Source organism: Agelaius phoeniceus, chromosome 22 (genome assembly GCF_051311805.1).
Source record: "Agelaius phoeniceus isolate bAgePho1 chromosome 22, bAgePho1.hap1, whole genome shotgun sequence".
NCBI classification, from domain to species: domain Eukaryota; kingdom Metazoa; phylum Chordata; class Aves; order Passeriformes; family Icteridae; genus Agelaius; species Agelaius phoeniceus.
Window position 1 is genome coordinate 6,664 of NC_135286.1, and position 67,566 is coordinate 74,229.

At 51.3% G+C, this 67,566-nt stretch overlaps 4 protein-coding genes and 3 long non-coding RNA genes across 9 annotated transcripts in view; 3 read left to right on the forward strand and 4 right to left on the reverse strand.

Annotated features, from left to right (window-relative positions):
• Window positions 1–683: 683 nt before the first annotated feature.
• On the reverse strand, window positions 684–6,222 carry LOC143695608 (uncharacterized). Its single transcript, XM_077189654.1, has 6 exons — window positions 5,478–6,222; window positions 5,338–5,379; window positions 5,201–5,244; window positions 5,056–5,099; window positions 4,934–4,974; window positions 684–4,852 (listed from the first exon to the last, which is right to left on the reverse strand). Exons 1-6 carry the CDS (start codon window positions 5,516–5,518, stop codon window positions 4,621–4,623), a joined length of 444 nt encoding a protein of 147 aa, XP_077045769.1. The 5' UTR covers window positions 5,519–6,222; the 3' UTR covers window positions 684–4,620.
• A 195-nt stretch (window positions 6,223–6,417) lies between these two features.
• On the reverse strand, window positions 6,418–8,472 carry LOC143695609 (uncharacterized). The gene is made up of 5 exons (XR_013185002.1): window positions 8,314–8,472; window positions 7,146–8,236; window positions 7,040–7,067; window positions 6,622–6,952; window positions 6,418–6,544 (listed from the first exon to the last, which is right to left on the reverse strand). It is a non-coding gene; the product is annotated as an uncharacterized LOC143695609 (long non-coding RNA).
• A 68-nt stretch (window positions 8,473–8,540) lies between these two features.
• On the reverse strand, window positions 8,541–11,351 carry LOC143695598 (uncharacterized). The gene is made up of 7 exons (XR_013184986.1): window positions 10,563–11,351; window positions 10,447–10,488; window positions 10,184–10,352; window positions 10,020–10,100; window positions 8,839–9,942; window positions 8,733–8,760; window positions 8,541–8,645 (listed from the first exon to the last, which is right to left on the reverse strand). It is a non-coding gene; the product is annotated as an uncharacterized LOC143695598 (long non-coding RNA).
• Window positions 11,352–25,195: 13,844 nt separating this feature from the next.
• LOC129130059 (uncharacterized) lies at window positions 25,196–30,965 on the reverse strand. Its single transcript, XR_008535499.2, has 2 exons — window positions 29,361–30,965; window positions 25,196–27,556 (listed from the first exon to the last, which is right to left on the reverse strand). It is a non-coding gene; the product is annotated as an uncharacterized LOC129130059 (long non-coding RNA).
• A 6,020-nt stretch (window positions 30,966–36,985) lies between these two features.
• Window positions 36,986–38,709, forward strand: ID3 (inhibitor of DNA binding 3). The gene is made up of 3 exons (XM_054648403.2): window positions 36,986–37,613; window positions 37,815–37,886; window positions 38,375–38,709. The coding sequence occupies exons 1-2, from the start codon at window positions 37,293–37,295 to the stop codon at window positions 37,869–37,871; spliced, it is 378 nt and encodes a 125-aa protein (XP_054504378.1). The 5' UTR covers window positions 36,986–37,292; the 3' UTR covers window positions 37,872–37,886; window positions 38,375–38,709.
• A 6,587-nt stretch (window positions 38,710–45,296) lies between these two features.
• Window positions 45,297–53,736, forward strand: E2F2 (E2F transcription factor 2). The gene is made up of 6 exons (XM_054648371.2): window positions 45,297–45,914; window positions 50,797–50,884; window positions 51,223–51,442; window positions 51,546–51,704; window positions 51,869–51,983; window positions 52,221–53,736. The coding sequence occupies exons 1-6, from the start codon at window positions 45,630–45,632 to the stop codon at window positions 52,704–52,706; spliced, it is 1,353 nt and encodes a 450-aa protein (XP_054504346.1). The 5' UTR covers window positions 45,297–45,629; the 3' UTR covers window positions 52,707–53,736.
• Window positions 53,737–55,862: 2,126 nt separating this feature from the next.
• ASAP3 (ArfGAP with SH3 domain, ankyrin repeat and PH domain 3) overlaps window positions 55,863–67,566 on the forward strand; it is a 17,582-nt gene continuing 5,878 nt past the window's right edge. For all 3 annotated transcript variants that reach the window (XR_013184981.1, XM_054648250.2, XM_077189513.1), the window contains exons 1-12: window positions 55,863–56,142; window positions 59,944–60,016; window positions 60,579–60,724; window positions 62,204–62,278; window positions 62,563–62,612; window positions 62,874–63,000; window positions 65,052–65,137; window positions 65,906–65,981; window positions 66,105–66,191; window positions 66,439–66,548; window positions 66,781–66,850; window positions 67,386–67,473. Coding sequence is in view for 2 of the 3 variants with exons in the window: in XM_054648250.2 (XP_054504225.1) it covers window positions 56,020–56,142; window positions 59,944–60,016; window positions 60,579–60,724; window positions 62,204–62,278; window positions 62,563–62,612; window positions 62,874–63,000; window positions 65,052–65,137; window positions 65,906–65,981; window positions 66,105–66,191; window positions 66,439–66,548; window positions 66,781–66,850; window positions 67,386–67,473 (1,111 nt within the window). In the remaining variant the exon portion in view is untranslated. The remainder of the gene's footprint in view (window positions 56,143–59,943; window positions 60,017–60,578; window positions 60,725–62,203; window positions 62,279–62,562; window positions 62,613–62,873; window positions 63,001–65,051; window positions 65,138–65,905; window positions 65,982–66,104; window positions 66,192–66,438; window positions 66,549–66,780; window positions 66,851–67,385; window positions 67,474–67,566) is intronic.

Sequence of the window (67,566 nt, forward strand, 5' to 3'; positions counted from 1 at the left end):
AGAAGGAGAGACAAAAAGAGAGAAGGAGAGACAAAAAGAGAGAGAGAGAAGCAGAGAGAAAAGACAGAAGCAGAGAGAAAAGACAGAGAAGCAAAGAGAAAAGACAGAAGCAAAAAGAGAAAAGACAGAGAGAGAAGCAAAGAGAAAAGAGAGACAGAGAAGCAGAGAGAAAAGACAGAGAAGCAGAGAGAAAAGACAGACAGAAGCAGAGAGAAAAGACAGACAGAAGCAGAGAAAAAAGACAGACAGAAGCAGAGAAAAAAGACAGACAGAAGCAGAGAAAAAAGACAGACAGAAGCAGAGAAAAAAGACAGACAGAAGCAGAGAAAAAAGACAGAGAGAGAAGCAAGAAGAAAAGAGAGACAGAGCAGCAGAGAGAAAAGACAAAGAGAGAGAAGCACAGAGAAAAGACAGACAGAGAACCAGAGAGAAAAGGGAGAGAGAAAAGAGTTGGAAAAAAATAGAGGGAGAGAACAGGGACAAAAATGGAAAGAAGAGGAGAGAACAGAGGGAGAAGACACAGAGGGAGACAGAGAGGGAGAAGAGATAGATAGGAAAAGACAAAGAAGAGACAAGAAGACAGAAGAAAACACAGGAAGACAGAGTGAGACAGGAAAAGGAGGGTGGGAGAACTGAAGAAGAACAGGACTTAGAGGGAAAAAGAAAGTGGTTAGGATTAGAGTGAAGGTGAAAACAGGAGTGGGCTGAAAAAGGAAAGGACTAAGAGCAAAAAACACAAACCGAGGAAAAGGAGAAGGTGGAAAGAAAAAGAAGCAAGAGGACTGAGATAGACAGTTATAAAGGCAACAGAAACAAAGGGTTAGATATGGATGGAAGTTAAGGGAGAAATAGAACAGTAAAGTGAGGAGCAAAAGGAAGAAATACAGTGGAAAGAAATGACAACACCGCACCAAAAAAGGACAGGAGCCACAGTGGGGGTAGGGAAGGGCAGGGGGGGATCTTTATTAAGGGTGACTCAACTTTATTAAAAGAATGTTTTCATTTATACATCAACAAAATACATGGAAACAGTGTATACAAATGCAAGTGCAGATACAATCCATAGACGCACTGGTAAAAATCGAGTTTACATACAGAGCAATACAGCAAAATGCAGCAGCTAATGCAAAAGCAATACAGAGCAATACAGCAAAATGCAGCAGTTAATGCAAATGCAATACAGAGCAATACAGCAGTTAATGCAAATGCAATACAGAGCAATACAGCAAAATGCAGCAGCTAATGCAAAAGCAATACAGAGCAATACAGCAAAATGCAGCAGCTAATGCAAATGCAATACAGAGCAATACAGCAAAATGCAGCAGTTAATGCAAATGCAATAAGCACCAATACAGAGCAATACAGCAAAATGCAGCAGCTAATGCAAATGCAATACAGAGCAGTACAGCAAAATGCAGCAGTTAATGCAAATGCAATACACACCAATACAGAGCAATACAACACATACTAACACAAGATGATAACCTTTTTCTATTTTCATTACAGGTTGATTTATTGTCACAGGACACCCAAAACAACAAAAGCACACATAAAACAACACTCATCTACCATTAACACCCCCTTCACAGGACACACAAACGCACCATCGCTACCATCACAACTGCTAAATTACACCCCAGTAATCATTGCTCCTCGGGAACGTGGTTCCCGGGATCACGAAAAATCCTCCTGCCTGACGAAAACCCCGGTCCCTGGCCGGTCCGCGCCCAAACTTTGGCGATGAACGTCGCCTCGCTGACCGACCGGGACCCGGGAAAAAAAAACCCAGCCGGGGGGAAAAAAAAAAACCCCCCCGGCTGGGGATTTTTTATTCTAAATTTAAAAATGAGTTGAAAAACCTGAAAGGCAAAATTCATACAACGTTACAACCCTACAACCCTTCAACACACACACACACTGCCTTCAGCTTACACACACACCCATGCTGACTCACACCTCAAACTCTCTGCTAACCCTCAGCACGGACTCCCGCCCCTCCTCAGGAACCCGGTTCCCGGGAGGCCCCGAAAAATCCTCCTGCCTGACGAAAACCCCGGTCCCTGGACGGTCCGCGCCCAAACTTTGGCGATGAACCTCGCCTCGCTGACCGACCGGGACCCGGGAAAAAAAAACCCAGCCGGGGGGAAAAAAAAAAAAACCCCCGGCTGGGGATTTTTTATTCTAAATTTAAAAATGAGTTCAAAAACCTGAAAAGCAAAACTCAGACAAGGTTACAACCCTAGACCCCTTCAACACACACACACCCACACTCGATCGGACCTTGACCGCTCCGCTGACCCTCGGCATGCATTCGCACCCCTCCTCGGGAACGTGGTTCCCGAGAGCACCCGAAAAAAATCCTCCTGCCTGACGAAAACCCCGGTCCCTGGCCGGTCCGCGCCCAAACTTTGGCGATGAACCTCGCCTCGCTGACCGACCGGGACCCGGGAAAAAAAAACCCAGCCGGGGGGGAAAAAAAAAAAAACCCCCCGGCTGGGGATTTTTTATTCTAAATTTAAAAATGAGTTGAAAAACCTGAAAGGCAAAACTCATTCAACGTTAGAACCCTACAACCCTTCAATACACACACACTGCCTTCAGCTTACACACAAACCCATGCTGACTCACACCTCAACCTCTCTGCTAATCCTCGGCACGCGCTCACGCCCCTCCTCGGGAACGTGGTTCCCGGGAGCCTCCTAGAAAGTCTCCTGCCTGACGAAAACCCCGGTCCCGGGCCGGTCCGCACCCAAACTTTGGCGATGAATGTTGCCTCACGGACCGACCGGGACCGAGGAAAAAAAAACCCAGCCGGGGGGAAAAAAAAAAAAAACCCCCCGGCTGGGGATTTTTTATTCTAAATTTAAAAATGAGTTGAAAAACCTGAAAAGCAAAAGCCACACACACAAGGTTAAATCCAGTCAGCATGCACTCACACACACAGACAGACACGTGCTCTCACTCACGCTCTTCCCGCTTACATGCTTGGTGTGGCCCTTACTCGAGACGCTGAGGAGAGCGCTTCCACGCTTCCACGCTTCTTCTGGGTGCCGCTCCTACCTGATGTCAAATGGTAGATTCTGGGGGAAATCGGTAGCCTCGAGGACCTGTGAGACAACAGGAAGCGGTAAATGAGTGGCTATCTGACAGCTATGACTTGTCCCTGCTCTGACCGATAAATTTTCTACCCAAAACCCCATTAAAGACAGATGAACAGTAAAGTTTTTATAACTTTTCTACCTAACTGTGACTACGTGCCAGGGCAGGGCAGCTCCGAGCATAAGTGGTACAGTGTAAGTACATACAGTATAAACCAGCATAGGCACACACAATATAAGTACATACAGTATAAGCCAACATAGGCACACACAGTATAAGTACATACAGTATAAGCCAGCATAGGTACACACAGTGTACGTACATACAGTATGAGTACAGACAGTAGAAGCCAACACAGGTACATACAATGTAAGTACATACAGTACAAGCCAAAATAAGTACATACAGTATAAGCCAGCATAGGTACACACAGTGTAATTACATACAGTATAAGCCAACATAGGTACACACACTGTAAGGACATACAGTATAAGCCAGCATAGGTACACACAATGTAATTACATACAGTATAAGCCAACATAGGTACACACACTGTAAGGACATACAGTATAAGCCAACATAGGTACACACAATGTAATTACATACAGTATAAGCCAACATAGGTACACACACTGTAAGGACATACAGTATAAGCCAGCATAGGTACACACAATGTAATTACATACAGTATAAGCCAACATAGGTACATGCAATGTAAGCCGGGACTTGAGAGAGCTCTCTGGAAGATTAATTCTTGAACCCTATACCCCTCGGGAGGACGGAACCTATCGAACTCCTGCAGTCAAGTGAGGAGGGTGTAAGCCGCTCCCTCGGGAACTTCAAGACAATGGCGTGGAAAAAAAGGCACTACCAAAGCCGGTAGTGAGAAAGAAGACGGATGAGAACATCTTGTCCCTTTGAGGATCTTGTCCCTTCCTGTCTCAAAGAGTAAAACTGTAAAGATGCTGGAATAAGGGATATCCGGAAAGGAACGTGAGTACAATATGGCCTATGTGGCACGGAATAGTGCCGATAAAACGTCGAGACGTAACAAGGGCCTATGACGTGGAAGGCAACAGACAGGGACTACATAACACAGACACGGACGCCATGACATAGACACGGACAACATAACACAGAGACGAGTGGCAACTGCCTGGCACTGTCCCCTTAGGGACCTGAGATTCCTAGCGCAAGATGAGCGAGAGGCAGATGATGCCAAAGGAAAGGAAGCCCTATGACAAGAGCACGTGATGATGAAATGGAACTCGTCAAAAGAAGTTAGTGCAGAAGTAGTTAAGAGAATGCTCGAGAGGCTCGGCGAGCCTAGAGAAGGAAGCCGACTGCCGGGTGACCGTGGCCGTGGCTCCGGACGTGAAGGCGAGCTCCTCGGGGGAAAGATCCGTGACGACGTCGAATCGAGGGAGGCAGACGACGCAAAGTACATGAAAATGTGGAGATGGGTCGGAACTGCCCTGCCCGGCAAAGGCTCTGGCGAGGCTGAGGGGAAACCCTCTCCCTTTACTTCCAGAGAGCCCATGCCCCTACAGACCTCTCCGCTAAGCTGACATCAGATTGCCTCCTGTGAGAGTAAAGGCTTTTCCCCTTCTCCCAACCACTGGCCCCGACACTTAGCTTTTGGAAGAGGAGCGGACGAAATCCATCCTCGGTCGGACATGGACGTGGAGATGCTCTCTGTGTGTGCTTCAGTGCTGCCGTTTCCAAGCTTGGGCTACGAGGCTCCTCAGGGTACCTGAGACAAAACAGAAAACCTGACTATTGCCCTCAACAACAGTAATCCCCAGGACTCCTCCGCACCCCTGCCCCGGCTCACCTCAAAGCTTGATTTGGCTCTGGAGGGTGCCCGGAAGATGCCTGCGAAGAGAAAAGGTACACGCTTAGCATGCTGCTGTGTAACGCTCACCTATGGGTCAGCCTGCCTAAACTCTGACTCACCTGCCCTCCTCTGTTCCAGGGCGTGCCTAGGGCAGCGAGGGCACCTGCAAAGAAACAAAGCGGAAAAGCATGCTGAGATACTGTGAAAACGCAACCTCCCAAATCTGACAAGGATGCCACGCCGATACCTTAAGCTCTCACCCACCTGGCATAGGCGTGCTCGGCCAGGAGAGACGGCAAGTGGACCACCTAAAATAAAAAAACAAGAGGAGATGCTTAGAGCTTCACCAAAACTGAGACCTCAACAATAACAACTGCTTCTGTATGCTACTCAATGCTCACCTCGCCCACTCAGCCTTGACTGCTGCTCTCGGCCTTGACTTCCTAAAAATAGAGACAAAGAACAATGCTGTAACAGCCACCATTTAGGTTTCCTCTGCAGAGAAAAACATGGACTCACCTGCTCGGGGGAATCCCCGCACCTGGGATGGGGGGCTCTGCCCTGGATTTTATCCTTCTGCATCTGAAAGAAAGTTAGGACAAGAGTCAAACTGTTGCAGGATAACTTAAGAGCTCCAGATATCTTGTGTCCATCTACAAATCCCACCTAGAGTCCAACTGCACCCCACATTACAAACTCCAAGTCCCCGGGACTTCTCATATTGCACCGGGCTATGCAGCAGGGCAGAGCAGCTCCGGCACAAATGTGCGCGCACACCCGTGAAACAGGACAGATGGGATGTGACAAATAACAGGGACACAACACGAACAGAAATCTCAAGACAAGAAGCATGACTGCAAGGAGCACAAGGACAGAAAATTACATGGCTGAGGTAAGACCAATGGCGAGCTGATGAGGCTCAGAGAAACCTGGAGGAACAAGATGCTAACCGAATGATTTAGTCCAAAAACTGCAAAGATGGATGCCTGAGAATCCTACGGCCAGAAGCCTCTACCTGCCCTCACGTTCTTTCCAGTCCTAGTCCGCCATAATGGATCCTGGCGGGGCAGAGCTGTCCACACAGCTCAGAACAAGACCTGAAAAGACACCTGACCGGATGCGGCTAAAGAGACAAGAGAGTCTGATGCCTGTCTGAGCTCCTGAGGCGAAAGTTCTATGGCCTGGGTGCCAGGCCGAGGAATGCAGAGATCGCAGATGCTAACAACGATGCCAGGGTTTCTGACAGGCCCCTCCAAGGCCTAAAGTAAAAGACATGACACATCCAAACACACATAATACACAAAAGACAAGTGACACGATACACACCGGGACTGCTCTGCCCTGCTCTCCTCAGCGCTGTGATCCAAAGTCAGGCTTTGCTTTTATGGGGCCTAAGGGGCCGCTTCATGGACAGCCCCCATCTCCAAAGGGGACTCAAAAACCCCTCCCAGTAATTCCCAAACCAGCCCCCTGCTTTCATCCCCCCTGTAGGTCGTGGGCCTCTACTTATCTCTCGCGCAGCTGGGGATGCCGGTCTCAGGTGTGAAGAAAGGCCACCTCGTCAGCCGGGAAGCTCCTGCTGGCACCGGGCTGGTGTCTCTCACACAGCTGTATTAAAGAAAACCAAACATCAGTGCCCGATCTTGGCAGCCCATCGGCCAAAACCCCACAAGTCTGTTACTCACCGCGCTCCTAAGAACGCTCGGCTGCTCGGGCCGCACGCTTCGGGCACGCTCGGAGACCGAGGCCGTCGTCCCGGGGGTGCCTGGGTTAAGAGGAGATGAGGGGATTTGGCATGGCTGAAACCTGAGGGGACCCTCGCTCCTCCCCCCTACTTCCCCGACTCACCGCAACTCCTGGGCAGCTACTGAAGGCCACCTGGATGGCACCTTTAAATAGAAAAGTTCAGGGCTTCATCACCAGGTCCTGGAATGCGTCCACAGGGCTCACACGTGCAGGGAACCCGGTGCGTCGGCCGGCTGGTGACGGGGGCTTGGCAGGCTCCGAGTGGATTGCCTAAAGCACAAAAAAGAGAATGGAAGCTTAGAGCAGCACCAGAAACTGAGAGCTGAGCAATAACAGCTACTTCTCTCCACTGCTCACCTTGACTGCTGGTATCCAGATTTCCTTCCTAAAAAGAAAGACAAAGAACAGAGCTGTAACAGAGTCACCACATACACTTCTGCTGCAGAGACAAATGGTGCCTCACCTGCTCGGGGGAAACCGCTCACCCAGGATGGGGCCCTCTGGCACAGATTTAATCATCTGAATCTGAAAACAAAGTTAGGACAAGAGTCAAACTGTTGCAGGATAACTTAAGAGCTCCAGATATCCTGTGTCCATCTACACATCCCACCTAGAGTCCAACTGCACCCCACATTAAAAACTTCAAGTCCCCGGGACTTCTCATATTGCACCGGGCTATGCGGCAGGGCAGAGCAGCTCCGGAACAAATATGTGTGCAGTCACCCGTGACACAGGACAGACGGGACGTGACAGACAACGGGGACACAACACGGACAGAAAGCTCCTGGCAAGGAAAATGGCTGCGAGGACTGAGAGAATGCAAAAGGAGATGACCGAGGGGAGACCGATGGTGAGCTGATGAGGCTCAGAGAAACCTGGAGGAAGAAGATGCTAACTGAATGATTTATTCCAAGAACTGCAAAGATGGACGCCCAAGAATCGTACAGTCAGCGGCCTCTACCTGCCCTCACGTTCTTTTGAGTCCTACTCCGCCATAATGGATCCTGGCGGGGCAGAGCTGCCCGTACAGCTCAGAACAAGACCTGAAAAGACACCTGACCGGATGCGGCTAAAGAGACAAGAGAGTCTGATGCCTGTCTGAGCTCCTGAGGCGAAAGTTCTATGGCCTGGGTGCCAGGCCGAGGAATGCAGAGATCGCAGATGCTAACAATGATGCCAGGGTTTCTGACAGGCCCCTCCAAGGCCTAAAGTAAAAGACATGACACATCCAAACACACATAATACACAAAAGACAAGTGACACGATACACACCGGGACTGCTCTGCCCTGCGCACCTCAGCGCTGTGATCCGAAGTCAGGCTTCGCTTTTAGGGGGCCTAAGGGGCCGCTTCATGGACACCCCCAATCTCCAAAAGGGACTCAAAAACCCCTCCCAGTAATTCCCAAACCAGCCCCCTGCTTTCATCCCCCCTGTGGGTCGTGGCCCTCTACTTATCTCTCGCACAGCTGGGGATGCTGGTCTCGGGTGCGAAGAAAGGCCACTTTGTCAGCCGGGAAGGTCCTGCTGGCACCGGGCTGGTGTCTCTCACACAGCTGTATTAAAGAAAACCAAACATCAGTGCCCGATCTTGGCAGCCCATCGGCCAAAACCCCACAAGTCTGCTACTCACCATGCTCCTAAGAACGCTCGGCTGCTCGGGCCGCACGCTTCGGGAACGCTCGGAGACCGAGGCCGTCGTCACGGGGGGTGCCTGGGTTAAGAGGAGATGAGGTGATTTGGCATGGCTGAAACCTGAGGGGACCCTCGCTCCTCCTCCCTACTTCCCCGACTCACCGCAACTCCCGGGCAGGTGCCCAAGGCCACCCGGATGGCACCTTTAAATAGAAAAGTTCAGGGCTTCATCACCAGGTCCTGGAATGCATCCACAGGGCTCACACGTGCAGGGAACCCGGTGCATCGGCCGGCCGGTGACGGGGGCTTGGCAGGCTCCGAGTGGATTGCCTAAGGCACAAAAAAGAGAAAGGAAGCTTAGAGCAGCACCAGAAACTGAGACCTGAGCAATAACAACTACTTCTCTCCACTGCTCACCTTGACTGCTGGTATCCAGATTTACTTCCTAAAAAGAAAGACAAAGAACAGAGCTGTAACAGAGTCACTGCATACACTTCTGCTGCAGAGACAAATGGTGCCTCACCTGCTCGGGGGAAAGCGCTCACCCGGGATGGGGCCCTCTGGCACACATTTAATCCATCTGAATCTGAAAAAAAAAGTCAGGACAAGAGTCAAACTGTTGCAGAATAACTTAAGAGCTCCAGATATCCTGTGTCCATCTACAAATCCCACCTAGAGTCCAACTACATCCCACATTACAAACTTCAAGTCCCCGGGACTTCTCCTATTGCACCAGGCTATGCGGCAGAGCAGAGCAGCTCCGGCACAAATGTGTGTGCGGACACCTGTGACACAGGACAGACAGGACGTGACAAACAACGGGGACACAACACGGACAGAAAGCTCCTGGCAAGGAAAATGGCTGCGAGGACTGAGAGAATGCAAAAGGGGATGACCGAGGGGAGACCAATGGTGAGCTGATGAGGCTCAGAGAAACCTGGAGGAAGAAGATGCTAACTGAATGATTTATTCCAAGAACTGCAAAGATGGATGCCCGAGAATCCCATGGTCAGAAGCCTCTACCTGCCCTCTCGTTCTTTCCAGTCCTAGTCCGCCATAATGGATCCTGGCAGGGCACAGCTGTCCATACAGCTCAGAACAAGACCTGAAAAGACACCTGACCGGATGCTTCTAAGAAGACAAGAGAGTCTGATGCCTGTCTGAGCTCCTGAGTCCAAAGTTCTACAGCTTGGCTGCCAGGCTGAGGAATGCAGAGATCGCAGATGCTAACAATGATGCCAGGGTTTCTGACAGGCCCCTCCAAGGCCTAAGGTAAAGGACATGACACATCCAAACACACATAATACACAAAAGACAAGTGACACGATACACACCGGGACTGCTCTGCCCTGCGCACCTCAGCACTGTGCTGAAAAGTCAGGCTTTGCTTTTAGGGGCCTAAGGGGCCGCTCCATGGACACCCCCATCTGCAAAGGAGACTCAAAAACCCCTCCCGGTGGGTCCCTACCCTGCGCCCCTCTTTCATCCCCTCTGTGGGTTGTAGCCCTCTACTTATCTCTCGGACATCTGGGGATGCCGGTCCGTGTCAGGTGTGAAGGAAGGCCGCCTCAACGTCTGGGAAGTTCCTGCTGGCACTGTTGTTCAACAGCTTCCTGTTGTTTCTTAGCTACATGAAAGAAATCCAAATATCAATGCATGATCTCTGCAGCACACTGGCCAAAACCCAACAATTCTGCTACTCACCGTTCTCCTAAGAATGCCTGGCTCCTGGGGCCGCACCCTTCGGCAGCGCTCCGAGGCTGATGGAGTTGTCACCGGGTAAGCCTGGTGTAAGAGGAGACGAGGTCATGTGGCATTGCTGAAACCTGAGCGGACCCTTGCTCCTCCTCTCTACTTCCCCGACTCACCAGTGACTCCTCGGCCGGTGCCCAAGGCTACCCTGGTGACACCTTTAAACAGAAAAGGCAGAGGCTTCATCGACGAGTCCCGTGATTCTTCCGCAGGGCTCGGGAGAGCGGCACACCCGGTGCGTCGGCCGGTTGGTGACTGGGGCTCGGTGTACTCCGAGTGGATTGCCTAAAGCGCAGAAACGGGAACAGATGCTTAGAGTTGCACCAGAAAGCGAGACTGGAGCAATAACAACTGCTTCTGGACGCTACTCAATGCTCACCTTGCCCACCTCATCTTGACTGCCGATATCCAGTTTTACCTCCTAAAAAGGAAAAGAACAGTGCTGTAACAGAGTCACACTTTACACTCCCCCTGCAGAGACAAACGGTGACTGACCTGCTCGGGGGAACCTCCTCACTCGGGATGGGTGGATGGATTTTGCCCTGGATTTTATCCTTCTGCATCTGAAAGAAAGCGAGGACAAAAGTCAAAGGGCTGCAGGATAACTTCACAGCTCCAAACATCTTCTGTCTATCTAGGAATATCATCTAGAGTCTGGCAATACCCCACAAACTGCAAGTCCCTGGGACTTGTCCTGTTGCAGCAGGCTATGCGGCAGGGCAGGGCAGAGCAGCTCCGCCACAAACATGTGCGGACACCCGTGACACAGAATGTGACAAACAGGGGGATAACAAACACAACACATCATGCTTGTGGTGAGGGTCTCGAGGGGAAAAGGCAAAAGGGACCCCAAGGACACACTAGGTAACACGGTACACCGGACAACACGACGTGGACTGGAACTGTTCTGCGCTGCCCGCCCGAAAGCTGCCATCAAAAGGAGAGCCTCCCCCTTTAGCTGTCCTAAGAGGGCCCTTGGAGAAGATTGCTTTTCCCTCTGCTAATTTTTAAATCTGTCCCAGGAACTCCCAACCCGCTACTCTCCCATTGTCCCATCTCCAGGCCGTGGCCCTGACTTATCTTTTGGATGATCGGTGATGTGGATCCACGTTGCACCTGAAATGAGTCTGCCTCGGAGGGCCCCGTGATTGCCTGTTAGCCTCTCGGTCAGCTACAATAAAGAAAAACAAAACCAAAGTATGAGTACAGAGTTATGTGGGCCAAATCCCAGCAAGTCAGATACTTGCCCTCTCCTGAGTGTGCCTGGCTCCTTCAGGCTCCAGCTTCATCCTGATTCCAAGGCTGTGGCCGTTATTATGAGTGGCACCTGGGTAAGAGAAAGGCAAAGTGAAATGGCGTTCCTGTGAGTGCAGTGGATGACCGTGTGTGCTGTAAGACATGTGAATGCCTCTGCTAGGCTTCTGAAAAGCCTTGGGGTGGAGGCTCAAATAAACACCCTTTCTCACCCTGCTGCCTTCAAAACCACCCCCCCAACAATAACTCCTAACTGGATACCTGCTCAGCCTCCCTCTCCTAGTCACAATCCTCAACTCACCTGAAGCCTCAATCTCAAACATCATCTTTGATACTGGGCAGATCCCTCTTGTGACATGATGAATCTGCTGAAAAGTGTTGTAGTTAACACAACCTGGAGCCTCTGGAAGCTGCACTCTTCCTAAAAAAAAATACAAAACAAAATATGAACAAAACCAGAAATTACAAATGCACTTTACCACCCCTAAACACAAAACCCAAAATTGTGAACTTAAATAGTCCCTGTATTCTATGCTGTTTTCTTCGCAGCATCTTTAAAGCCTCTGTTGCTTTAGGTACCCAGAAACACCTACTGAAAACAAGCTGCGATAAGCTGAAAGAGCCTCTTGACTGAAATGAGAAGAGAGCTCTTATCCTAGCACATCCCAGAGAGGGAATGAACCCCCTCAGCAAAAGCTGGGGTTAATATACCCCTGATGGTGCCCGCCTCTCGTTCCCATGGCACCCAGGAAAAGGGAGGGGGCTGATCCCACCGGGCATAAAAGCCCTCAGAGAAGCTACAGCTGTTTGGCTCCTATGACTCAAATTCAAGGGGAGCAAAGGGCTTGTTATAGAAGAAAACTCTTCAGAAAAATAACAGTGCTTTCTTTTTTGCAACAACTACTTGGAGTAAAAGGGCAGAAAACTGGTAAGAAATATAACTTTCTGTTTAGGCAGCATAACTAGATAAATTGGGTAATTTGCTGTTAACTTACTTATAATTATTCCTTAGTGGCTACTAAGTAGTACTTCAAGTGTGACTAAGTCCAGTGGAGAAGAAGGCTTATGATATGAATAGTCTAAGTCTCCTTGGGACCTCTAATTAGGCCTATCTACATTATAAGTAAAAATAAGAAAAATAAAAGCTTCCCAGGCAGTGTAAGGGTTAAGTGCATGCCAGGCTCACCCTACTCTGAGGTACTTGGTCCTACGGCACAGAAAGAAGGGCCCTGAAATGTAGTTTTAAACCCTTAAAATGCTGAAAAAGGCAGAGCTTCCTTCCAGTGCACCCCTTAAACAGAGGGTTAAACAGAGGAAATGGGGCATTTACTTCTACTGAAACTAATACAATGGCAAATAAATAGCTTCTGCCCTTTAATTTATTCTCCTTAAGTACTGGGAAAAGAGGGGTTTTCATCACTTTAAATCTCTCCAGTGATGAAAAAAGAGGGATTTTTCCCTCAGTTCAAACTCTTATGGAGGGATAGCTGGGCTTCTCCCTCAATTTAGGCCTCAGGACAACAAAAAGGGGCCGGCTATCCTAAATTCAAACCCATAAGAAACATTTTCAATACTTTTCCTTTCTACTTAAACTGGAAAATAATAGAAAATGCGGACTCCCTGTCAATTAACACCCCTGACAGCATAGAAAAGGCAGGGATTCTTTCAACTGAGACTATTAAAATTGCAGGGGAAGCAGAGTCCCTCCCAGTTTGAAAACAAAATATAAAGGAAAAGGAAGCTTTTTGCCTTTTTTCTAAACCCTTTTTCTCCTAATAACCCCTCTCCTTTCTAGGAGTGCTGTGGAGGGTCTGGGGGCCCTGGGGAGGGACTGACACAGTAAAAGGGGAAAGTTGAAAGCCCTCTCCTGGAACCCCACATGCTGCCTGGCCTGCTCAGATGCTGCCCCTTGGCAAAAGGGCTCTTCCCTTGGCATTTTCTCAAAGTGATGCTCCGTGCCGAGGTGGGTCTGGCTGCTCCCTAGTCTGTGCTGGATGCTCCGACCGTAGTTCCCGTAGGGACCGTAGGGTCCCAAGGAGGGACCCTTGGGATGCCCCCGTTAGCCCCTCTGGACTAGCAGCTCCCTGTGCGGGTGTGACTGGGTAACCCTCTGAAAGCAGCTGGGCACAGGGGGGCTGCTAGACCTTGGAGTGGGGCTTGAGGTGAAGAAAGGTCCTGTGAGGAGTTCCTTCCCCTGCACAGCCCTTCGTCTGCCCCTTAAACCATGGGCTGCCAGACTTCCCTTACTAAGGAAATTAACCGTCTTTCCTCTCTGGGTGCCCATGGCCCTCAGCTCCTGTGTGTCACCCTTGACCCCTCTCCTTTGCCCCTCAGCCCCCAGCTTCTCTGTGTCATCCTACAGCTGCCCCTGCCACCCTCAGCATCTCTGTGTGTCACCCGCTGTCCCCTCTCCCTGTTCCTCCCTCAGCTCCCAGCCTCTGTCACCCTCAAGCCCCCACAGTGCCCCTCAAGCTGCCCCTCAGCCTTCATGTGTTGTGCCATGAAAAGACCCTAAAAAAACCTAAAAATTCTCTGAAAACCTCCTAATCTTCAAAATGTCCTAAAAACCCCATGAAAACCTAAAAACAGCCTCAGAATGCTGTTAGAATACACTGGAAATATCCTACTTTTAAAAAAACCCTAAAAATCCCCAAAGAACCTTTAGAAATCCCTAAATATACCCTAAATAGTCCAAAAAGAGCTCAAAAAATACCCCAAAAATCCTTAAAATGCCCTGATAAGACCCTAAAAAAACCTAAAAATTTCCTCAAAAACCCTAGAAGTACCCTAGCCCTAAAAAGTCCTCCACATACCCTCAATAGTCCTAAAAAACCCCCAAGAACACCCAAATCCCCCCCAAACAATTCTTAAAAGTACTAAGAAAGCCCTTAAAATACCCTAACAAAATCTTTTAAAAGCCCTGAAAAAGCCCTAAAAGTATCCTAAACATTACCGGAAAATTCCTGGAAAACTCCTCCAAAAAAGCCCTAAAATATCCTTTTAAAGCCATGAGAAAAACCCTAAAAAAACCCCTTGTTACCTCATCCATTCCCGTTTGTTCCCCCACTCGTTCGCGGCTGCCCCAGCCCCTGTGCCGGCGGAAGGGGCGGGGGGTCCGCCCTGCCGCGTGCACCGTGGGTACCGCGCTGACCGCACCGAGGGGGGGTCCCGTCTGTCCCATCCCCGGCTGCCCTGACTCTGCTCGGCTCCCGCCGCTGCAGCCGGGGTCAGTCGCCGGCTTTGTCTCTGCCGGATCAGCCGCCGTGAGCCATGTGGGGCCGATCCACGCTGCAGCTCGGTCTGCACCGGAACAGCCCCTGGGCCGATCCCGGCTGCAGACCCCGCCTTTGGAGGACCGAGACTCTGAGCTGTGCCGATCCCCTCGGGCGATCCCGGCTGCAGACCCCGCCTTTGGAGGACCGAGACCCTGAGCTGTGCCGATCCCCTCGGGCGATCCCGGCTGCGGACCCCGCCTTTGGAGCATCCAGACCCTGAGCTGTGCCGAGTTCCCCCGTCCTGCCCTGAGCTCCGTTCCCTTGGTAACCACAGCTCCGGCTGCTCAGCGGAACTCTCTAAAGGAATCACCTTATCGAAACACTAAAAGTTCTGGTAAAAGAAAGCCCTCTCCTGGTTCTTCCTAAAAATACGGGAGAAAAGCTATAGAAGATAAAAATCCAAAAAGAATGGGATAAAGGGATTGGTCTATTTCCATTAAAAGAGGTTCCCATAGGAGGGGGCGGACCAGGGTTTGTAAATGCTCCTTTGACTTCGTCTGAGGTCTGAAATTTTAAGAAATAAATAAAAGGGATATTTGGAGGATCCCATAGGCATAGCTGAACAATTAGACCAATTTTTAGGTCCAAACATTTATATTTGAGAAGAGATGAGGTCTGTAATGAAAATAATATTTTTCTCAGGAAGAAAGGCAATTAATCAGAGCAGCTGAAATAAAAGCTTAGGAAAAAAGATAATCTGTGGGGACCCCCAGAAAAGACAAAATGCCAACTGTACCCCCTGAGTGGGGTTAAAATAATGAGGGGAGTAAACACGTGAATAATTATCATAATTACATAATCAAAGGAATAAATGAGACAGCATATCAAAGGTGAAATGCAGGGAAAAAAAGAGTTTTTAAGGGACAGCTTTTAGAGGGGAAAGAAGAAACTTCAGCTAAATAGATAAACAAACTTAAGAGAAATAGGAAAATGGTCCTAAGTAAGCAGAAGATCTGAAAATCTTTAAAGAGATGGGCACAGAGGAGGAATAGGGAGGTCATAAGCTCTAATTTTTTGGGGGGGACAAATACCATCTGGAGCCTGTGATAACTTTAAAAGTGGGTCCCCAAGAAGAAGAATTGGAATTTGTAATAGACACAGGGGCAGAGAGAACCTGCCTGTTAAATATTCCAAAAAGTTATAGTGTGAGCAAACATATAGTGAAAGTAACAGGGACAAAAAGAGAAAGTTTTAAATTTCTGCTCATTAAAGATGTAGTAATTGAGGGAAGAAACTAGAATTTGGATGGGAGATGTCTTATTGGTCCCAGGGGCAGGTAGCAATTTATTGGGAAGAGTCTTACAAGTGCAATTAAGAAGAGGAGTTATATCAGAAAATGGGAAAATGACAGCTAGAGTTTTAAAATTAGGCCAAGAGGATGAAGAAAAAAAAATCAACAAAGAAGTTTGGGCTGGAGAAGGAAATAGGGGAGGATTAAATATTGACCCCATAAGGGTTACAATTGAGAGAGAAGTTTGTCCCGTACGTGTACGTCAGTATCCTGTATCTTTAGAAGGACGGGAAGGTTTGAAGCCGGTAATAGAAGGACTAATAAAGGATGGGGCATTAGAATCTTGTACGTCTCCTCATAATATCCCTATTCCCCCAGTAAAGTCTGATGGGAGTTATAGACTAGTACAAGATTAAACGGAGGTTAATAAAAGAACTCAGACTCACTACCCAGTGGTAAAATATCTTAGACACTTAATAAATAAAAGTAGCTAGAAAACCAACCATGAGAAAATTGCAAGAATTTTATTCATTCTCCCTCCCTCTTCAAAGAGAGAGATCAGAAAATTACCTAGATTATTGAAATATTATAGATTATAGATTGAGGGGTACACACAAGTAGCAAAATTCGTGTATGAAAAAAATTGACAGAAGGAGATGATGTAAAACAGACCAAAGAAGATATTGTTAAATTAAAAGAGTTAAAACTAGCCTAAGTACCAGCTTTAAGCTTACCTTTGTTAGAAAAATCCTTTATCATTTATACATAAACACAGAAAATGGAGTAGCTCATAAAATTTTAATTCAAGAGTAAGGAAGAGTAAAAAAATATCTAGTAGCTTATATATCAAAGATGTTAGACTCAGTAAGCCACAGCTAGCCAGTAGGTATTTAACAGCTACTGCAATCCTAGTAAAATAAAGTTGTAAGCCTACTTTTGGAAGTAATTTAGTTAGGTTCACTTCGTACCGTCTGAGGTGTGTTGAATCAAAAAAAAAAAACAAAAACAAAAAACAAAAAAACCCCAAAAAAACAGGTAAGAAGAGAAGAAAGAGAGAAGTTGAAGTAGGGAGGTGGTTATCAAACTCTGAGATGTTAGAATGTGAAGTGATGACATCTTGGTGCTAGAAGAGAGCAGAAGTGTGAATGCGGGTTTTTTGCATGAAAGGCAGGGAAGTGTCTCAACACACGGTTGTTAGGGGGTTATTCAATGCCGAACTGAGGTCCAGAAAGGGTTTAGCAGAACGGGCTCTCCTTGAAGGGAAAAGAGGAGAAGTTGACTAGAGAAAGGAAAAGAATGTCAGGAGCACCTGGGGACGCCAGGTTTGGGGTTGTCAAGGTTGGGAGGTGTCTGACCGCTCCCTATGAGCGGCGGGGTCTCGGGGGCTGCGGCAGGCACCGATCCATGGAGGTGACCCGGCGGCGGTGCTGGCAGCAGAGGACACACGGGTTTGCCGGGCAGGAGCGGGCTGGCTCCGTGGCGGAACTGCCGGGGGGGCTCCCAGACTGTCGGGGTCCCGAGTCGAGGATGGCTGCGTCGGCCCCGGTAAGTGGGCCGAGAGAGAGAAGGAAAGAGAAAGAGAGAGAAGAGGAGAGAGAGAGGGCAAAAGGGACCCAAGCCTGCCGCCAGGGTCCCCATGCCCGTGGCTGTTCTCCCCTGCTCCGGCCCTGCAGCGAAGTGGCAGCACAGCATTGACAGCAAGGCTGTGAAAAGAGCGGGAGGGGGGCTAGCACTAAAAGATAAAATCAAAGCAGAGATTGCTGACTCTCCAAACCTCACAAAGTGGTTTGTTTTTCTTAAGTAAGAAGGTTTTTGGTCTTTTCTTTTGTGTGTTTTGTTTTACTGTTAAAAAGAAGTTTTTTGGTTTTTGTTTTTTTTTCCTGAAGAATGGGTTTGTAAGGCTAAAACAATTAAATGCTGCCCAAAAAGTAAAAAGCAATAGATGTGATACATCTCGTGTTAAAATTGGTCTAGCTTTTCTTATTTAACTAACTGTAACTCACAAAAAGAAGAATTTGCCTCTGCAGTTATTAGCACAGCTGGATAGAAGAAGAAGAGGCTGCTGTGGAAAAAGCTTTTAGCTAAACCCAGAAAGTCTGGAAGAAAAGTGAATGGTAAAAGTTAATGCAGTATTATCTTACTTTTATTACTATGCTATTAAGAAGTCCTATCCAGGTACTACCGAAGCAACAATCAGAACCACGGAAAAAGGGTGAATTCATGCCAGCAGAATCAAAGGACTATCACATTTAAACCGGGTGATACCAAACTGACTTTCCAATGGGGACTGAGTGGTAATAGTTTGGAAAAAGCCAAATGATCCAAGAAATGTACAAAGAATAACACTGAATTCAGAAGTAAGACAATGCTTATACCACTGGTTTCAAGCACTGCCTGAATAAAACATCTCCTTAGGGGAGGAATACTCCAGATAGAAGGATCAAGATTGTTTTTGTGTTCTGACCTTAGCCTGAGAATTGTACAGGGGAGAAGGGGAATTACCATTTCCATCAGTAAACTTTATTTGATTCATTCCAATACTGGACATGCTAGCTGGGTTATAAGTAAATGCTTGAATTGTGAGAATAATTAGTATTTTAGTTCACAAAATTTATGCTCTTATTGCAAAAAGTGTTAAAGTAATAACTTAGCTTTGTGGATGGGAATTATTAGTGCCTGTTGAATGAGAGATACCTGAAGAACGGTAAGAGACCACAGTTAAAGGGTGTCCAAACCAATTTGCCTGGAAATTAGTTAAGAGAAAGTGACAAGGAAATAGAGGGCAAGACCAGATTGGCCTCTGTATTTCGCCACCGAGAAGATCAAATACACCTGCTGTGGGTTGCAACCTCACGGGCCTGGGAGGTGGGAGTATAAGGCATACTGGACCTCTGTTATTCCTGCTTCTGGCACTCATTTGTTCTCTTTTCCCTTTCGGGATACCAGCAAGATCGTGTCACAAATGCTACAGAAAGCATCACGTGGAAAGAAACCAAAGTTCCTCTTTAATTACACACACCTATGTCAACAGCCACTGTTATAACCCATCCAAATTAAGAACCTGTAGGCAAAACGGAATAAATTATTGGATTACAAGAAACTTAGGAAAATGTGGTAATAGATTTGGAATTGAATGTCTAAAAGGAGAGAGATAGATTTGTTTTAAATTTAATCTTGAAGATATGGTTCAAGATTTGGTAAAAAAACCAAATAATAAATAAAAAAGTAAAACCAGCACAGCAATTGAACTCTGTATTGACCCCAAATTATCTATTGAGTCGTATTACAAGACTCCAAGCAGTTATGGAAATGATAGCAAATGGAGCCGCCCAGGCTTAGAGTTATTATCAAGTCAGCTAACCCAAACAAAACCTGTAGTGTATCAGAATAGGTTGGCTTTAGACTATATATTGGCCAAAGAAGGGGGTGTTTGTAGAAAGTTTAATATATCAGATTGTTGAAAATTGATGAGCACAGAAAAGTCATTCTAGAAAAAGCAAAAGAAATCAAAGAAGAAAAAAATATATATATGCATATAATAACCGAGGTACCAGTCCAAAAATTAGAAAACAATGTTAAAACCTGGCTGGTAGGGTAATGTATTAGAAGAAATTAGGATCTTTCATTTTATGTGTTACAACTGTTTTTATATTTCTTCCTTGTGTAATCCCCTGTTTTATTTTGCCAGCATAGTCCAGAAGATGCAAGTAGATAAGAAATATTGCTCAAGCCAAATGATTTACAAAGAATAGGAGTGGGGATTGTGAAAAATGCATGTATTTTATGACTGGCTTTTCAGAAATAATAAAATGAATATTATATGTGTTGTGTTAGAAAGTAATGCTGTATTAATTCTCTTAAGTAGTGTGTTAAATATAGTTATAGGTTACAAAAACTGTTAAAATAGAAACGATGCTATGTAAGATACTTTTTTTAAAGAAAGGACTTGCAGTGAGATAGCGGCCACAGGACACCTGAATCTTTCAGAGAAAAAGAATTTATTGCCCTCTTATCAGAAGAAACTAACTTCTCCCCGCCTCCAAGGCACTGTTAGGATTAGAAGGAAGAAGCTGATGATGAGCAGACAGAATCCTGTGTTTGAATGGAATTTATGCATCATGTATGAAGTGTATGACTATGCAACAGGCTATTGCTTTTAAGGGTTAATCCTTTGTTAACAGGGGTCCTTTTTTGGGCCCGTGCTGCCCAGAAAAAGGTACTCCGATGTCCGTAACTCTTTGTTTTTGTTATCTCATATTGTCCTAATTCAAATTGTCCAAATTATTATTACTCTGATTGTATTACTCTTTTTATAACCATTTTATTACTATTAAACTTTCAAAAATTTCCAAAACAAGTGACTGGCGTTTTTCAAACCAGTCTGTTAGTTGAAAATTATCAAAAGATTGTTGTGAGTTTTCTAACTTTGGCATTAATGCTGGCGAATTTTGAGGATTTACTGTCTCATTTTGGGTCGAGAAATCTGTCCCAAACACTGGGGGGACTCTGGAGCTATTTGGGAACGGTTATTTATCGAAATTCTTTTGTGTTGGGATCAAAGGGTTGGCATTTGCAGGGGCAAAATAATTCTGTCTGTCCTACATTTATTAAAGCAGCTGTCATATTCCACCCTCCTCCTCCTCCTCCTCGTCGCACGGTTTGTGTGCATGGATGTGGCTGTGCAGACGAATCATGACACAAAGTAGTCCCACTGGGTGCTAGGAGTGTGAAGGCGAAAACGCGGAGGCACACCAGGTATCGGTTGCTCAGGATGACGCGCTCGGTGCCCGGCAGAAGGAGAGACGTGGAAGGCGCTGCAGTTTTCCCCTGCTGTGGTGCCGTGTATAGACGCAGTGGTGGCAGAAGTGGCGTGACAGGGCACAGGGATGCCGGCTGTGGCCGGACAGCGGCACGCAGCGGCTCGGAACCGGGACCGGGCTGTACCAAAGCTGCAGTGAAAGCAGTGGGGGGTGGCGGTGGGGCCGTGGAGATGGGAGGCTGGGCTGGAGCGCCGCGGCGCCGGCACGGGGTGCCTTGGGTGGCTGGGGCGCCCCAGTAAGACAGTCATTAAAAAATTATTTTAAAAGCTCTGAAAAAGCCCTAAAGGTATCCTAAACATTTCCAGAGAATTCCTAAAAAACTCCTGCAAAAAAACTCCTGCAAAAAAAACCCTAAAAAATCCCTGAAAAATCACCTGAAAGACCCTAAAAAACTGTTGAACCCCTACCTGTAACACTGTGGCCTCCAAACATCATCTCTACCACCTATTAGTCGGGGTAACTGCAAGACCCTCAAACACCACCACAATCACCAGCTTGAGTTGGTCTGGACAGCACCAAATAAAATAAAATAAAAAGCTTTAAAAATTAAAAAGAAAAAAAAAAAAAAAGAAAAAAGAAAAAAGAAAAAAGAAAAAAAGAAAAATTAAAAGTAAAAATTAAAAAAAAAAAGCTTTAAAAATAGAAGAATCAAAACTAAAAATTAAATAAAAAATAAAATTTAAAAAATAAAAGAAATGCTTTTAAAATAGAAAAAGCAAAAAATAAAAATGAAATAAAAAATAAAATAAATAAAATAAAAATAAATAGTTTAAAAATAAAAAATTAAAACTAAAAATGAAATAAAAAATAAAATTAAAAAATAAAATTAATGCTTTAAAAATAAAAAAATTAAAAATAAAAATTAAATAAAAAATAAAATTAAAAAATAAAATAAGAAGCTTTAAAAATAGAAAAATCAAAACTAAAAATTAAATAAAAATTAATTAATAAAATAAATGCTTTAAAAATAAAAAAATCAAAACTAAAAATTAAGATAAAAATAAAATTTAAAAAAAGAATAAATGCTTTAAAAATAAAAAATCAAAACTAAAAATTAAAAAAAATAAAATAAATGCTTTAAAAATAGATAAAGCAAAAATGAAAATGAAATAAAAAATAAAATTAAAAAAATAAAATAAATATTTTGTAAGTAAAAATTGAAAACTAAAAATTAAATAAAAAATAAATTTAAAAAATTAAATAAATGCTTTAAAAATGGAAAAATTAAAAATTAAAATTAAATAAAAAATAAAATTAAAAAATAAAATAAAAAGCTTTAAAAATAGATAAATCAAAAAAAATTAAATAGAAAATAAAAAAATAAATGCTTTAAAAATAAAAAAATCAAAACAAAAATTAAGATAAAAAAATAAAATAAATGCTTTAAAAATAGAAAAATTAAAACTAAAAATTAAATAAAAAAGAAAATTTAAAAAATAAAATAAATGCTTTAAAAATAGAAAAATTAAAACTAAAAATTAAAAAGAAAATTAAAACAAAAAAATAAAAAGCTTGAAAAATAGAAAAATTAAAACTAAAAATAAAAGATAAAAATAAAATAAAAAGCTTGAAAAATAGAAAAATTAAAACTAAAAGATAAAAATTAAATTTAAAAAAAAAATTAAAAATTAATAAAAAACAAAATAAAATCCATAAAATGCTGTAAAGTACTGTAAAAGTTCCATAAAAGGTAGTGTCGTAAAGTGCGACCGTCGTAAAAATACAGCTTTTACGACAGTCGCGCTTTACGGCACCTTTTGCGACAGTCGCGTTTTACGGCACCTTTTACGACAGTCGCGCTTTACGGCACCTTTTACGACAGTCGCGCTTTACGGCAGTTTTGCGACAGTCGCGCTTTACGGCACCTTTTACGACAGTCGCGCTTTACGGCACGTTTTACGACAGTCGCGCTTTACGGCACCTTTTACGACAGTCGCGCTTTACGGCACCTTTTACGACAGTCGCGCTTTGCGGCACCTTTTGCGACAGTCGCGCTTTACGGCACCTTTTACGACAGTCGCGCTTTACGGCACCTTTTACGACAGTCGCGCTTTGCGGCACCTTTTGCGACAGTCGCGCTTTACGGCACCTTTTACGACAGTCGCGCTTTACGGCAGTTTTGCGACAGTCGCGCTTTACGGCACCTTTTGCGACAGTCGCGCTTTACGGCAGTTTTGCGACAGTCGCGCTTTACGGCACCTTTTGCGACAGTCGCGCTTTACGGCACCTTTTACGACAGTCGCGCTTTACGGCACCTTTTGCGACAGTCGCGCTTTACGGCACCTTTTACGACAGTCGCGCTTTACGGCACCTTTTGCGACAGTCGCGCTTTACGGCACCTTTTACGACAGTCGCGCTTTACGGTACCTTTTGCGACAGTCGCGCTTTACGGCACCTTTTACGACAGTCGCGCTTTACGGCAGTTTTGCGACAGTCGCGCTTTACGGCACCTTTTGCGACAGTCGCGCTTTACGGCATCTTTTACGACAGTCGCGCTTTACGGCACCTTTTACGACAGTCGCACCTTTCGGCAGTACCTTTATGCAACATTTATGGTTTTTATTTTGTTTTTCATTTATTTTTAATTAATTTTATTTTTTAATTTTATTTTTTAATTATTCTTTATTTTTAAATTATCTATTTTTTAAAGCTTTTAATTTTTTTTCTAATTTTATTTTTTATTTAATTTTAATTTTTTTTTCTATTTTTAAAGCTTTTTATTTTATTTTTCTAATTATTTTAATATATCTATTTTTAAAGCTTTTTATTTTATTTGTCTAATTTTTTTAATTTTTTATTTTTAATTTATCTATTTTTAAAAGCTTATCTTATTTTTTATTTAATTTTTATTTTTAATTTTCCTATTTTTAATGCTTTTTATTTTATTTTTTAAATTTATATTATATTTAATTTTTGTTTATTTTTCTTTTTTAAAGCTTTTTAATTTTTTTAATTTTATTTTTTATTTAATTTTTATTTTTAATTTTTCTATTTTTAAAGCTTTTTATTTTATTTTTCTAATTTTATTTTTCTAATTTTTTATTTTTAAAGCTTTTTATTTTTTAGATTTTATTTCTTATTTAATCTTTATTTTTAATTTACCTATTTTTAAAGCTTTTTATTTTTTATTTAATTTTTATTTTTAATTTTTCTATTTTTAAAGCTTTTTATTTTATTTTTCTAATTTTATTTATTTAGTTTTTATTTTTAATTGTTTTATTTTTAAAGCTTTTTATTTTATTTTTCTAAGTTTATTCTTTAATTTTAGTTTTTAATTTTCCTATTTTTAAAGCATTTATTTTATTTTTTTATTTTTTATTTAGCTTTTATTTTTAATTTTTCTATTTTTAAAGCTTTTATTTTATTTTTTAATTTTTTTTGTTTTTATTTTTAATTTTTCTATTTTTAAAGCTTTTATTTTATTTTTCTAATTTAATTTCTTATTTGATTTTTGGTTTTAATTTTTCTATTTTTAAAGCTTTGTTTTTATTTATTTTCTTTCTTATTTTAATTTTTAATTTTTCTATTTTTAAAGCTTTTTTTTTTATTATTATTATTTTATTATTTTTAAAGCTTTTTATTTTATTTGGTGTTGCCCAGACCAACTCGTGATTGTGGTGGTGTTTGAGGGTCTTGTATTACGGCACTACCTTTTATGGAACTTTTATGGCACTTTACAGTTTTTATTTTGTTTTTCATTTATTTTAATTAAATTTTGTTATTTTATTTTTTATTTTTAATTTTTCAATTTTGAAAGCATTTTATTACATTTTATTTGGTGCTGCCCAAACCTGCTGTAGTGCATTTTTATACTTTGTAATACTTTGAAGTAATTTTGTTTTGTATCCCCATATTTTTCCCAAATGGTTTATCCCAAACTGTACCCCCCTCCTTTTACCTGTGTTATCCCTCTCCCAGGATGAGATCATCCCCAAACCTCCACCCTGGCTCTCTGTCAATCACTCAGCCTCCCATCCCCTCCATGCAGAAGTTTCGGTCCAAGTCATCGAGTGATTAGCCAGAGGCCAGGGGTCAGCCCCCAAGCCTTGCCCCATACGCTGTCCTATATGTCTATCCCCCAGCATCCATCCCTTAGGGTCACTTAATGGTTGGTAGGATGTTATCTACTTTTGGTTTCCACCTCCCTTTAAATGTAACCTTGGCACATCTACCCGGGGCTCTCGGCAGGAGGCCCCCTGAGGTGCAGGAGCTCCTTTGGGACTCCTAATAAAACCTTGGATTAACCCCTGCTAAGAGTCGGCCCTTTATCTTCTACTGATGTCTCTGGTGTCTCTGCTGCTGCAAAGGCGACCAGCCCAGGTGCCCTCAGTACCCTCGGGGCACAGAGAGTGTCTCCCCCCAGCCCAGGTGCCCTCAGTACCCTCGGGGCACAGAGGGTGTCTCCCCGCTGTCGGCCGTGTCGGGGCTGCCGACTCGGGACCGGCCGAGGGTTACTGAGAGGCTCGCACAAACCCACTCGGCCGCTGATTGTGGTGGTGTTTGAGGGTCCCCAGGACAAGGGAAGAGACGAGAATCTTGACTCCACCCTTCAGAAGGCTGAAATATTATTTTATGATCTCTATTATATTAAAAGAAAATTAGATATTAGAACTATACTAAAAGAGCAAGGAGACATCAAAAAGCTGGAAAGGAATGAAGAATAAAAACCTGGGACTGCTCACAGCCCTGACACAGCTGGACCATGATTGGTCATCAAGTAGAAACAACGCACAGGAGACTAATCCAAGATGCCCCTGTTGCTAAACCATCTCCAGCCCACACTCCACAGCCAGCAGATTGTTATTGGTTCCATTTCTGTTCTGAGGCTTCTCAGGAGAAAAATCCCAGCAAAAGGATTTTCATCAAACACGTCAGTGCCAGGTGATGGCCGAGGTCACTGTGTCATCCCTGCCAGCCCAGATGTCACAGCAAGGAGGAGAGAGTTCATCCTGTGCTCAGCCTGTGCTCACACAGCCCTGCCAAGGGACCGGCTGCCAAAACAGAGCCGTGCCATGCATGCCAGTGTCTGCATGGCAGAGAGAGGACATGAAAAGCCACTGAGGAAGCTGCCACCTCCTCCCTGAGCTCTGCCCTACAAGCCGGGTCATGGGCAGCCACTTTGGGAAGGCTGCATTTGCTGCCCATCAGCTGCTCTGTGTCTGACAGGAATTGAAATAGCCCAGGTTTGGGTTGGTGCTGAGCATAGGGCAGTGAGGAGAAAGGGAGAAGGCTGTGCTGCGGGGCAGGTGGATCCAGGCAGAGCCAATTTGGGGAGCAGCCTTGTCTAACAGCATTTCATTTTCCAGTTCTACTACATTACATTTCATTTTGCACTTCTGCTAGAACTGCATGTCAACAGGTTTCAAATATCCTCCTCAGTCCCAGCAGCCTGCTTGAAAGTGCTGTGTCTTTATCAGACCATTGATGGTCCTTCTGAAATGTGAGTCTCACTGGCTGCATCCAAACCTTGTGCTTGAAGAGCATTCCTAATTAAAGCAGATTGGGCCTTTGGGGAAGAAGGGGCTGCAAAGCATTTCCTAAAGCATTTTCTACTCCAATTTCATTGTGAGGATATATACCTGAAGAATGATGCAGGGATTAGGATTGAGACAAAGATGAGTTTGGTGGGTCAATTTTACTCTGTTGTTTTTTTATTTCCCTTTCTCTGCCCTTTTCCCTGCCCTCACTCCCCTGATAGCTGCAGAGGATGTGATTCAGGGACTCATCACTGCTCTGCAGCTTCTTTACAGAGCTAAAACTGACTGGGTCTTTCACCCTCCTCTCATAGCAGTGGTGCAGAGTGAGGCACATGGCAGGGCAGGGGTTTTATCTGTTGTTTTATCTTCTGGTTTGATGTTTAACACATGAGGCAGAACCCCAAGCCCCTGCTCACCATGTCAGGCTAGGCTGCAGGGGAGCACATTGACAGCAACACAGTGGCTGCACCACAACCACAATCAATCGGATAGAAAAAGGGTTTAAGGCTTCTAACAGTGCCATGGTGACTGAGCTGAGCCCAACCTGGGTCTAGCTTAATCCCTGATCTGTGTAAAGCCCTCTTCTGTGCTTTCCTGAGGCTGGGACAGCTGGAGAGGTTGCTCTCCATGAGCCCAGGATGGCAGCTGTGGGCTGAAACTCGCTGAGCTGCCTCCCCAGTACGTGATGGGATTGTGAGGGATTTAAAAGAAAAAACATTACAATGTCTTTGGCAGTCTTCCATGCTCACTTAAGCTGGCTGTTGGTGATTTTTTAAAATAAAAACCAAATGCTTTCCCTTTATAAGTAAATATGCTTTGAAGAGGGCTTTAAAGGAAAGATGATTAGTTACTATCCAACTGTTGCTAAATTCATTGGTTGATGGTCCATATACTGCATTTTTTAATGTCACTGATACCTGATACAGACCATTCCCAAGCTGTTTGATAATTATTTATCAGCCATCTGCATCAGCATCATCTGCATGACCAGTGATGGCCAAAAAGCAGGAAGGTGAGAAAGGGGTTAAGCTGTAGGCAGGAAAGGGAAGGCAGAAACCAAGCAGCAAACAATTGGCACCTGGGCTCCACTGAAGACTAAAAGTGGGGAAAAAAAGGCTTAATTGAAAAATCTGCCTATTGTGTGTGCAGTCTCCAAGGGGAAACAAACAAACCCACTCAAAGGAAGGGAAAAAAAGGCGAAGAATTAAAAAATCCTTGCGCTGTTGTGCAGAATTGGAGGGTTTAAGTCTTCCCAGTCTCTTCCCAGTCTCAGGCAGAAATATTTTTATAACCAAACCATCTCCCTTTTTAAAGCATTTAGTTGGATTAAGTAATTTCTTAAGTCCTCCATCATCAGGACCAGTTTGGGTTTGGCAGCTCAAACACCAAAGCTCTTGGCAAGGCCAGGACAAGTTCAGTGGTTCTCCCTGTCCTGAAAGAGAGGAGAAAAGGGAAGTTAAGCTCACTGCAGAATCAAGGACTCCTGCATTTCATCTTTTGGCTTGCATTGCTCACTATGGAGTTTTAGCCATAAAAAAGGGGAGGTGGCACCAAATCTAATTAAAAAGTGCCCTTTCCCAGTGTATTTATTCCAGACATTCAAAGGAAGCTCATTTTTCTTCTAGCATTCTTTCCCTAATTTTAGCAGAACCATTCTCATCCCAGACCCCACTCATCAGTTGTTCAATCCTTTGGCACTGGATCTGGACAAAGGAAGGGACACATCTGGGTCACAGGAAAGCACAGAGAGAAACTCTCCAAAACTGGACAGAGAAAAATGAAATGCAGGAAGACTTACCTGCAGCTGGATGCTCTTTGCACTGGGCTTCCTTTAAAGGAATGGATTTGTTGCTAAACACATCTCAGGCACACATAGGGAGTCAGACAGGGAATAGCCAGGGAGATGCAGGGCCCAAGAACATCAAGGATAGAGAAGAGAAGGAACAGGGATTGTTCTCCTCGTTTAGATCCATCAGTGCTGGGGGCTTGGGAAGCACATGACGGTACCAGAGAGATGCTGGAGAGGAGCAGGATAACTCCAGGATAAGCTGCTCCCACTCCAGGGCTGGGCCAGGGAAGGAGGGGAATTATTTCCCTCCCCTTTCCAGTGGGATGCAGGTGCCACCCCATGCAGAGGCAGGAAAACTGCCTTGCAATCAAGTACAAAACCTGCCTGGCAAGCCCAGGATGCCAGCAGCCATTTCTCCTGGATTTCCCGCTTACAGGCATTTTAAGCTTGCTTTGTCTCAAAAGCACCTTTTTTGCCAAGAGCATTCCCATTTCTTTTGGATCCTGAACAGAGGTTTGGAAAGCTGACTTTGATGAGGGAACTGTCTCCAACTGGGATCCGTGTTAACTTGGAGTTTCCCTTGGCACCAAAATCAGGGGGTGAACCCAACCCTTGAAGGGCCATAAGATCCTAACTATCCAATGCCCAATCCCCTCAGCATTGGCTTGTAGAACCTTCTCAGGGTTAATTTAGCAAACTTAAGGGTTTGGCAAGTTCAGGATCAAAACAACCAAAAAAATTCGTGAAAAAGAACTGAACCGAGGCTGGCTAAAAGCTGATGACTCATTACAACATTGAGTGAAAAGCAGGCAGGATTGATCCTATGAAAAACGCCAATCGCTTGTTTTTAAAATTTTAAAAGTTTAACAGTAATTAAATGGTTATAAAAACAGTAATACAATTAGAGTAATAATAATTTGGACAAATTAAATTAAGACAATACAAGACAATAGAGACAAAGAGTTACGGACGTCCGGGTACCTTTTTCTGGCAGCATAAGCCCGAAAAAGGACCCCCATTAACAAAGGACTAACCGATAAAAACAATAACCTGTTGCATATTCATACATCTCATACATGATGCATAAATTCCATTCAAATACAGGATTCTGTCTGGTCATCATCAACTTCTTCCTCTGAATCCTAACAGCGCCTTCGAGGCAGGAAGAAGTTAATTTCTTCTAATAAGAGAGCAATAAATTCTTTTTCTTTGAAAGATTTAGGTGTCCTGTGGCTGCTATCTCACTGCGAGTCCTTTCTTTAAAAAAAGTCTCCTACATAGCATAGTTTCTATTTTAACATTTTGTTATAATCTAAAACTATATTTAACACACTACTTAAGAGAATTAATACAGCATTACTTTCTAACACAACACATATAATATTCATTTTAATATTTCCAAAACGCCAATCACAAAATACGCACTTTTCACATTTTCAATACTCACCAAGCCACCTGGCCAGAGTTCTGTGCCCACCAAGGACACAGCAACCAGCAGGGACCTTCCTCCCATTCTCCAGCACAGGCTTCTTCCCTCCACACGCAGGGAGCTGCAGCCACTCAGGGAACACCGACTTAGTCACAACAGGAGAGGCACAAGGATAATTTGGAACTCGCTGTGACCTCAATACCGCCCAGACCCAGGAGAAAGCACTTTTCCGATCAGACGGAGCGGGGTATTTCCCGTACCGCCCTCCCTTCTCCCTACCCAAGGCGCATGAGCACACTGCCGCCATCATTGCAAGGGCAAGTGAGTGCCGCCCTGAGCCGCCATCTTGAGTGCGGCGTAAAAAGTGTCTTTTTTTTCTCTCCCCTTTCCAGTTTTCACCCCCTGCAGAGGCAGGAAAACTGCCTTGCAATCAAGTACAAAACCTGCCTGGCAAGCCCAGGATGCCAGCAGGCATTGCTCCTGGATTTTCTCTCCGCAATCTTTGGTACTGGCAGAAGCCACTCCCGGCCGAGCCACCATCTTTGTTGTGGTACCCTTAAGCATCCCCCGCTCCTCACACAGGCGTTTCTCTTACCGGCTGCCTCAACCCGGTCCCGACGCCGGTCCCGCGCTCTCGGCGCCATTTTCTGCTGCTTTTCCCGACGGGAGAAAACGGGTGGCGGGGTCAGCGGCACCGGAGCCCCGCGAACCGCGGCAGGGAGCGGCGGCGACGCCTCTGCCGGAGTCCTCCCGCGGCGCCATCTTGAGTGTGGCTGGAGCCCGACCCGGCTCATGCAGGGTCCTGGTACGCGGGCGCTTCGCCGTCTTGAAATGGCAGCTCTGTCCCCTCCGCGCCTCCGCCGCCCGCCGAAACCGGCCCCGCCGCTGTCGTTCTTCCCAGCCACCGCCCCGCACGGCGGCCGCTCAAGCCCGGCCACGCCCCTTTGCACCCCTAACTGTGCTTCACCGCTCCTCTCTGTGCACAGTACCGCTCTGTGCCCACAAGGTGGCAGCACCGCCCCCCTGCCCGGGCCGGGCTGGACGCACCTTGGGGCAGGCAGGGAACGGAGGCCGAAGCTGCCGGAGAGCCTTTTGTATTTATTCCCTTCAGCCCCAGCAGCTGTTCCTACGGTTTAAGGGCACTTGATTGGTTCATTCCTAGGTAAAAACGTTATAACATTGGTTTCAAAACGACTACGCATCTCTAGTCAGAGTTTCCTACATTCCTGTATACAATAGAATGGATAGATTCTTTCCAAATCATTCTTTCCAAATGGTTTTAGAGATAAATTCCAATTCTTTGCCAATACCTATAAAAACGAAAAACTTGACATGTTTTGGTGTTCTACACCCACCCCTCCGCGTGAATTTTCTGGCAGCTTTTGGTCCCTCTGGGGGAAGGTTACCCAGCATGACCCCCCCCTCACTCCCCACTCACCTGCTCCTCCATCACAGCCTGGTGTGACAGTGTTCACAGGAGTCTTAGGATGAGGGAAGAGACAAGGATTTGACTCCATGTTTCAGAAGGCTTGATTTATTATTTTATGATATATATTATATTAAAACTATACTAAAAGAATAGAAGAAAGGATTTCATCAGAAGGCTAGCTAAGAATAGAAAAAGAAAGAATGATAACAAAGGCTTGTTGGTCCAGCATCCACAAACTGACACCGTCCCTGTTTCAGTTTCCCTACTCAGAGTCTGAAGAGTGGCTTCTCATCACACACTGGGGCTGGAAAGGCACAATCCAGGACAGGAATTATTTGGTCCAGTCTGAACTTTCACCAGCATCCCAGCCCCATGAGGAGGCTTGGACCCCATTCCAAGATATCAGCATGTCAGGGGCCAGATGAATGGACAGGTTAGAGAGGGGAGGTTGGGCAGGGGATGCTGGCAAGATATTTATACTGAGGATACAGAGGGAGCGATCTGTGTTGCTCTTTGCCGAGCAAAGAAAATAACAATTTGGGCAGGTTTGAAAAGCACCGAAACCACAACAGGAAACCCAAATTGTACAAATGCAGATGTGAGTGGAAAAAGCTCTTGAGCTGGTGGCTCTGACTTTCACCTCCACTAAAAATAAACCTGCCTTATTAGGGGCAGATGGAGGCCAAGATAAAACATCTCTCCCCCCCCCACCCCCCACCATGTTTTTCCATGGAGGGGCTCTTTTGTGTGATGCTGGGTGATGTGGCTTTCTGGGGGTAGCGGGGATGGATGGCTTGGCCAGGGGCTTGTGTTGGGTTTTGGAGAGGATCTGGGAAGTTTAAGGGTTTTGGGGATGTGTGTCAGGTTTTCTGGAGGAGGGTTGCTGGAGTTGGTGTGATTTAGGGCTAGACAATGTAGGGTGGGGGTGTGATGAGTTGTAACAGTCTCTGATAATAGTAAGGGCAGCCTGGCAATGCCACATCCTGCAGCACAGCAGGAACTGGGGGGAGGAATTGGGGGTGCTGAGAAAGGGAGGGATTGGGAGCCAGGATTACAGGGAGCAGCAGAACTCCTCCTGGGACCCCCACGTAACACAGGCTGGGCTCCTCTTTCCCATGCCTGTTTCCTCGCTTTGGACCACGCCAGGGTTGCAGCACCCCATGTTTGGGGGGAGGCTGTGGCAGACAGTGCCAGGTTTGGGTGCCCATTGCCCCCCTGCTGCTGCCCCCCAGCCCCCCGAGGATATTGTGGGAGTTGCTTCACTGTCACCCTGGCAGTGGCAGTGGGGCCTAGGCTCCTCTGAGTGAGCCCAGTGTCTCCACAACCGCAGCAGCCAGGGTTGTTCACACTTGCAGCCTTTGCACCCCCAGCCCCATCCTCCTCCTCCTTTTTCAGGGATGCAATTTGGATGGATGCAATTTGGGAAGGGAGGAATCAAAATGATTTTGGAGACAGAAGGGAGCAGAGCAAGGGGTGGGCTGAGCACCAAATTGTGAGTGTATCTCCAGTAGTGGCACAGCAGCACCTCAGCACCTACGCTGCGGGGGACACCCTCAGGGACCTCCTCAACAGGGCCTGTGTTATGGGGGTCACATGGCATGAGCTGATCAGTCTTGGGCCCCTTAGGGTAACACGGGGGTGTGATGCTCATTAGGGTAACATTGGGGGTGCCCCAAAAGGGTCCCAGGAGGGAAAAGACCCCCCAGGGTGCAGATGGACTCAGAGGGGCTGCTACCATGTCAGGGGTGGGGAGGGGAAGGGTGGGGTCTGTCCAGCCATGGGGCAAGGTGATGAGGACAGTGGCTGGGGCAGGGGGGTTGGCACAGGAAGCAGTGGCAGTGGAAGCACTGCTCCCAGCTCCCCAGATGCGCCTGTGAGATAGGGCAGCAGGAAGCAGCTGTGGGGAATCCTGGTGCTGGGAACAGCCACTGCTGCCTGCCCAACACCGTCTGGGCCCAACCCCACTGTCTCTCCCCACTCTGGGTACTATCCAGGGATGTTCCAAAAGTCCCAGCCTTTCCTCTGCAGGGAACAGAGATGTCCAGGGTTTGCCCTGAAGAAGCAGCTGTGACTCCTCATGGGAATATATGGTTCCCTCTGGCTCTTGACGGTGATGGAGACATGGTTCTGCTCTTGACAGGGCTTTGGATGAGAGGAAGTGTGGGGAAACTGAGGCATGGACAGTGACTGAGCAGCTTGGCTACAGTTCATGTCACAGTTCCTGGTTCCCTCCCAGAGAGATGAGAGTGTTCCTCTCCCTCCCCTGAGTACTCTGGAACAAGGTAATGCCTCATGGTGTTCACTTGGTCCCCAATGATCACCAGCAGGGACTGTCCTGGGTGCTGCCTCCAGGCTAGGTTGGGCTCAGGCTGAGGGTAGGTTCCTGGGGCTAATCCCCTGCACAAACAGCCGCACATTCCCCAGGGCTGGATCAGGTTTCCTGGTGACATGGCTTGGGGGGGCAGGGCACCTCACTGCTGCTTTTTGGGTGTAGGTGCCACTCCTTTTCCTCTCCTAATTCTCTGCCATTTGTCTGCTCATCCAGCCCCGTTCATGGCCCATTATGGAGCCTCTGGCATTGTCTGGCTCGGGCAGAGGGTCCATGTGGTGGGTGAAGGGGGTAAACTGAGGCACAGATCCTTAGAAAGGAGCCAGGCTCCTTTCTGCATGGACTGTGGACTAACATCCATCCATCCATCCATATCTGCCAGCTCCAATTTATAATCTCCATTGATCCTGAAACACCCCAAATCTGGGACATCATAGCTCGATATAAGGGTGTCACTGTGGCTACAGGCACCCCAGGGAGGGTTTGCCAAACTACACTGGGACCTTTCAGCACATTCTCTGCGTGACTAATGGCCGGAGCGGGGCCACAGTGCCTGCCTGCCCCTGCCTGTCCTTGCCTATCTTGGACTCGCTGTCCATCCAGGAGTACTCGGCCCCAGCACAAATCGAAATGTCAAGAGAGCTGCCACACAGTGTTCAGCAGGATCACCAAATGGTACTGGACTGCCTCCCCATGGCCTTTGGGATAAGGTGGGAAAGGGATCTCAGAGCCCTTTTAAGAAGCCAGAATCCCTTTTTTCCCTTGAGTTTCCATCTGGATTTCTTCTCCAGTACCAAAACTCCCTCGAATTGCTGCTGTGCTGTGCTGTGCCATGTGGGTGCCCAAGATGGGGATGGGGGGGGGGGGGTGGGGGGGTGGGGGTGGTGGCTTAAAGCATCTCCAAAAATCAGTAAATTAATCTCTGAGCTTTTGTTCCCATTTTGTGCTGAGCCAGAGCAAGCCAGCCAGGTCCCTCAGCTTCCCTTGCTCCTGAAGGATCCTGAAGGTCTCTGAAGATCCCTGGTAAATGGAATTTATACCTCAGCCCCATCTGAAAAAGAATGACCCGTGGGGAAGAGCCCTTCTTCCCTTTGTAGCTGCCTTGGGCACCCTGCCACATCTCCATTCCTCTCCTCTCCCATCAAACCCCTGTCCCGCAGCCAGGGCTTCCAGACAGCCCCCAGCTTCCAAAAGACAAGAAATTCCTCCCAAAATGCTGGTGGTGTTCCCCCAGGACACAGGGACCCCCACACTTGCCCTCTCTGCCTTGCAGCAGCCAGGCCAAATCTGGCCATTTCCACTCCATGTTACATCCCTCACATCCTGTCACCTGTACTGACTTATTTCAGGGGGGAAAAAAACTCAAACCAAAGCCAAGCCCAAGGGGCAGATTATTTTGGGGTGGGGGGAAGCAGCTACTTGTGAGGCTCCCCCCCAAGTTTTGAGGACCTTTGCAGGTATTTGCAGCATGGGCAAATCCCCCGGGATTAAAAATCTGTTCCCAGGAAAAGGAAAAAGGTGGGTAGGGAGCAATAGCTGAGCTGTGGTGAGGTACATGGTCCCCCCTCCCACAAGGGGCTTTTTGGTATCATTTTGGGGTGCTTGCTGAGGTGGAAAATCCCAGCTCCTGCTTCTTCTGCTGCTTCTTTTACTTTTCATTTTAATAAAACCCCCCAGTGTGGGCCCTTTCACCACGAAGTCATCATGCTCCAGAGCATGCCCACTCCCTTCCTCCCCCATTTTCTGTCCTCCACACCAAGAAATCCACTCCTCCCGCAGCCACTGCATAAGGACACCCCAAACCCGGAGCTGACACCGCAAGGGCACCCTAAAAGCGCCGCTTTGTCCCCGGTCAAAAGTGAAGTGACCCCTCCGGGGGAATGAGGGGTTGTGACACAAACTTGGGGTGATCAGATAAAAGCATTCTTGTGCTCCCAGCCCTCTCACACACTCGGGGTATCCCAGGATTGGAATGAATCCCCCTGGAATAGGGCGGCAGCGTGGCCGTGGCGGTGGCGGTGCGGGGGGAGGCGCGGGGGGAGGTTGCCTTGGCCACGCATCCCTCTGTGAATGCATGACGTGCGCAGGGCTGGCGCCAGGCTGTCTGGGGCCGGGAGTTAGATCAACACAGCTGGAGGGCCCGGGCCACAGCTGGGCAAAGGCAGCGGGTCCCGCCGCCCAGGCAGGGCCTGTGGGAACCGCCGCCAACAAAACCCCCCTGCAAACAAAAGCTCCCCTCCCAGTCCCTCTGAAGCCTTTCAGCGCCCCCCCCCCCCGCCCCCCCCCCCCGCCATCCCTTGGGAAATGAGAGGGGGTGTATGGGAATAAGCAGAGGCTGTACGCTGCTGTTTTGTATTGAGGGGAAGTCATAAGAAGGATTCAGGTGGTGGTCTGAAAAGAGTTTCTAAAAATGTTTTGTAAACGTTTTAAAAATCTGTGTTAATTTCATGAAGTTTGACACTAATTATTTATTTTTAAAAGATGTTTAATTCTTTTTTAACTTTATTTTGTTCCGGGTTTTTTTGGGGGGGAGGGGGGGGGGGAGTTGGTTAATGAGGATAATTATGCATCTTCCCAAGCTGCTATCCTTTACACAGAGGTGATTTCCCAGGAAATTCATAACGAGTGAGGTGGGGGGTTCGGGGGGATGAGGGGGAGGGAGTGGAGGGAAAATAAAAGGTACAAAAATAATCCAACCATAAAGAGTGTTGGATGCTGCTTTCAAGGTTTTTTTGTTGAGCAGCTCATGGCTTGGGGGAGATGTGGGGAGAAGGGGTGCCCTCCAGCCTGCAGCCCCCAGGCCCCTTTGGAGGGTGGAAATAAACCCCAGCACTACCAAACTGTGATCTGGGCAGATCTAGAATAAATCGCTGCCGTGGGCAGGAGTAATTTGGTCCAGGTGCCTGTACCCTCACCCCCCTGCCCCTGTCATTAGCAGGGAGCCCTGGGCCAAGCAGGGTCCCAGAGTGCCTCCCTCCAACCCTCTTGGCTGTAACATTCCTTTCCTGCACTTTCATAACCAAGCCCCCACAAGACCCCCCATAACTAAACCCCACCAAAGTCAATATTTGGGGGAGAGAGGATTTTCCCCTTGGGCTCATCCTGACTCACTGTCAGGGTGTTGTGGGGCTGTCGCTACTGCGGGACCCCTCCACGTGCCACCCACTGCAGTGACACCCACCGGGGACCCCAGATCGCTCCAGCTTTGGGCTTTTTCTATGGACATTCTCTGATTCTGTAAGTTTTAAGGCAGCTATGGTAGAAGGGCAGTTTCCTTCATATCCCGCCCGCTCCCCCCCCCCCGCCAATCACTTCTGCTAGGGATAACCCCTTTGCCTATAAATCTCCTCTCCCACCTCCAAAATAAAAAACCCTCCAGGCCTCTCGCAGGCGCTGACCTAAATCTGGTTTCTCCATCGTAACCTCAATTTTACCGCAATTAATTTTTTTCTGCTGGTCACAAGATAATTCCTGACGCCAGAAAGTCTGGAGGTCAGATGAGAAGCGGATTGAGGAAAAGGGCGGCACTAATTTCCTTAAAACAGGGAGGTTGGGAGGTGGGAAACCCCATCGTCCTGTCTAAAAATAGGGGGAATTCACTGGGAAGGGGAGTGGGACAGTTTCGGGGTGCTAGGGTGTTGAAGGGGTTAGGGGGGGATAATCCCCAAGAGGTTTGGCGGGTCTGGCCATGGGGAGGGGGACCTGCGTGGTCGTGTCATCCCCCGTCGGGCCACCGAGGGTCAATCTGGGGGGCTGGGGTGGGAGGGGGGGGGGGCGGGGGGGGTGAGGTAGAGGGGTTTAGGACTTCATTTATGTGTAGGGGTGGAGTTTGATGCTTCATTGACACTCGGAGGCGGGGTTTAGGGCTTCGTTTACATAAAAGGGAAGAGATTAATGGTTATTTTACATAAAAGGGGGTTGTATTGCTCAAAATTTGCATGTAGTGGGCGCGGTCAAGTGGCGCTGCCTATATAAAGACGGCGCGCGTACGTCCCATTTTCCCCGATCCTCTCCGATTTGCCAGCGAAATACGAAAGTTGGGGGTCGAGGAGTGAGAGTCAAAGCTCTTAGAGCTCCTCTCTTTGGCGGTCTGGTGCTCGAAGGTCCCAGCAAAACCCCCGCTGCCGCGACAGCCCCTGAGGCTCCTAGGCATCCTCCCGTCCTGCATCTCCAGACCTGCTCTGAGCCCACCATGAAAGCCATCAGCCCGGTGCGATCCGTCCGGAGCTGCTACGAGGCTGTTTGCTGCCTCTCGGAGCAGAGTTTAGCCATCGCCCGGGGCAGCCACAACAAGAGCCCGGCCTTGGAAGAGCCCATGAACTTGCTCTACGATATGAACGACTGCTATTCCAAATTGCGGGAGCTGGTGCCGGGCATCCCTCAAGGCACCAAGGTGAGCCAGGTGGAGATCCTGCAGCACGTCATAGACTACATCTTCGACCTCCAGATTGTGCTGGAGGAGGGGTCCAAGGGCCGCGACCCCTCCTCCGAGGCCACCCTATTTTCCCTTAAGGTAAGGGTCGCTTCGGACTGGGGACTAGGTATGTCGATTTGGGGAGAGAGGATCTGTTAGGTTGGAGGTGATAACAAGTCGGGACAGGGGTGCTGCTGGGTCCCCGAGTGTATTGGTGGGTCATGGCACGGTGGGGAATGGGGAGGAGTGGGGACCACCAGCTGCCGGGGTAATCTTAAGCCCCGTCCCTTCTCTCTGCAGGCGGCTGAACTCGCCTCAGAACTCCGCACCAAAGACGAGAGAAGTTTGTGTCACTAACGCCACCTCCTCCAGGTGAGTGTCGCCTCCGATCACCACCGCCACCACCATCCGTAGCCCAGTCCTCCCCTCCCCATGTGCCCACAGGTGGCGTCCCGGGGCGCCCTCCCGCCCCCAGCATCAAAATCCCCAGCGGACCGATCCCCAGCAACCCATGCTCCCCCCTTCCTAATTTCCCCTCGCCCCAATTTTTCACCACCCGCACCTCAGTCGACCTCCCCAGCCCACCCCCGATACCGATCCAAATAATGCAGACCAGTGCTCCCCCTTTCTGCACTCCCCCCCAAGTCTGCCACCTGACCTTCAGTCCCCAACCAGCACCAACCCACCCCCAGCATCCCCAGCCGGGAGCCAGATACAGTCCCCGAGGAACTTGGTTTCCTGGCTCCCACCCTCTCTTCCCAAATTTCCATCCCCAACTCCACTTACCACCGCACTAATTACCACTATTATTTTTTTCTCCTCCCTCCCCCTCTGTTCTCTCACCTCCCTGTGCCAATTAGCAAACAGGCAGCGAGTGTCGGTTCCTGGTTCGTTATCAGCCGGAGGTAAATAGCAGCTTCCTCCGTGGCGCCGGGCTGTCTGCGACCTACCGGCCCCGGCATCGCCTCCCCCGGGCCCGGGCACCGCGAGTGGGGAGCGGCTGGTTCCGACCCCCCCCCCCAGCCTTCTACCGCCAGCATCCCACCCACGGAGCTCAGCATCCCAGCTTGGGACCCGAATTCACATGAGATATTTTTAATGCTAGACTGATGATGAAGCGGAGGTTGTCTGTATATTTTTGGATTATAGCAGCGAGTCCTTTTTTTAAAGGTGTTTAATGGGATGGCAGGGTGGGGATTAGGGGGCTTTGGGGAGGGGGGGACAAACATCCTTGAGTATGAACTAAACTCTCTGGGGCTGTGGCCTCGTGTATTGTGGAGCTCTATACTAGAGTATAACTTTTTGTACCTTTTGTGCAGGAAGGTGATTTTCTGCGAATATGCCTTGTACTTGCTTTATAAACTTTTTATAAAAGTTATCATTTTTGCATAATAAAAACCAGATAATTTTGATTGGTTTTTCTCCTGCATCGCTGGGATGGAAGGAGCTGGGGTGTACCTCTGGGTGGGAAAACCCCCTGGGGGGGTGGGAGCCTCCCAGACTTTGATGGGAACTTCTAGGGTTACTGTAGGAATCTCCATAATTGTGTAATAGCGTTGAAATGTCAGCTCAGGTATGGGAGGAATTAACCCTGGGCTGCCGGCTCCTGGCCGAGGTGGCTGCCAGCTATTTTGTGTGCTGCTGTGCTTACCTGATACTGAAGGAGTGAAGACGGTGCTGCAGCCCCGGGGACCATCTAGAGGTGTAGCTGGAGCCCTGGGAAGGAGGAAAAAATACGCTTTTTTCCACTTTTAGCCATGTGAAAATGGGCTGATAGGTGCCATGATGCTGGATTTGAGCTTCTATTGGGCTGGAAGGGGTGATGCTGCTCCCCCAGCATATACCCCATATGGGAGGTATATGGAGTTTTTGGACTGCTTTTGCTGCCCCAGGTAGTATTGAGAGAGCAGCCCCTGCCTGGCCCGATCTCCTCGGGGCCAACACTGCAGGGAAGAGGTGTTGGGAGCAAAAATGGTATTCCCTCCCCTTGGGTAATGCTGTGGTTTCCCTTTGGCCCGGGAGCAGAACAGATGTGACCCCAGGCTGGCTCGGCTGTGGAGCTGGATCGTGCTCCCTGGGGAAGGTGTTGGCCTGCCCAGGATGAAGTTAAATTGACTTCACCCCCACCTGTAGCACCATCATCTTTATTCCCTGTGCTGGGCTCTGGTTTTGCTGCTGTGGGCTTAGCCAGGCATGATGTGGATCCTGCCCCATGGCATTGGGGTGTCCCCAGGGTGCTCCAGCATCCAGGGGTGCATCATGGGAAGAGGAGAAGGGAGAAGACACTAGGGTCTCGGAGCACAGAGTGATACAAAGCTTCGCCCACGCACACTGGCTTCAGCCTCTACCCAATGGGAGAACAGAAGCTTGGGGTGCAGCTGGCACCTGCCAAACGCTCCTTGTCCATGAGCATTTCCACAGAGAAAAGCAGCACGTGGAACTTCCAAAAAGCACCACCTGGTCCAACTGGATCACCAGCCCCTGGGAACTTTCCTCCCTCCTCCCAGCTTGATGTCCCCAGGCTCCCCAGGGCCGGTATCCTCCTGCACCTCTGGATGGGGTAGGATGAGGCGACATGGGCTGTCTGGGCATGGTGAGAGGCAGGTGAAGGTGTCCATCCAGAAACCACTGCATCTGGGAACAGAGCTGCTGTTATGCTCACAGCGAAAAATTAGCTTTTGCCATCTCCACTGGTTTTTGGCTCTGGAGGAAAAGGCAAGGGGTGGGTTAGGGGCGAGTGTCCCCACATTCACCCGGGTGTCATGGTCCTCCAGCTGTGCCGGTGCTGATGTGCCAAAGGGATCTAAGTGGGATGGGTGGGAAAAGCATCCTGGGTATGAGCCAGGGGACAGGGATCAGTCTTGGTACCTGGAAAGTGGAGCTTCTTGCAGTGTGAGCACTCCATCCCAGGTCCTAATGGGTCCCTCATCAGAGATGATGGTGGTGGAAATCCTGGACTCGTGAGAGCATTAGTGAGCCTACTTTGGGGCAGGAGTTACTTGGAGAAGCGGGGCTAGGATAGGGTGGGAGAAACCAGTCCTGCTGGGGCTTTTTGGATGGAAATGACACTGGGGAGGTGGAGGGGGACTGCAGCCCCCGGGGAGTGGAGGTGGCCCCTGCCCCTATCCCCTCTCAGGCATCAGGGCAGGGGATTCCCGAGGCCAGGGGCTGTGGGGGTTCGGCAGGGTGTAGGTTCGGCTCTAGCTCCCAAGAAGCCTCCCAGGGCCGTTACCTCCTCCCCCGTGGTGGACGGATCCCGGCGCCTTGCCCGGAACACCCACCCCGGCATTCCCAGACTCTGGTACAAGCCGTGTTCAGACCCCACTAGTTCCCTGGACTGGGCTGTCAGTGTCCAGTGCTTTCTTTGAAACGCCTCTTAAAAAAAAAAAAAGAAAGGAACCCCCCACAACTAATGCTGGGACTGGGATTTACCTCGGGGGGGGGGGGGTTAATGGGATGATTTACCCCGTGGGGCAGATGGGATTTGCCTCGGGGAGAAGATTTACCCCATGCAGATTTATCTTGGCTGTTGTGGGATGCCGATGCTTTCCTGGAAAACCCTGATTTAAAAAAAAAAAAACAACGACAAAAAAAAAAAAAAAAAAAAAAGTAAAGAAAACGGGAAAAACACGCAGCTAAAAATAGCCGCAAGGGCCGAGATTTACCTCGGGGAGAACAGCTGGAACGAGAAAAATGCTCCTGGCCGAGTAAGCCCGGCGTTACTTTTACCACCCCAGCTACACTGCAGGGGTGGAGAAAAGGGGGTGAGGAGGGCAAAAACTAATACCGGGGGGGTGAGTGGTGAAGGTCGAGCGCGGCCCCGCCGCGGTGCCGGTGGCCCGTGATCCGGCTCGTTCGCCTCTTGGCAAGCGCCGGAGTCTGATGCAATCGCTGCGCTGACGGAGGCGGCGGTTCCCACCTGTATTTGCCATTGTGTGCCCGGAGCTGTTTGCAGGTGTTTGCTGGCGCCGCGCTGTCTGAGCCGCACTTCCCTCCTCCTCCTTCTCCTCCTCCTCCCGCTGCTGCCCCGGCCAAGGCCTGGCCCCGCGGCCCCCCCGCCCGGCTCCGCGCCAGCCGCGCTGACACAGATGCTGCGAGCACACGCGTGACCTTGGCCAGGCGCGCTCACGCGGGGAGGGGGGGTTCTGGCCGCTAAGCGCGGGTGTGCACACGCACGTGTGTACTCACATGCAGTCACTGACACGTGTGGCATGAGCATATTCACATGTGTGTCCATGTATGCACACATGACTGCATTTGCACACACCTGTGTGCACTTACTTACACACGTGTTTACAAACACTGACACACGTGTAAGTGCACGTCACACGGGCAGATGTGCATACGTGACTGTGTTCAGTTACACACAGCTATGTGCACTCACACATGTGTATTCAGATGCTGACACGTGTCCAGGCACACTCACACGTGTGCATGCATTTACACCCATACCCATAAATACTTACAATATGCCTACGGGCACTGACGTCTGTGCACACTTGAAATACAGGCACACTTATGTGGTGCGGTATGTGGTGCATGTATGCACACACTTACACACGTGCCTACACACGTGTGCATGTATGCACAGGAGGGCTCATCCTGCAAACCAACCTGCGTAGGGGCTCAGTACCCCCTTGGTTGGACCCCCCAGAGATGCTGTGGAATTAGAGGAAGCTATTCCTGCTCCCTCCCCACCCTCGTGGAGACCATCCTCCGTCGTGGTAGCCAACCCGCTTGTTCCTGTCAGCCCTTGTCTTCCCTCTCCCACAAGTGACATCAGGGCTTTGTCCCACGGTGGGACTGAGGCTTCACGCACGTCCCAAAATCTGCCGGGGACGAGGGAGGGTGGATCCGCAACGGTGCGGGCCTCGCAGCCGCGACTCGCTGCTGCCGTCTCCAGGGCAGAAGAAGAAGAGCCCGGCTCATCGGGAAGGCTCTCCCCTCCGGAAGATCTGGGATTTCAGATTTCCTCTGGTGTACCCTTGGAAACGACCAGGATTTCCCCCGATGCCTATCCCGGCAAGATTTGGGATCTCTTCTGCTGTACTTCTTGTGAAGGATCAGGACCTTCTCTGATGCCCTTCCAGAAAGGTCTGGGACCTCCTCTGTTGCCCCCATTCCAGGCACAGGGATGTGTGGCATTGGGCTGTGGGGGCTGCTGGCCACCTGTGCTTGCCTAGGCCCATCACATGCTCCTTGGACAGTTTTTCCCCCCGGTCTGGGCAGAGCCATAGGGCAGCAGCACCCTTTGTACCCTCCTTGTACCCTCTCTCTCCTGGGAATGTTCCTTGGGGAGGAAAATTAGGGGATGGGATCTCATTTGGGGTCCACAGCCCAGCTTCAGCCCCCTGCTTTTGGGATATAGTCCACCTCCTCCTTGTGCTCTGCATCCTGATGAGGTCCCTCACCTCCAAGCTGAACATGCAAAAGAATTTCCAGATCCTGAGGTGAGCGATGGTGTGGGGGCTGCACCCCTAAGCCTCTGGTGGTGCCCTCTTGGTCTGGGCAGAGATGCAGTGGCCCAGGTGTAGCGCCACTATTCCATGTGCTGAATCTGCACTGGGAAAAACAACATAATTACTTCTTCTTCGCCATCAGCTCTTCACCTTGCTTTTGGGATGCAGTTCAGACCATCCCAAGACATTCAGGGGAGAAGCTCAGACAGGTCTCCTGGCTCCTCCTCTCACCATGGCCAGAACAGTGATGGGATCTCTCACCTTGCTCCAGGGTGAGGAGGCTGGTCAAGGGGCTGATTAGGGGTGCTTCAGGCCATCCACGAGGTCATTCCAGACTTCTGTAACATGACAAAGTGAGATAAATAGTCTCTAAGGTCCTTTCCAATCCAAACCCCTCTGGCTTGTGGGGTGGAAGCTGGTGCAGGGCCTGCCCTTCTGGACACCTTGGTGTCACAGGAAGATACAAATCTGTGTCTTCTGGTATGGGAGAGGCTGGTGGAAAGCCATGGCTGTAAAAGGCTTATTGAGCAAATATTGGGTAGTGGGAAACATGCCCTTGACTCACAGCACAGCACAGCTGAGGGGATGAGGGCCAACAAGTTTTCCCACCTTCTGGGTCAGCCCTTGCCCCAGTGAGGTCACACTACCAACATGTGGGGACGTCACCTCTGCTTTGCCCAAACTGGAGGATTTGAGGACACAAGCTGCCAGGCCCACCCCATACCCCAATGTCCTTATCCCAAGGGTCACCCACTGGAGCAAGCTCAAGGCAGGCAATTGACACAATTATCCACACTGCTGGTCATGGCCTTGTCTTTGTGCACTGGGATCAGGACAGCATTTGCCTTCTTCCCACAGAGAGGAAGAAGAAGTTCTGGGTGGATAGATCTGCCAAGCTCAGCCACACTCCTGGCACAGGGGTTGCCCTGCCCAGCTGGGGTAGCATCGCTGCTGCCAGGCCTTTTGTTCTGCCTCAAAGTCTCGCACGGTGGGAGGCAAATGTCTATCCTTGATCCAAGGCTCCTGGCACATTTCTAGGTGCCTCTCCCAGCTGAATGTCCTTCCTTGTCCATAGCAGAGGCCATGCCCAGCGTGTGTATCCATCTGTCTGTATTCCAGGAGGCTTCTTCACATAAAAGTCCATCTCTGCACATGATTATCCTTATCGCAACCTGAGCATGGAGTTGGCTCTTCCTGGAGAGGAGAATGATGGAGAGAAGAAAAATGGGGAGGAATGAATGGGTGGAGGCATTTGTCTCCATTACCAACCAGGTAATGGAGACAAATCAGGGAATGGAGAGGAACCAGGGAACAGAGACAAACAAGGTGACAGAGAGGGACAAAGGGAAACCAACTGCTGTGGCTTGGTGGCCTCAGCAGAATTAAACCCTGGCCTGTCTCAGTGGCTGTGGTGGCCTTTTACTGGTGCCAGTAAGGGTCAGAGTTGCCCTCGTGCAGGGGTTTGCCATTGCCTCGGTGATTCCTGTTACTGCTGCACTCTGAAATACCCTGTAGGCCAGCTTGGGTGCCCTTCATCCCCTTTTTCTCTCTCCACTTAGCCAGAAAGACCTGGTGCATTCATTCCAAGGACATGGGTGGGGTGCATGTGGAGCAATGGGTGGCAGGTTGAATGAACTATGAGTGAACCAGGGGCCAGATCTCCTCATGCTGAGCCCCTCTGAGATCCCTGCCCTCCCCCAACAGCACTGTCACTTGTCTGCAGGGTGGGGAGGTGCCTGACAGCCTCTGGCTGGTGGAGGCCAAAATTTTTGTTTTAAATAGAAGTGGCTCCCTCTCCCCTACCCTGCGTTGCTGTAACTGAGGATAGGGATGGAGGAGCGATGGGAAGGGTGGGATAAGGAGGAGAAGATGAGGACTGGGGCTTGAGGGAGATAAGAGATGGTGAGGAATGCGGGACGATGGGGTTGGAGGGTCGCAGCCCCCAGGGTGGACCCCACCAGATTGATGGGGGGGGCGGGAGTATCTTCGAAAAAATAAATAACAGAAAATGTATCCTAGTCCTGATCCCCAACGCAAAAGCCCTCCACCCCCAAAACAGGCACCCCTACGCCCAGCAGGTAGCCTCAAGAAGGTCCCTCCCCTTATTTGCATCGATGAACCCACCCGCCGCGCGGCCACTTTAAGGTCCCTCCCGGCCTCAGCGGAGAGGCGGGGCCACGGCGGCGACAGCCAATCAGCACGCGGCGTTTTCCGCGGGAATTCCGAATTTCGCGGCACGGGTTTTGGCGCTTTAAAAAAAAACCGGAAAAAAAAAAAAAAAAAAAAAAAGAACAAGAAAAAGAAAAGAAGCGCTCGGGGCCGGGCGCGATCGGGCGTGAGTGGAGCCGGGCATGGGGGTCCCGGCCCAGGCGGGGCCGCTCTCCGCCCGCCCCGGCCCCATACGGCCCCAGTGCGGCTGATTTTTGGGGCCAAAAGCGAATTTTCCGCCGGTTTCGGCGGCATCGCCGCTGCATTCGTCTCTGCGGGTTTTTCGGGGGCAATCTGGGGACCGGCCGGTGACATCGCCCGCCGGAACGCCTTCTCGCTCCCCCAAAATGCCACGGCTGAGATTGTGACCCCCCCCGCTCCCGGCTACGGAATCGCGGGGTGCTCCTGCCCCCTTCCCCGGGCCGGGCTTCTCAGAAAGGACTTTGCAATGCTGCGGGTCCCCAGGGGAGTGTCCCCCTCCCCGGGGAGAAGGGGTTCCGCCCTTCCGCCCCCCCCTCCCCACCGCCACCCGAGGAAGGTCATGTCAGTGATGGTCTCCTGTGATCCGGGGGCTCCCAGCCTGGGCAGCCCCCCGTTATCCGCAGGCTGTTTCACCCAGGTCTACACGCCAGCGGCTGTCAGCGCCCCCGCTTCGCGGGGCGGGTGCCTCTGTGACACCCCCCAAGGCCCCGAGCTCAGGACCCTCTGTTCGGCCTCGGCGGGACGGCTGCCGGTAAGATGTCTGCATCCCGTCTCTTTCTCGGGTGTTGCTTCAGGGGCACGGGAGGCTGGGGATGGTGCTGGGTGGGGAGCAAGGCGTGGGTGACCTCAGCATGTACAGCCCCCTCTCAAATTTTGCAGCTTATATTGGAGTCTGCACCCTCTAATGTGTCTTTCTGGGAGTGGGGGAGGGTGAGGTCTGAAATCAGAAGTCGCAGTGAAATGGCTCAGATGTTTCTCAACTTCCCCTCGCCCCTGCGTGCCCGCGGCTCCAGCTTCCGCTTCTTGGCCTTTTTCGGCCTCATTTCCTTTCTCCAGCTTGCAAAAAGTCCGGGTTGTGCCTCAACACCCGGTCAGCAATCCCAGGCGCTTTGAGAAGCCCTTTCTATGGTGGGGAAATGAGGAATGGGTACAGGCAGAGCCCCTGCCTGCTCTGGGCGGGGGGCACCAGCCGTGCCTACTGGCTCTCCCCACTTTGGAGCTGTGACCCCCGGAGGTGACCCGGGCAGGTGGGGGGACACAGAACAGGGGTTGCTTTCTAACCTTGGTTTCTTCCCGTGGCTACAGTGGGGCTGGCAATGTCAGTTTTTTGGGAGGGGTCTCATCCTCCATGGATCACCCCAAGGCTTTATAGCTCAGACCCTGGTGCTGGGAGTTGGGTAGGGGGTTGTTGTCCCATGTCCCTGCCGCCAAGCCGCGGGGTCACGGTTGTGTTTATAAAGCCCAACACTAAGCTACAAAGCTACCCTAAACAGAGAAAGTGAGGCACAAGCCGGGTGCTGGCCCCGTGCCCATTGTCAGGGCACACAGGAGGCTCTGCCCAGCCTGTCCCTGCTCCCGGAGGGCCCCCTCTGAGTCGTCGGCCCCGCCAGCAGCTGGCATTTAATTCCTGCCTGCTCCAGCCTGGGCACACATCCAGCCCTCACTGTGAGCCTCTGTTTTCCTCAGTCCTGGGAGGGATCCCATACCCCACTAACACTGATTTAGTGTTCCCAAAGCTTGATTTATTTATTTATTCCTCTCCCGCCCCCTCCCCTTTTCTCAATCCCTGATGCTTGGTGCCAGCTGGGGACATTGCTGCAGCGGAGGGAGAGGGAGTGTCTTTGCATCCCCCTTTGTGCCATGGCTGGGGGGCTGGATGGGGCTGTTTCGAGTCCCATCCCAGGGGACTTTGGGACCACCTGTCTCCTCTCTGGCCTCTTTGTCTCCAAACTGTGTGATACATCCTGCATTGCCAAGGTCTGTTGTTTAAGAAGACACCATCATTTCTGCCCTCTCCCTTAAAAACACCCCACAGACTCCCAGTACCATTTCTGTGCATGTGGAGAGCTGCTTTTGGGCTAGTGGCCCCTTTGTCATCATCATCATCATCACCCACTCCAGTGCTCAGGGTACTTCTTCCTGCCACTGTCCCCTAAATGTGTCTGTGGAGTGGCCTGGGGGTCTTGTGTTACACTTGGGACATGAAGTGCTTGTCCTTGAGTGACATCTGGGATGAAGAGGTTTTGGGCTACCTGCCTCTTTGTCATCACTGCCATCATCACCCACACAAGGAGATGTTCTGTGTGCTGCTGCCCACAACCATCCCTTGAGCAGGGTCTGGGGGCTCATGTGACAACTGGGGACACCACACGCTCCTCTCCCCCCCCCCCCCCCCCCCCCCCCCCCCCCGGTGGCTTTGGAGAGGCATTCCCCCCTCTCCCCACTTCCTGCTGCCATTATCCCATTTGCCGTGCTGAAGATACTGTTTCCAGCCCCAGTATGGCGCTCAGAGCCCTGACAGCTGGGGTTCCTGCCGCACACACCCTGTTTATGGCACAACCTTTGTGTGCAGAGCCGAGGCAATCAGATACCAGCGTTTCCTCCCAGTTCCCAAGGAGGGCAATTGCAGCCGCTCCTAACGGCTATGTGCCACATGAGTGATCTGAAATCACATGGAGGAGCCTATCACCCCACGGGAAAGCAGGATGGGTTGTCTCTCACCGTCCGAAAAAGCCTTATGTTTACCATACTCTCCAATTTGAGGGTTCTGGAGTAATTAAATGTGTTTTCCTTCAGGGAAAAATGTGTATTTTGGAGTGGTTTTAGCCCATGCCAATCCCATCGTCAGTGTTTGCCCATGTCTGGTCTCTATAGGGGCTTAGGGCTATGCAAGAGCACTGGAGAGAGGGGTGCTTCTGCCGTGGGATCCCAGCTCCTGACCCTGAACAGGGACAAGAGTCCTCTGTGGTTCTGAACAAGCTGGCAGGGCTGAACCGTCTGTGCAAAGAGCACCTAAGACTGGCAGCCCTGTGGGTGCTGGGTTGTGGGAGAACCTGCTCAGCAGCACCCCAGATTCTACAGGGGTGACATAGTCCCATGCCACCTTGATCCCATCAAAGGGTTTTCTGCATAGGCAAAAGGGGGGATTTTTGGGGGAGGGATGGGTGGGGAAGTGGTGATTGTGCTGCTGCCCTTGGAGAGGATTCTTTGGCTATGGCTTTTAAAGCTCCTCTCTACCAGGAAAGATCTCCTAGGATGGGGCTGTTGGAGGGGATGCAGATGTTGGGTGCACCCTAGAGTAGGGAGCAGCACCTAGGCTGAGGGTACCGTCTGCTTCCCCAGTGCATGGTGGTCTCACTGTCTCCCAGATCTGGGATCAGCCTCCATTCCCCTGTCTGCCTCTCGTGCACTACTAGCCCTCAGCCACCCCAAGGCAGTGGGGGACCCACCTGTGGGGGCCTGACCCAGCAGCCCCTCAGCACAAGCAGCAGGATCCTGGAGTTGCCCTTGGCGCCCAGCCCCGGGCGCCGCGTTCCCACGCCCCCGGTGAAAGGGGGAACGGGGGGAGCCCCATGAAGGGCCGGGCAGAGCCCGGGCAAGCCCGGAGAAGGCAGCGGATGCTGCTGAAAGGGAAGGTTGGCAGGAGGAGCCCTCCGCGGGGGGGCTGAGGGATGCTCTGATGCTTGGGCTGGGCTCAGGGTGTAGCCCCTGGCGCCAGGGCTGGGCTCAGGGCTGCTTGGCAGGCAGAGCTGGCAGGGGGCCCAGCCTGCCCCCTCACTGCCTTATATACACCCGAAATTTTGGGGTCAAGCCTGATTTCCCACCCCACCACCATATTGCGTGTAGATGGTATGTTCCCACATCCTGGGGAGCCATGGCTGGGGGCTGGCAAGTGGTGTGGGGTGGTCCTGCCATGTCTTGGGGGGGAGTCTTCAGGTGTGGTCCCTGTTCCCCTACCTACTCTGGTTCATCTCTCCCCCCCCCTTCCCCCAGTGCTAGTAGGGTGCTGGGAGCCCCTCGCTGTGCCCCACTCAGCTGTTGCGTACCTAATCCTGCCCAGCTCGGGGGATGGCAGCTGGGTCGCAAGAGGGAGCCCCTTGTCCATTGTCCCTTGATGGTGGGTCCCAGAACTCAGGGTCCTGCCACTGTCTGAGCTCACCAAACCCCCAAAACTGCACCTGGGGAAGCAGGGGTCCCCTTTATCCCCTCCTACACATGGGGACGGGGGATTCGGGGTCTTTGGAGGTCTCTGGAAACACCAGGACCTGCTGTGGGTTGCCTCACTTTCCCCATGGCTTGGGGTAGGTGGGGTGCAGCTGATCTCCCCAACAGTGATGGGAACATACATTGGCCATGGCCATCCATGCTGGAGGAGCAAGGGATACCGGCGGGGGGGCAGGGTGCTGGCAGATGGATGGGGTCTTATCTGAGGCAGGTGTTTCCCATGTGCTCAGCATTAACTGTTGTGGTGCCGGCAGCTGCGGGGCAGATCTGGGGCCACGAGGCTGGGGTTGGAGGCAAGTTCACTGGGAAAAACCTGCTCAGGGAAGGGTGGGAGGGAACAGATTCCCACAGGAGCTTGGGACCAACCTGGCTCCCTGGGGGGGAGGAAAACAGCCCCTGGTGCCTCTCCCACCAGCCCCCTCGGGTGGGAACGAGGCTGAGGTGCCCAACCCTTCCCTGCACAGTGCATTGTGCTCTCAAGGGAGCCGCCGTCGGAGCCGGCACAGGGACCTGGGTGCCATGAGGGACGTACTGGGGGGGACCCTGTGGGACAGCCCAGCCTGGGAGCAGGTACTGCTGGAGGGTTGGGATGGGGCTGGGGGCTTCTTTTTGCTGCTGAGCCAAAGCATTCCCCTACAAATCACCCTGCGCATGTTTGTGGCTGTGAAGGGGTCTTGGGGGATTTGTTTGTATTGGTGGTGGGGGTTGGTGACACCCTCCAGTTCTCCTGTGGATTTACTCTGCTGTATTTTTCCCTGGGGCCCTTTGCCCAAGTGCTGCTGCTCAGGGTTCCTTGGGGGGGTTTCAAGGAGCTGCTTGCCGTGGTGAGGGGACAGCAGGTGCAGGGATGTTTGTCTCCCCTCCCAGAACCCAGCACATCTCCCTCACCCCAGTTTCCCTCCAGCTGCGTACATGTGTCCCGGGGGGGCTGAACCCAGCTGGTCCCAGGTGTGCTGGTGGCAGCTGGGTGCCCTCGGCTGCCTCAACCATGACCCGGTGGGAGGGGGGAAGTGAAATCCTGCACCCCAGTGGGCCGGGTGGGAGGGTGAGAATCTGGCTTTGGAGCTGCTGCATTCCCAGGGGTCAGCCCATGGAGCCCTGCCAGGAGCTGGGGGTGAGGGGGAATCCTGGTGGGTTCCCTGTGACTTGCCAGGGTGTGCAGGAATCATGGAAGGTGACGGGACCCCTCATCTCCTCCCTGTCCAGTTCTCCCAGTGGCCTCTCACCTCACTGTTAGGTGCTGCTGTGCCCCTTCCCAAAAGGAGTATTGCAACTGGATGAGCCTCTTGCAGGATTCCCTCACCCCAGGATGTGGCACCCGGGGCTTGGCTGATGGCCCTGGGGCAGTGTGGGGAAATCAGAGAAGTGTCTGGCTTGGCCACAATGCAGGGTTTTCTCTCATGCTCCAGGCCAAGAGGAAGCTGGACCTGGAGGGCCCTGAATTTCGCACGCCCAAGGGGAAGGGCTGGACACTGGCACAGGTCCCCAGCCCCAGGAGTAAGTGATGTGGGGTGAGATGGGGCAGGGGAAGCTGGGGGGAGCAGACCCCACTTCTCTTCCCTCTTAGAACCATGTCCCCTCTAGCACTACCTCATGTCACCTCCAGCCCATATGCCACACGAAGGAGAGGATGGGGGGGAGTCTCTCAAGTCCAGCCCAGTGATACCTCCATCCCACGGGCCTGGCCAAGGACAGGATGGGGAGATCTCTTGTCTCCAACCCTATATCTGATCCCAGATCTGACACTAAAGAAAGGAAAACGTGGCCTCTCATGTCTAGCCCCATGTCACATCCCAAATTAAGGAGAGGATGGGGGATCTCTTGTTTCCCCACAGCCCCCAAGTCTCCCGGGGAGAAGACTCGCTATGACACCTCACTGGGGCTGCTCACCAAAAAATTCATCCATTTGCTGAACGAGTCTCCCGACGGTGTTGTGGATCTGAACCGGGCTGCCGAGGTGCTGGAGGTCCAGAAGCGTCGCATCTACGACATCACCAACGTACTGGAGGGCATCCAGCTCATCCGCAAGAAATCCAAGAACCACATCCAGTGGATGTAAGTGATGGGACACAGGGATGGGGCAGGGTGGGGGACACGTGGCTTGGGGACACACGTAGGGTGTGCTGTGCCATCACTCAGATGCCATCTCCGTTGGCAGGGGGACAGGGATCTTTGAGGATGCAGCAATGGTGGCGAAGCAACAAGTGCTGCATGAGGAACTGGCCGAACTGGCTAGGACAGAGAGGATGCTGGACCAGCTCGTGCAGGACTGTGCCCTGCAGATCCAGCAGCTGGCTGACAATGAGTCCAACCAAAGATATCCTTGCTGAGGGAGATGGGAGGGAGGGCAGGGTCTTGGGCATCTCTCTGAGCCCCTTCTCCTCAAGCTGTATTCCCCTCGGCTTGGGGGGTGTTTGGAGGGATGCAGTGGTTATGTCCTGCTTGCAGCCCCTCCTTTTCCTATACCTCGTCTCTGTCCACGCTGGCATATGTCACCTACCAGGACCTCCGTGCCATCAGCAGCTTCCAGGAGCAGACAGTGATTGCCGTGAAGGCTCCCCCTGAGACGCAGCTGGAGGTGCCAGACTTCAGCCAGGTGTGTGTGGGTGCTGCTGGATCCGTGACGCTCGATGGGTCCCTCTGGGGTATCCCAAAGACACAGCCTAGCATGACCCTGGGTGGTTTTGGGGTGTCTCCATGGGGCTGTTTGACCCTGAGCTGGTCCTTCAAGGGTTGCGATGCCCCAGTTGGATCCCTCATGGGTTGGGGCTAGTGGAGTTGGATATGGGTGACCTTCTGGGTGCCCCTCCTGAGCCTTATTCTGCCCTCCCAGGAGAACTTCCAGCTCTACTTGAAGAGTACCAATGGCCCCATCGAGGTGTACCTCTGCCCAGAGGAGATCGTGGAGGAAAGCCCCACCAAGGACCACCCTGTCCCCTCTGCTGTCACTTCCCCACAGGAACACTCGGTACCCCTTTGCCTGACAAACAGCTCCCCATCAGCCACACAGCCACTCCACCCCATCTCCCAGAACTGGGGCAGCACAGGAACTCCTCTCTCACCCCCATCTCTGCCTCTCCCCATCCAGGGGGGACCCAGCTCACTGCTGGAGATGGAGCCTGGGCTCCTGGGCTCCCCTGCCCACCTTCTGCAGCAGACAGAAGACCAGCTGCCGTGCACCCCCTCCCGCCTGGACCTGGGACCCTTCGTAGCTTTCTCGCCCCCCCTGGAACAGGATGACTATCTCTGGGGGCTTGAGGGCGAGGGTGTCACTGACCTCTTTGAGACATATGACCTGGGAGACCTGCTGAAGCACTGAGTGTCCTCCAGTCCCCATTGCCTTTGTTCCCTCTGGCCACTTGTGTCCTGAGCATGTGGAATCTCTGTGGGGTGACTGGAGAGATTGGGGTATGTTGGGGAGTACTGGGTTTTCTGAGGATTGGGGGGAGAGGGGACCTTGTGTTGCTCACCCAGTGTGGCTTCTCTGCACTTTCCTGGGTTGGTTGTCACCTCACTGGGCTCTGAGAGTGCCTTGTGATCCATCCAGGACCCATTCCAGCATCCCCCAATAAATCCATGGGGCACCGATGCTTCCCACCATAACCTCCCACCACCCTGGGCATGGGAGGACTGGGCTGGTGGACTGGGAGTGCCTTTGGGTGCCCACATGGGTTAGGGGCGCCCTTGGGTGGCAGAGAAACTTCTGCCCAGAATGGGCTGTGTCATGGTTTGGGGTCACTCCAGTTGCTCCTCAGTTAAACTGGTTCTTCACAGTCACAACAGGTCATTTCCAGTGGCATTTTCCCCACTACGGCTGGAATATCCTTAAAAAACCATTGAGGCAGCAAAGCTGAAGTCATCTTTGGGTGAGGGAAGGATGAAGATCTGACAAATTTCTGGCCACATTTGGATCCATATTCCCTGAAGGGCTGCAGTGCACAGCAGCTCCCTCCAGCCTCTTGGAGTTGCTGGTGCTGGCAGTATCAAAACTGGAATGTACTGGGAAGAGGTATGCCTGGGGGAGGCGATGACCTCCAGAGTGGGGCTTGGGAAACAGCTTGGGACAAGCCCTGGGACATGGGGTAGGATAGGGCTTTTTACTGTAGCATTCTTTGCTAAATATCTGTAATTATTGCACTGTATTTATCCGGGTTCCCCCTTTGGTCTGGGGCTGGGAGGGGTTGGATTTGTCAGTGGGTCTATTTAAGTTGTCCTTCCTTGGGTTGTTGATGCTCCTGTAGGTTGGCTCAAGAGATGGTGTGGGTGAGAATATGTTTTGGCCTGGATAAACTGGTGGTACTTGATGTTTTCTGCCCAGGAGGGGTTGAAATAAAATAAAATTTTGATTTTATAAAGGGCTGTTTTCCTCTAAGCAGCAAAATGTTGGAATGGTTTGGCTGGAGAGAGGAGCTGAGCTGGTTTTGCTCCTGTTTCAATGGCCTGGTTTGGGGCTTTTTAACTGGCCAGCCTGCTCTGTAGGCACTTGTGGAGAAGGGGTTGGAGATGAAGCTTTGACTGGAGTGAGGAAAATGAGTCTGACCTGCTCAGATTGGTGATTTCCAGCCCAAATCTGGCTGGGATGAGCTTTTGCCTGAGCTAGAGCCCCTCCAACCAGGAGTGTGGGAAAAGCCCCACCAGGGCTGGGGGTCAGCTCCCTATGGATCTTGGGGCTGGGTGGGCTTGTGCACCCTGATTTGGGGTCTGCAGCGCAAGATCCTGGGGGAGCTGTGTCCATGTGAGGTCCTTCCCCATGTGTCTCCTGTGACCTGGGGATGCCACCAGTGCTGGTGGCAAAGTGATGGTCAGTGGTACCAGGTGATGTCCTGCGGCATCTGGTGGTACCCGAGTGATCTCTGGTGGCACCCAGTGATGGCTGATGGTACCTGGTGATGTCCCGTACCCGGGATCGTGGCACGTGTTGGCGTTGCATAGTCTGGTGGTGTGGAGGAGGAGGAGGAGGAGGAGGAGGAGGAGGAGGACAGCCCCGGGCCAGGTGAGCAGGGCGAGGGGCACAGAGGCCACATCCCCCGTGGAGATGAGTGTCCCACTGCACGAAAGGGGATCCATCCCCCTGCGCGGTTTGCCCCCGGCCGCGCAGTCCCCAGGCCAGCCAGGAGGTGGCAGGGCCACACCGGCCAAGGGACCGCAGGTACCCCGGGGGCAGCGGGGGGATCGGGGGCTGCCTGTCTGCTCAGAGGCTCTTACCCCAAATCCCTGCTGCTCCAGTCCTGCCTGGGCTGCAGCCTTTTAACCCTCTGCCTGCCAGAGCTCTGCCGAGGGAGATGTCCTGGGAGTTCGGCAGATGTTGGTTGCTCCCGAACGGGGGAGGACACCCCCAAACCGTGGGCTCGCCTACTGCCGGTGCCAGAGAGGTGGAATCTTTCAAGCGTAGCTGTTCACCCAAGGCTTGTGATGGCTCTTCCTGTACCCCAGTCCCTCTCAGCTCCTTTATGGGGAGCTAAGCCTGTAGAAATGAGCAAAGGCTTCTTTAAAGCTCCAAGTGCCCCCCCCCCCCAGGGCCTCAGTAACAGTGTGTTAGAGGAGAACTTGGGCTGGCCCTGGTTAGGCACGTACCTGTTTTACTGAGCCCCACTCCTAGCTCAGTAAAAGGGTTGAGGGTCTGATTCACCATGGGTGAGCAGTGCAAGGGGCATGGGGAAGGGTCTGCAAAGCCCCCTTGCACCCATGCTTGCCTCTCTCATGGCAAACCAGTCACAGTGAGGCTTTTTGCCCCTTTCTGTTCCAGTTTGACACCAACCCCAGTCCTGCAGTGGGATTTGCTCAGTGTCTGTTCAACCTAATTGCCTGCACCTGAGGTGCCCTGGCTTCTCCATCCTCCATGAAGATCAAATAAACAGGAATGGGACACCAAATTCGATTGAGAGGTGGGACAAATGAGGGGACGAGAGAGGGAGCAAAGAGATCGCCTCCAGCGGGACAAAAAGCCAAAGGCTCCAGTAGTTATCCCCTGTCCAAGGATTGTACCCTCACGGTCCTAGGAAGGGCAGGGTGGAAGTGACCTCCAGTTAAACCGGTGCTTGGAGCAGACTGGGCATAGTCCTAAACCATCACTGTGTGTGTCTCTATCTTCTCCCAAGATGGGGAGAGGTGGTTGCTGGGGTGCCTGGGAGAAGTGAGTACTGGAGTGCTGGGGTGAGGTGGGTTCCGGGCGGAAATGGGTGCTGGGGTCCCTGGGTGCTTGGGTTAGGTGGCTGCTGGGTGCCTCGGAAAGGGGGGTGTTGGCGTTAGGGGGATGCTGGTGCCTGGGAAAGGCGGGTGCCGAGGCAAGGCTGGGGGTGCAGACCCAGAAGAAAAACCGCAGGGTTTTCTCTTCGTGCCACCAGAGCACGGGGGAAGCCCGCACCCCCCGTGTCCCGGAACGGGGGTCACTGGAGCAGTTCCTGGGGAGCACCGCGGCTCTTCGCCTTTAACGTGCGGACGGGCGGGGCCGCCGCGTGACGGCGGAGGGCGGGAGCGGGCGGAGGGAGGCGCGGTGCGGGGCTCGCGGTGCGGGGCTGCCGGCGCGGTGCGGGGCGCTGAGCCGGGCTGAGCCGGCACCCTGGGGCGCTCCGCAGGGGAGGCGCTCCCCGCCGCCCCCGCTGCCGCCCAGTGCCCCCGGTGCCCTCCGCACCATGCCCGAGCAGCTCAGCGTGGCCGACTTCTTGGCCGTTGCCAGCGAGGACCTCGGTTCCCCGGCCGCCGCCTTTGCCTCCAAGATGCAGAAGTGCCGGGGGACCGTGGGGGCTCTGGAGGAGGTGAGCGAGGCCGGGGGGTGTGGTCGGGGGGGTCAGACTGCGCATCCCGCCTGGGAACACCTCCGCACCAATAGGTGCTAGTCCCTTGATGCTTGCGCCTCCCTCGGGCTTCTGTTTTTCAGAGCCCACCCTTTCATCCCGAGACTACGCTGGTCATCCTGAACGGGTGGTTTGGGACCCTCGGATGGGGGGGCCGTTTGTATCTCCCGAGCAGCCCCATCGTACTTTTATGGGGAGCTAAGCCTGTAGAAATGAGCAAAGGCTTCTTTAAAGCTCCAATGCCCCCCCGGGGCCAGGACATATCCCCTATCACCCCGAGGCCAGGGTGGCCTGTTTCCTTATTTGTAGGGCCAGAGCATTCCCACCTGCCCCTCCCGGGGATCAAGGCATCCCTCCTGGGGCCAGGGCATCCTTCTTTCCCACCGGGACCAGCGCATGCCCCCAGGGAATCAGCCCCACATTTCTATCCACTATCGAGCTCCTGTACTGGAGCCAGCCCCGATAGGATGTGGTGTCGCTGGGGGGGTCTCTTCCTTGTGGAGTATTTTCAATCTCCCCCAAAGTCATCGGCAGCCTTTTTGGGAAGGGTGAAGGTGGTGGGTTGCCTTCATCCTCCTCCCGCCTGGAATAAAGGCAGCTTCCAGCTGGTCCTGTGGCTTTTGCCAACGCCTCTTAGCTAAGGAATGACTTTGAAGGAGAGCCAGAGCTGGCAGGGAGTGGGGGGCTCCTGGTGCAAGGGCTGCTGGGATACCTGGGGGCAGTGGGATGGGTGTCCCACACCTGGCAATCTGGGAACGCACCATGTAGCATCTTGGTCTCCATCAGCACGTGCTGGTCACTGTCATGGATCCTCTTCCCAGTGGGGAAGGAGGAGGTGGCTCTAGCCAGGAGGGAACAGCAGGAATTTTGTTTGGCTGCTTGGAGAGGCTGTGGTTAAGGGATGAAGGGATGGGGAGAGATGCGTCCCTCAGGAATGACTGGGGGTCTCTGGGTTTGGCTTAGTAAAGCTCCAGCAAGCATGAGAGATAGCTGGGAATCGTGACTGCTGTGCCATATGTGCCATGGAGGGCACAGGGCTGAACCCTCCATGCCACTGGAGGCTCTGGGGAAGAGGCCAACCTGCTGCTAGACCTTTGGCATCCCCCTGGTCCTAGCATGAGGGGAGAAGGGAAATCTGAGCAAACCAGCTCCCTGCTATCTTTGGAGCTGCAACATGGTGATAGCATGAGGCAAGGGGGATAATCAGTGGCAGATTTGGGGATCACTGGGGGAGGGGAGAGACGCTCTGTGACCAAACTGAGCCATAATCCATCCTGTCACCACCCCAAATACTGGCAGGTGGCTTGGTGAGCAGGAGGGAGTGAAGGATGCTGGTTGAACTCCAGTGACTGCTGGGTGGGAAGGGATGGCTACATCCCACCAGGACCCTGGGACAAAGCATGGACACATGCACCCAAGATAGGAGCTGATCTCAATCGGGGGCAGGAGTGAGCAGGGAGAGGACTGGAGATTGCTGCTTAACACTAAGGAGACATCCTGATATTGCCCAGAGCTACTTTGTGCCTCAGTTTACCTCCTGAGATTAAAGAGGGTCCTCTCCCCGGTGTTTGTGGGACTTCAGGATCCCTGGGGCTGCTGCAGAGACAGAGCCTGAAGTCTCTGGAGTGGGCTCGGAAGGCTGAATCCAGCCCTTGGTGGTTGGTGCTGGGTGCTGTGTGCACATCAGAGGGGACTGGGCACCTCTGGACTAGGGCAGGGTGACATGGCAGAGGCTGCTGGCAGATGGCTCCCAGCTCACCCTGTCCCCGAGGGCAGTGCCACATACTGCTCCTGGCCTGACAGCTTGGCATCCTGGCTCTGGCACCCGTGGCGGCTCCTTCGCTGGGTAGCACGAGCCGGCAGCAGCGGGGCAGGGAGAAGAATGGCCTCCATTGAACATCCTGCCTGAGGTCCCCCGGCTGCGAGCCCAGCTAGCTGTGGTGCAGGTGTGCATTCATCCCTTCCTCCATCCCATGGGGAATTCCTCCTGCTGATGTCCCTGTTATGCCAATGTCCTCAGCTGCCCCCTGACCAGAAGCCCTTGAGCTGGGCCTGGGGGATGATGGGTGCCAACGGGGGCTCCAGACATCTCTGCTCCTCCACTCCTGAGCAGCCAAGGACTGTGTTCCCAGCAGCCAGTCTGGTACATTGGGGATGCCAGTGCTGCTTGCAGGTGCCAGCAGCACTGTACAGTGATTGCCTCTGTGTTAACCACCCAAATACTTGTCTCTGCTTGCCCTGTGCCCGCTGGTAGATGCACAGACCCCTTCCTGAAAGCCCTTCCCTGTGTCCTTCCCTGGATCATCCCTGCTCTGCACCAGCCCTGCATTCTGCATCCAGCAGCTGTGAGCTGGCACCAGGATGAGCTGCTCCATCCTGGACACTTGAAGGAGTGTCTTCCCACATTTTCCCAGTGATGCTTCCAAAGCATCTCATGCTACCTCAGTTTCCCCTTCCTAAGACTCTGCCAGGTTTGCAAGCCTGGAGCATCCAGGCATCCAGCCCTGAGTTCCCCCAGAGGCAGGGAATATCTCTGCTCTGGAGAGTTTGGTGCACCTGGATGTGACACAGAGAAGGGCCATGAGGGGCTTTGGTGCACCCCAACATTCTCCCCTCTGTAGATGCATTGCAAGACTCCTGAGCAGGGGTTTGGCTCCCACCTCAGCCCCAGTCTGCTCCAAGCCAGTTCATCCTGGCAGCATCCCATCTGGCGAAGAGAGCAGTGCTGAAGCTGGGCTGACCCTGCTGTCAGGAAATCAGCCTTGACATCAGCCCGAAAACCTTCAACAGAGCTCAAGCAGAGAGAGAGCCTCTTTATTGTAATTCCTCCGAGGTTTCATCCCTGCCCTTTCTGCTGTTCACGCCCTCTAAATATTTCCAGCCTGTTATCATGGCTCTGGTACCTGCAGCCAAGCCACCCTTAACCCTTTCCTGATGCTGGGGCCAGCGTGTGCTCAGATGCTTGTGCTGGCAGCACCACAGCCCCTTGCCCTTGGGTTGAGTGGGGTGGGTTTGTCACAGGGCTTGGTGGGGTTGAATTTGTTGTGGTGCTTAGGGGGCAAATCAGGGCTATACAGGTAGGAAGAGATGGGAGGATGGGGAGATCTGCAAACCAGAGCAGGATCTGGGTGATGGGGCTGCAGGGAGACTCGTGGTGCTGGGGACCATGGGGCAAGATCATGCATGAGCTGGGGGGGTTTGGAAAGCCACATTGCTCATTGTGGGATTGTTGTGGTTTAGCACACAATCAGCACAAGGGTTTATGGGATTTAGGTCCCCATCAGCAGGACATGGGTCCTGTGAGAGCTGAGCACCCTCACACATCTCGCCTGGTTCTGAGCCATGGGGATGGGCTTATGTGCTACATGATGCTTCAACTCCTCCTTGGTTGAAACAGTCCCTGCAAGAGCCAGCGAAGCTGGCTTTCTATTAAGCTTTCCATGCTTAATAGAAGCTGCTGGGATCCAAAGAGCCTCTTGCCTCCTCCTACTGTCTTGCTCAAACCCTCCTCTCTGTAGCCAGCCAAAGCCCTGCCTGGCAGCAAAGCTATTGGGACCACAGCCCTGGCAGGAGACCGGCTGGACGCTGTGGTTCCAGCATCCCAGGATGCCTCCAGCTCCTTTCCCAGCCCTGGGAGCTTGGATCCCACCCCACACATCTGCACAGTAGAGTTGCAGCCTTTCCAAGGGCCAGCTGGGCTGGGGGAGTGGCAGCCATGCTTGGCTAATGAGCTCCATTTGTTTTCTCTCTTTGCTATTGCAGAGCCTGGATGGGGACCAAGCTGTGCTCCAGAGGATCAGGAAATATGTGAAAGCTATTCACATCTCCGGGCTCAGTGAGTTGGGCTTAGGGAGATGATGGGCATACCCAGAGCATGGGGCTGGGGTTGTGTGATAGCCCCATCCTCCACCAGCAATGGTCACATCGGGCAGCTGTGGGTGCTGCTGAGCCTGGGGCTATTTGCTGCTTGGGTGCTACAAGCTTGCTAGTCTGGAAACATGCTAAGGTGCCAAAAATTGTCTTAAAATTGTATAAAGTGGGAAATGGAGAGCCTTAGGAAGCTTGTTTTGGATATTCCGGTGGTGTTGTCCAGCAGGATCAGTCCAGATTTGCTACAGAGGTGGGTGGCAAACCCAAAAAAAGTAAGGAGGTGGATGCTAGCTGCTGGTGGAACCACATGACATGACCTGATAATGTGCTTAGGTGCCAAAAACTGTCTGAAATATATATGAAAAGGAAAAATTGAGAACCTTAGGGAGGTTGTTTTGTGGCACTGCTGCTGTCCTGCATTAGGATTGGGCCGGCTCTGTTAGAAGGGGATGGAGAGATGGTGTGACCTTAATGTGTCGGGTGCTGCAGGGTCACCGCATGTCCCTCTTTGGTGTCTCTCCATACAGCCCATGTGGAGAATGAAGAACAGTACAGTGAGGCCCTGGAGAACTTTGGCAACAACCACCTGTCCCAGAACAACCATGAGCTCTCTACCGGCTTCCTAAACCTGGCGGTCTTCACTCGTGAGGTCACTGCACTCTTCAAGAATCTGGTGAGCTGTCCCAAAGCCACTTGGATTTGGAATCCCCCACCAACCAGTGCAGCTCCCCTCCTTCTAATTTAGCTGCCCTCCACCACATGCAGCAATCCCTACCTCCTACCTTGGGCTCAGGGACACATTCTCAGTGCTCTCAGACCATCTGATACCCTCATTACTGGATTTATAGCTCACTCCCAGCTCCCTGGGGCCATTGACACTGGGATCTAATGGGAAGCTGGGGCTGCTATTTTCATTTTTCCCTTTTTTCTTGCTTTCTGTTTTTTTCTCACATCAATTGCATCTCTGATCTTGCTTGCCAAGAGTAAATCAAAGCCACGCTGGGCTGCACAGTGGGGCCATGGGGAGCAGGCAGAGGCGGCTGTGAGCCGAGCCAGGAATGGCTCTGATGGAAAACTCAGGTCCTGAATGAAGCTGGGTTCATGCATGCCCAGCAGCAAATCCCTGGGGGGGTCCCATGTGGCCCCCTCTCTTTTCACTTTCAAATCCCCCTCTCCAAAGGGTGTTCTTGGCCCCTGGCTTTGCTTAAGGAGGAAATTGATTTCTGCTGCCCTTCCCCCAGCAAGAATTTCAGACTTTTTATGTGTTCCTCTCCCAGTTACCCCAATCTGGGCCTCCCTCCTCCTCCCCTTCCCCATCCTGGCTGTCATAGCCTGCTGGACTCCCGTGCTCCAGTAGAGCTCTGCAGAACTGTCCTGATGGAGGAGTTGGACCAGTTCTGAGGGTCCCCACCTCCTGCCCCACATGCTGCTGAGTGAGTTCTGTGCCAAAACCAGATCCAAAAAGCTGTTTCCCCTCCTAGAGTCTCCCTGGAGCTCCCCCATTACCCCTGGTTTGGGGGTGGTCCTGTGCCCTGGGGCTGGGTTTCTCCTCAGGTGCTGCAGAGGACCAAAACCCTTTAAAAGAAATCTGGGTACACTGGGGAAGTCCCATGTGGGTGCTGGAGCTGCTCTCACAGCTCTAAAATGGGGCGCTGCTCCGTGGGCTGCACGGAGGGAGGCCAGGACAGCAGTGGGCTCCCATGTCCTCACCACAGACCCCTGCACAGCACTGGTAGGCATAGTGGTGGCTGCACTGCTATCCCCAGATCCCAAAAAAGGGAGGCATTTTGGGAAGCCCCTTTGACATGGGTGAGCTCTTTGTATCACAGGACTATGGAGGGGCTGGTCGTGCTGCTGGATGCTGGGGACAGGGATGAGGTGTCAGTGGGGGAAGACAGCTTTGTTTTTGGCAGCTATGCTGCTGGTGTGGTTTGTGGGAAGGGCCACATTCGTCAGACATCTTGCAGCCAGTTCCAACAAGCCCCAGCGTGCCCTCTGCCAGGATCCTGGATTCAGCCACCCTTCCAGCCTCTTTAACCCTTCCTGGGGCAGTGACAGAGTTGGGGGGAGGTCCCTGGCACTGGGGAAGACCTGGGGCTACAGCTCCCTGACTTCCCTCACCGTGGGGTGGCCCTATGTCTACCTTCTGCAGGTGCAGAACCTGAATAACATCGTGTCCTTCCCCCTGGACAGCCTGTTGAAGGGGCAGCTGAAGGATGGCCGCCTGGTAAGTCCTGTCCCCAGGGTCACTCATTTGGTGACATTCTGCAGCGAGACCTCTGGTATGGATTCAGCTCATGTCTGTGGCCAGGAGAAGGGAGGAGCTAGCACCAGGGCGTGGAAGGAAGCAGTGAGGGTTGGGAGTGACAGAAGTAAGGGGTGAAGACCTGATAGGGACACTCGTCACCCTCAAGGGGTGCAGCAATGCAGAGCAAAGCTCTTGGCCCATTTAGTGCCACCGGCTCTTTTGCTTTCCCTGGCAGCTGCCACCCCCTTTTTCCTTTGCCACAGGATTCCAAGAAGCAGATTGAAAAGGCCTGGAAGGATTATGAGACCAAAGTGTAAGTAGCATGCTGCCTCTGGCAAAATCTACCTAATCCCACTCTGCACAAAGGTGTTTTGTCCCTGGACTGGAGCCAGGCACCAATGGTGCCAATCTGTCATGGGGAGGGTTCTGGTCCAGCTTTTCCCAAAGGGGAAAGGGAGAGGGGCTGGAAAGGGCCTGGCGATATTTCTCCTGATCCCATCCCCACTGTAGCCTCCTGCATGGGACACCCCTCAGAGCAGGGATGTCCCCAGCCCACCTTCATCCCATTCCACAGGGGAAAGATGGAGAAGGAGAAGGAACGAGCCCGCGTGGCTGGGGTCATCCAGGCAGAGCCTGCAGCAGTGGAGGTGGCCGAGGACATGCAGAAGGAGCGGCGGCTCTTGCAGCTCCACATGTGTGAGGTGGGGGCTGTGCCAAGGGGACTGGGGACTTTTCCCCCCCAGGAACAGAGTCCCGGGGGGCACGGGGGACCGCTCTGCTAGAAGCTGTGGAGGGACATCAGAGCCTCTCTCTCCCAGTATCCGACACCAAAGCAGCCCCACCTGTGTGCTGTGGGGGACCCTTGTCCGTTCCCTTCTCCCTGTGCCCCATCATGGTCCCAGCTCGGGGATCCCCATCCCATCCCATCCCATCCCATCCCATCCCATCCCATCCCATCCCATCCCATCCCATCCCATCCCATCCCATCCCATCCCATCCCATCCCATCCCATCCCCCTACTGAGGTCCCTGTGTAATGCAGCTCCAAATGGCACCCATGGTGCCCCATAAGGGTGGCCTGGCCTTTCTTCCATGTCCCCCCAGCCCCACTCCTACCCTTCCTTGGGTGGCATTTGGGTAAAAAATAAGCTTTTTGGCTAACGTCCGTGAGGTTGGCTTTGTGGTTTTTGCCTATCCTCAAAACTGCTCCTGGCTTTGATGAAGGGGGTCACAAGTCACCTCAGATCCTTGTCAATTCTAGGTCCTTGCAGTCATGCTCAAGAGATCAGATGGGAATAAATGAAGGAGACTCAATTTCAAAGCCCTGCAGCAAGGAGGAACCCAAGTGTCCTGGTTCCAGACACTCAGCAGCCCCATAAACTTCGAGGGTGGCAGAGCAGGAAACAAGTCTGCCATGGGTTGTCCCAGAGGTCTCCCATGTTCCTGAGGGCCAGATCCTGGTGCCGCCCCATGCCCCCCAGCAAAGAACAGGGGTTGTGGGTAGGAGGCTCTGCCTGCCTCGCAGCTGGGACCCGGCCAGATGAGTCACTCCCTTGAATAGCTCCACTGTGGGATAAATAACAGCACATGGAGAGGTGGGAGCTGGAGCAGGGCATGTGCACCCGTGTTTCTGCATGCATGAGAGCTGCTGCTGGCCCTGGAAATGGGAGGGCAGTTCTTCTGGGTGGCTGGGGGCCCATATGATGCACATAGGTTTATTGGAAGGTGGGTTTTGCTATTCCAGGGTCCTGTTTCATTCCATGGGGTGGTGGTGTCTCCTCATCGTGGGCCGTCTCACACCCTCAGGGCTGTGGGAGCATCCCTTTGTTCACAGGTCCCAGCCAGCGCTGCCTGGGATGCTCTGCTGCCACTGTCACCGTGGGATGTGGGTGGCAGGGCAGGGACATCCTACAGGAGCTGGGCACATGTGGCCTTTTCTAGGTGGGATGTGCTCCCTGACATTGACTTGGCCTCTCCAGCTGTCATGGAGTACTTTAACAGCCGTGCCCAGTCCAGTGACCCCTCAGGGTGTCTGCCGTGCCTGGGGCATGGTGAGGCTCCATTCCAGGAGCTCTGTCTCACCCTGGAAAGCCCCCAGAGCTCAGGGCTGCCTCCCCCTCCCCTCGCTCCCCACTCAAAACCGTTCCAGCAGCTGGAGAGGAGCTTGCAGGGGGAAAATCTCTTCCCCTCCTTCTTTTACTTAGGGTGAGCGAGAGTCAGTGTGTTTCCTTCCCTGCCTGCAGCTGATGAATGGGTTTGATGCATAAAGCTGAAATTCCCCATCCCACGGGGCACCTCAGCAGACCTCCAGTGCTGGTGTGCTGCAGGTGCTCGCTTCTTGGAATCTGATTTTTTGGGAATAAAAAGGCCATATCTTAAAAAGCATTTGGCCTTTTTTGTTGTGTTTTTTCTTTCCTTCACAAGCTGCCTTGAGTTTTGGTTATTTATTAACTCCAGAAGTAATGAGCAGTAGGAGAAGCATGCTGGGCTGGAAAGCCTGGAGGCCTGCCTCAGTCCTTGAACTTTCCATGTCTTGGAGGACTTCCAGAGCCAGGTTTTTGAGGGTGGTCCCCAGTGAGCTGCCTTCAAATCCAACATCATGACTTGACTTCTTGAAACCCAGCCAGTGTTTTAACCTTCCTCCCTTGCTGGGAAGGGAATCAAGGGCTAGGCAGGCTCTTGCTCTTTCCTCTGGGATATTTTCAGCTGGTCCTTGTCTCTGTCAGCTAACCAGGTGTTTTCTTCCCGTCCAGTACCTGCTAAAAGCCAGAGAGTCTCAGATGAAGCAGGGACCAGATTTCCTGCAGAGCCTCATCAAATTTTTCCACGCTCAGCACAAGTAGGTGCCACCTGGGTTAAGATGGGACTGGTTGTCACCCTTGGGTGGTCCCACGAGGGTCTGGGGTCTTCTGCTCTCATCCCAGAGCCATAAAGCTGTTAGTGGAGATACTGGGCAGAGCTCATCACTTCTCAGTTTTCTCTGGGGAGTTGAAATGTGCTTTGTTGTCTTGAGGAGCTGTAAACGTGTCCATGGGGCAGTGGGAGGGGCATTGGCTTGAGATGTATCTGATTATTTGGTTTCTGGATAGATTTCCAGGGATGAGCTCAGCTGAGCACCTCTGGCTTTAGCCATGGGGCTTGTAACAAGGGTGTTTGGAGTGAGGATCAACATCCCCTTGCCTTTCCCGTTGCTCTGTGAGGCTGGAATAGCAGTGTGTGGGAGTCATCATCTCCTCCAGCTCTCAAGTGGCGAAACTGAGGCAGGTTGAGACTGTCATGGTGCTTAAAAGCATGTCTTTGACTGGGACTGTGACCCAGGGACCCCTGAGATTGTGGCTTTTGGCAGCACTGCTCCCCAGTGAGTTGAGCTGGGATTAAACAAGAGGCCAATCCTGCATGCCAAACATCCCAAACATTTGGGGTATCCAAACCCCATGGGTTAGACTTGGCCTTTGTTGGGCTCTCTCCAGATCCCCGTAGCCAGGGAGCCACAAAGCAAGTACCAGGGAGGGGATCGCCATGATCTCCTGCCACAATTTCTCTAAAAACCCTCTTTTTTCCTCCATCTTCCCCATCTGCATCTTAATCACCCTCAACAAACACCCAGTTTCTTCCAAGACGGCTGGAAGGCTGCCCAGAATCTCTACCCCTTCATTGAGAAGCTCGCCGTGTCCCTGCATGCGGTAAGGCCTTCCCGCTGCCATGCAGTGCCCTCAGCCTGTCCCCCGGGATGCTCCCGTCCCTGTGCCAGCCCCGGCCAGCACCTGTGCTCAGGGCAGCCCTGAGGGCAGCTGCTCCCTCTGCAGCTGCGCCAAGCACAGGAGGAGGAGGTGAAGCAGCTCACGCAGACCCGTGATTCCCTCCGCAACATCCTGCAGCTGGAGAACAAGGAGGTGAGACCCCAGGATGGGCAGGGAAGAGCTGGGAAGGAGCATTGGGAGGTGCTGAGTACGCTGGGGTTAGTTTGGGAGAGGGGAGCTGGGTTAACCTCTCCAGGGACCTGGAGACATTTGGATGCTGGGTGGGCATGGGGCTGTCTGGCATCTTCTGGACACATTGCACCTCCGTAAGGACAAGGTCACCTGGGGCAGCAGCCACCTCTGTGCCTCTCACTTTGCTTTTTTATTGTCTTTTTTTCAGGAAAACTTGAACAGGAAGAACTCTGGCAGTGGCTACAGTATCCACCAGCACCAAGGCAACAAGCAGTACGGGACAGAGAAGTCAGGATTCCTGTACAAGAAGAGTGATGGGTGAGGATGAGTGTTATCCTGGAGAGCTCTTGGCTTCATCCTGACATTGTCAGTGCTCATGGGAGGTCCAGAGCTGAAATCCAGCTCACAGGACATTTAGTATTCTATGAGTTAGAGAAAGCATAACCCCATATCCAGAACTCCCATCAGGCCTCTGCCATGGCTGGTTTGGGATGTGGATGTGGGTGGTTGCAGCTGTGCAATCCTCACTCCTCCTCTTCCTTTTTCTCAGGATCCGCAAAGTGTGGCAGAAGAGGAAGTGTGGTGTGAAGTATGGCTGCCTGACCATCTCCCACAGCACGGTGGGGAGGGTGGGGGCTGCAGCCCTGACCCTTTTATGTGCACCCTTTGGGGCTTGGTGTCCATTGGATTTCAGGTTTAATTTTGCCAAAACTGATCACAAATCTGCCTGGCTTAAAAATCAATGCAGGATGAGACTGGACAGTTTAAAGAAAGTGCCCTGTATCTGACGGGGGTCCCAGGGTGGTGCCCCGTGTCTGTCTATGGGAGAGGAGGTGATGCTGGCGGGGGCAGGCCGACGGACAATGCGGCTCCAGACGAGCCCAAAGGGGATGGGCTGGTTGGGAGGGAAGGGCTGCCCCCTGGCGGTGGAGGCTGGAAACTGCAGGAGGGACAGAGGGACCTCTTGGAGCCATGTTCTCCTGCAAAGGGTTCCTGTTCTTCTGAAATGAGTCAGACAAAGTCTGATTTGCATGGTTATCCCGAGAGAAACCATCTGTGGTGGTAGTTGTACCACCACAGTTGCCACTGGAGATGGTGATGCCCATCCCATTCATTCCTGGTCCTTTAACCCACCTCGGTCCTCTCACCCTGCAGATAAACCGTCCCCCTGTGAAGCTGAACCTCCTCACCTGCCAGGTGCGGCCCCATGCTGAGGAGAAAAAATGCTTTGACCTGGTGACACGTGAGTACCTGGGATGAGGTGCAGTGGCTGGGGTGTGAGGTGTTTGACCTGGAGGTGGAGGCTTTGGTGGGACCTCTCCCTTTTTGGAGTGAG

What these genes read in the sequence shown, in the direction of transcription:
- LOC143695608 (XM_077189654.1), bottom strand. Translation starts at nt 5,518, where the DNA reads ATGCAGAAGGATAAAATCCAGGGCAGAGCCCCCCATCCCAG. An exon ending in GGCAGAGCCCCCCATCCCAG is followed by an intron (nt 5,380 to 5,477) that starts GTGCGGGGATTC and finishes CTCTATTTTTAG; the next exon opens with GAAGTCAAGGCCGAGAGCAG. An exon ending in GTCAAGGCTGAGTGGGCGAG is followed by an intron (nt 5,245 to 5,337) that starts GTGAGCATTGAG and finishes TTTTTATTTTAG; the next exon opens with GTGGTCCACTTGCCGTCTCT.
- ID3 (XM_054648403.2), top strand. Translation starts at nt 37,293, where the DNA reads ATGAAAGCCATCAGCCCGGTGCGATCCGTCCGGAGCTGCTACGAGGCT. An exon ending in CCACCCTATTTTCCCTTAAG is followed by an intron (nt 37,614 to 37,814) that starts GTAAGGGTCGCT and finishes TTCTCTCTGCAG; the next exon opens with GCGGCTGAACTCGCCTCAGA.
- E2F2 (XM_054648371.2), top strand. Translation starts at nt 45,630, where the DNA reads ATGCTGCGGGTCCCCAGGGGAGTGTCCCCCTCCCCGGGGAGAAGGGGT. An exon ending in AAGAACCACATCCAGTGGAT is followed by an intron (nt 51,443 to 51,545) that starts GTAAGTGATGGG and finishes CTCCGTTGGCAG; the next exon opens with GGGGACAGGGATCTTTGAGG. An exon ending in GACAATGAGTCCAACCAAAG is followed by an intron (nt 51,705 to 51,868) that starts ATATCCTTGCTG and finishes GTCTCTGTCCAC; the next exon opens with GCTGGCATATGTCACCTACC.